General features: G+C 43.9%; 1 pseudogene; it reads right to left on the bottom strand.

Annotated features, from left to right (window-relative positions):
- Positions 1-17,578: 17,578 nt before the first annotated feature.
- Positions 17,579-61,079, bottom strand: LOC132654874 (placenta-specific gene 8 protein-like; annotated as a pseudogene).
- Positions 61,080-72,089: the final 11,010 nt, after the last annotated feature.

The raw sequence follows: 72,089 nt of genomic DNA, 5'->3' as shown, positions 1-72,089 counted from the left end.
CTGAGTGCTTGGGGGCCCTGGGGATACTCAAAGACATCCAGATATGTCATTGTTTATACTGAAGGGATGCTTCAAAATACACTGTGTAAACTGGGCGTGGTGACACACTACTGCAGGAGGGATTGGCAACCTGTGGAGGTCAGACTAAGCTACATGATAAGAGGCTGTCTTAGTAACAACAGAGAGAGACCCAAAGGCCACTGAAATGTCAAGTGACAGACAGCACTTTCTAGAGAAAGCCAAGGCTGCATCCCTTCCCCATTTGTTCCTGTGGTGTCACCTTCATCCTCTGCTCCATGGAGAAGTGTGTTATGACTCTTTTCCTTGAAGCTGGACTTGCATGACATTATCACTTACAGGTGATCAAAGGTCAATACAATTTGTTTAGGTTCTCATGGAACGCTTACTTGCCTTTGAGTCCTCAGTCCTACAGTTGAGGGTTGGAGCTCTGACACCACCAGGAGTGAGGAAGCCCAAATCAATCCACGGAGATGCGGAAGGTATCCTCTGGGAGGAGAGAGGAAGGCAACTTCCCTGCCTTCCTGTAAAAGTAACGTTTATTCACCTGTTTTAAATGTCATCTTGAATGCATGCTGCATCTGTCTGCTAACCCAGGCCTAGTCCTAGAAGCTTCTAGCCTCTGTACAATCTAACCTATGCCTAGAATGCTTTCAGCCTCTGAGACGTACTGCTTAATAAGCTCACCCTTTCTAGTTCTTTCTGAACTCTGGTTGGCTGGTTCAACTCAGCGGTCCTGGCTCAAACTCCTCTCCAGGCTGACTGATTCGATCTGGCTTCTCTTAGTTTCTCACTGAATTGCTCTGTTTGGCCTTAAACTAACTCTAGCAAGCTGCTCTAATCTTCTGGCCCCTTCTCATTTTCTGTCTCATTCTCTCTTCACCTGTGTCTAGCTTGTTCCCACTTCAACTTGTCTCTGTAACTTTCCTGGTAAAAACTGCCTTTGAATTTCACAGACTGAACTACCATGAACTCAACTCCACAGCACTGCCTCTCAACTCCCTGACACAACCAAACTGCATGAACAGAACTGACTAGAACTCAGAGGTCGGCAAGCCTCTGTCTCCTGGGTGCTGGGATGGTGAAGGCCTGGGTGAGCCCTGAAGGTGTGAAATCAGGAGAGCTGGCTGCAGCACTTGGGAGAATGGGCTCCATACCTCTACTGGGCAGCACGGTGGAGCTGGCTTTGGGGGCCCTGAGGGCATGAGATTGGCAGAATTGCCCCTGCCTTCTGCTGACGGCAGCATTGGGTGGCCTAACTAAAGCAGTGCTGGAGAGCTCACCAGTGGTCCAAAGCTGCAGAATCTCCAGGACACAGGGGAACAACAAGATGTTCAAGACAACTTGAACAAGACAACTTCAAGATGTCTGAGAGGAATCCTGGTGAGGATCCAGTACTGCTAGAATAGTAGAAGCCAGAGGCTTTGGACCAGACCAGTGACTCATTGAAATGAACACGAATAAAGAAGTGTAGACAAAAGGGTGTACTGTGGAGCATGCTGTGACACACTACAGCTTCCATGATGACATGTTCTCTATGCTTGCTTCATTCATTTTTTATTTGTTTGTCTGTTTTTTTATTGGGGGAAGGTTGCAAGGACAGAATGTGGATACAAGGGAGAGATAAGTGGTACTGAGGTCTATGATGTAAAACTCACACACTCACACACACACACACACACACACACACACACAAAATTCAATAAAAAGTTTTTAAAAAGTGCAAGAGCAATGGCAAAATATTTCTAAACCAGTAGGAATAGAGGCAAAGTGTGTGGGGCAAACTCAATGTAGAGGAAGTTTTAGTTGACAATCTCATGACAAGACCAGAGGCAAATGCCATAGGCGTATTTAAAGAAATGGAATCAGCTCTGTACAACTGGGAATAGGCAGAAAGGCGCTCAGGTGAGAGAGCTGGAGAGGTGACGTGATTACTCTGGACCGAGCTCGTGTACCAGGCTCGGAAGGTAAAGACCAGATGGTGCTCTCAAGAGCAGTGCCTCGTCAGCACTTTGAGGGGTTGCTAGGGTTTTTCTTCTTCTGTGGGACCTGTGCCCTATGAATGTAGCCTGAGCTTCCAAAGCAGGCTTACGAATGCCTCTTTCCCCTTTGTACCCACAGAGTCTGCTATGGAAAGCCCTGATCATGGCGAATGCTGGCTATACCTCTGCATCTCCACTCGCCCACGCACACCTCTTCTGCCTTCTCTCCCTGTCTCCTCCTCCTACAGAGCTCCTCATGAATCACACACCGCAAAGTCTCCTGGAGAGGAATCCCCTCTGCCACCAAGCCGATCCATCCTCATTCCATTAACACTGCTGAGTGGCAGCTTGCCCATTACACAACCGATTTCATTATGTCTGGGACAGCAACTCTGCTTCTGAACACTTCTAAAGACAGGACCTGGTGACCTAGCCCAGGGAATACTGTCACATCAAATGTCTCCTGGTCATTATTTTCTCACTTCCTTCCCTCTTAGCGCCTTCTCCCTGGAAAAGTTCATTCCTCGGAGTCCCTCTCATTGTTGGCTACATCTCTATGGCCTTCAGAATGCAAGAAAGAAAGCACCATGTTTCTAGATGCCAGGAAATGTTTTCCCAGCATGCTTGAAGATCAGTTCTTAGCATTTGAATGGCAGAGATTAAGATCTGAAAGAGCTGAAGCCCCTCAGACTAGGGTGGAACAAACCTTTTCTGGAAAGGACCAGACAGTAAATCCTTTAAGCCATGTAGGACATGGCGTTTCTGTATCAACTCTGCCTTCCTAGTTAACAAAACTAGCCATAGCCAGTGTCTGAACAGGCCTGCCCGATAGCAGGTCACTTATAAAATCACTTACAGGCAGTGGGTGACTCTTTGACCCACAAACCATAGTTAGCTGGCTGCTGATCTAGACCAGCTCTCTGGTTACAAATGAAGACACTGAAGCCTGGACAGCAGGTATTCTAGTTCTTTGTAGCAATCAATGGCAATGCCAAACCAAGGCCCTAGGGGCTGCTAGCCTCTGTGTGCCGGTCTTCCCAGGGCTTGAGTCCAACAGAAGTTCTGCCGGTTCCACCTGGGCTTGTGCTTTTAACCATTACTGGTTCCCAGCCAGTTTCTACCACTCTGCAGTCTGAAACTCCTAAAGCCTGGGAACTGAAGATAGATATCAACACTTTAAATGTTGTGGCCCCTTTCCCAGGCTCTTCTTGGCATGACTAGTAAGTTCTGTGTCTGCCTTTAGAATACAGAATGATCTACTTCCAGCACCTATGGGATCCCCTTTTCTTAATTTCTGTCTCTGTCTTTCTGTCTGTCTTTCTCTCTCTCTCTCTCTCTCTCTCTCTCTCTGTTTGTGTGTGTGTGTGTGTGTGTGTGTACATGATGTACAGAAACACATATAGAAACACATCTCAAAGCCTTTTAGGAAGAAGGTTTTTATATTACGCAAATATGAAAATGCTAAAGTTGAAAAGCAGAGTAAACAAAACAATGAAACCTAGCAGAGTCCCTGGAAGCACAGCCCACATCGATTAGCTTGCTGCTAATGACTTTAAAAGGCAAGAGGGACAGAAGAGCCGATTCCCACAAAGATCATCTGGTCTCTTGTCTCCTGTCTCAGCCAAAACAGGCCCCGTGACTTGAATGATCTGAAAAGTGTTCTCAGTTATGGAAAACTTATTTTTCCCTTTAAAAACAGATGTCTTGATGAGGGGTGGGGAGGAAGGGAGAAAGAGAAGAATGTAAACAGAGGAAAAGAGATAGAGAGAGGGAGAGAGGGAAGGATGGAGGAAGGGAGGGAGAAAGGGAGGGAGGGAGGAAGGGGACTTGAATAAAGGTACTGTTGGCTCTGCTCTGGCCAGGAACCACGATGGCCAACACTTGGTTTGATAAGACAGCAGTAAAAAGCAAATAAATTTCTTATAGCCACATGGTGTCATTCGAAGTGTTGACCATTCTCCAAGATAAGGAAGAGCAACTATACACATGCAGCAAAGGGCATCCATGTGGTTATCCTAAAACAGACTCTGATCTTTTTTCCTGGAGTCACCTTTAAAACAGATCAACAGCATTCAGGAGTATAAATTAGGGAAGCGATGTTGAACTATACCTAAGGATGGCATTTATCCTAAAGACATCTTAGGGATGATGAGGAGGAGCTAGTCCACAAATTAACTTGGACAGCCACTACAGTAAGAAGAAGAACTCCATTCTCACTGTGGTCCAACCATTTCTCAGGCTCCAGTACATAGAGTGTGCTGTGTCAGCATGTAGAAAGCCCAAGGGCACTGCCAACTGATCAATATAATTATTTTTGGAAGAGGCTGTGAACTCACGTGCCCTCTCTCAACCCAAACCGCCTCCCCAAATTTCTGCCTATTTCTTTAAGATATTTAAATTTTTTACTTACTTTTATAACTAATTAATAAAGAAAAGACAAAATTCCCTCAATGTATAACATCAAGAAACACAGAAACTCAACATACTTCCTAAACTCAATAGTGTATTTTTGGAAAGTGAATGAATAAAGATGAGCTTTAAAAAAATACAGGAGGAAAGGCTGAAGAAAAGTCACCCCATTTACTGTACATGAATCAGACATGCAGTAATATTCTTGAGAAGATTCATGAAGAGATCTCCATGAAAGAGAGAAATGGAAAATTTTGCTTCAATCATAAAAAGATAATTACAAATGATAAATTTGTGCAAAGAATAGAGCAGAGGGCAAATTCATTCTTCAGAAAACAAGTCCTATTTGAAAGCCTTAGATGGGAAGTTGAGTTCCCAATGTAATCCCCTAGCAACACCAGTCAATTCTCAAAACCTTTGCGTTCCCAGATGACAGTAGATCCCACTGGCTGAGACACTGGGAGAGATCTGCTATTAAGAACGGACTCTTCCAGGTAGAGAGGTGAGTGCAAACTTCAACAAAAGCTCTGTCTGTCCTAACACAAGACTCACACTGCAAACACATCACTACAATAGGACATCTGTAAATGTCTATGCAATACAAAATGTTTACTAGGACCCAGTGATCAACAATCAACAATTGCCTAGCTGTAATTGCTAGGCAATCATAAATAATATTTTTATTAGTAGTGTGAAATTTCTTTTCCTCATTATTTAAATGAGTGGAAGAATGACTTCAACCTTTTGGAATGCTAATTTACAGGTCTGTCTGTTCTACATTTATGAGAAGGGGAAAATGGCCTTTCTCTTACTATTTCTATGTAGCCTGTTGGGACTCACACATTGCACTTCCAGTATAACTGGCTACAGATTCCTCCTCTGGTTTAATGGTATACTGATCATGCTTGGAGTTAAACACAATGAACATTCGATATGACTTTGAATTAGCTGGCAAAGAATGTAGCACAAAAAAAGTTCTGACTTGAAAGTCTGCATTTTACTTGGAGTATGTGTAGAAGACTACCAATTTAGAAGTAATGAGAGTGGGAGATAACCACTGAGATACCCAGAAAAGACATATTAGCACAAATAAAAACTGTTTGATCAAGGTATTTGACATGTGGAGGACCCCAAATTGACTTGATTTGATTATGTTTTGAGCATTGTGAAGCTGTCTCGTCTGGAGGAAAGAAATAACAGTATGTAAGTCATCCAAGTCTTTGTGTGTTAGAGGCAATGCTTACATTCATAGGTTTACAGTGGGGGCTAAGTAACGTAAAAAATCAGACAAGTGTTGGGGGTTCTAATGAGGCTCACTGCCCTGGTTGTGACTACTGCCATCACTGCTGTCTCCACTGACACAACTGTTGCTTCAGTCTGCGTTTAGTCACTTGATGGACAACGTAGTCTGACACACTGTGAGTCAGGCACATTGGAAGACATCACAAAGCAAGACAGAGGTCCCTTCTGTGTCCCTAAGAGACCCGAGTTCAGGGAACTACTTAGAATGTCACTGACGCTGGCCCTCTGCTCTTCTTCCTTATCTTTTGGGCATTGAGGAAGTCAAAAGATCTCCAGCTCCGTCTGTGAGTCACCAGGCCCTGATAAGCCAACCATCACTATATTTCAAGAAACTTGCTGTGGGACACTGGTGTGCTCAGAAACACAAATTATTTGCCTGCAGCTAAACTGACTGAGAAACTGTACTTCAAATCTTTCACCACTGGATGTTGTGTGAGTCAGGCATGAGAGTAAGCTGCTTTCGTCAATGACATGGTCCTCCTTGGTCTGTTCCCAGTAGCTCAACACTCAATGCAGACAAACACCTAAGAAGTGGTCTTTAGGGACAATTGACTCAGTGGGACCTTCCTGAGGAGAGTGGAATGGTGATTAACTCTGATTCATATTCAGACTGGCTTAGAGTATATGTACGTCAGCTCTGTATCTTTCCATATATCATCAAAAACGTTTCTCTAGCCACTTGTCTTTAAAAAGACTTTTCAGAGATTTCTTCCTGCTGTGTTTATCTTTCCACCTTTAACCTCAAGCACAGTGTTAGACCAAGGGTAAACAGATCCAGGCAAAATCATTCAGATTTACCCTCCATGAGACTAGAGACTGGGACCCAGACAGTGGGTTGTCTGGATCAGATGAGAGAAAACAGAAAGTCATGAAGACTTGGGGAATGGGGTGGCTTTTTGCAGAGGTGAAAGGCGTTAGAAACTGCCTACAAGTCCATGGGACCCTCGGGGAAAGGTAAAGTGAAGTGAGATGGATGAGATCAAGATATGGATTCTTCCAGGGATTTTTCACTTCCCATGAGTCACCATGGCTTTCTGATGACTGTATCTATGGGATTCCTTACAATAAACTCCCTTGAGCATCCTTTAAAGAACTTCTTTTTTCTAGAAACCAAAGCTCCCTAGCTAAAACATCTCAGGCCACACTGGTATTTTGTTTTGAACTCACCCCCTCCCGTCCCAAGTCCTGTAGACACCACAGTCACCTTCTACCTTGGGGAGTGTCTAACTGATCGAGTATGTTGATGACTGGTAAGAAGTGAGAAAGAGACAGACACAGAAACTCCTGAAAGTAAACAGTGACTAACACTGCAGAGAAGATCAAAGTTCTCTCCTCCCTAAACAAGAGGGTAGGGCATGCTACTGCCTTTGAAGCGTATGCTTTTTTTTTTTTTTCTCATCACCTAGGTGGGTCATCAGTTATTTCATAAATATTTAGATCAAGCAATAAAAGAGTTCTATAGTCCAGACTCATTTCTTTACTGCAAAAGAAAGACTGATAAAAACTGACCCAAACACATGAATACACACACACACACACACACACACACACACACACACAATTTTAACTGCTTTAATAGATAACAAATTTCTATGTTGAACCATGCATCAATAAACAGTTCTAGAAAGGAACTAGATACCAAGAAACAGGAGTGAATTGAAGCTGGAAAAGGGAAGGAATTATCTGTGTGTCTGAGGTAGGATCTTTCTTTGTTTTGCTTTGTTTATTTTAATGACCCTACATGTGAAAAGCTGTCCTATAAAGACAGCACATTTTTTAGTTCTTTAAGCTTGAAATTAGGGATGGCGGTTGTTTTGTTTTAATTAGAAGGAAATGTGAGGCAGTAGAAGCATAAGTAGAAGCATCCAATAGGAAAGAGGGCAGAGAGGAGTGGAGCTTGGAGATGTACCACTTGTATATGGAGAAAAAGGAAGAGTTAGAGAATGAAAAATGCATAGGAACCGTTTGAAACAAACCAGAAAGATTATGGGATAGAAGCTCCCGGGCTGCACAGACTCAACAGGATTATTTCTTGTTCTGTGCCTCAAATGACTTCCATCAGAGGAAGCTGCGCTTTCTTCTCAGGGAACTCAGGGCTGAATATCTAAACTCCAGTACCAACTCTTTTCAAAAAGATGATTAGGAAGAGAGGAAAGCAGATGAGACAAGAGAATGGGGATCTGAGCTCTCCAGAGCTGCTCATGAGAGCAAGCAGAAAGGCAGACCCCAGCAGACCTCAAGGCCTTTCAGATCTCCTGCACATCTTGAAGCCAGAAGACTTCAGGACTGCATGGGATACTCTCTCCCACTGCTGATCTTAACGAGATTATTAGCAGGGACTTCAAGGAACTGATTGAATTAGCCAACGGGACATGATTTTGTTTGGCTCTTGCTTACTGTGCTACAAGGTTCCTATGCTGTACTCATACCAAGAATCTAGGCCTCCTGGCCCACGACAATGTGTGCCACTAATCTGCAATGACTTTTGCTCAATTCTGTTTCTACCATAATCTTAGTCAGGAAGTTGAAAACTGGCCCTACGGGTGGGAATGGATATTTTCTTCCCCAAGTCCAGAGCAAACTTTTTGGTTCTTTGCTTTGCTTTGTTTTTTGTTTTTTTTTTCCCTCAAGAACCTAGTTCTGGTTGCCTCTGAGTCACAAGGGCTGATGTTTTACATGCCACATTGGCTGCAAAGCGTTTCTTTCAAGCCACATGTCTGCTCTGTATGTCACCACAGTCTATGTAATCTCTACTGTCCCTTTCCACCATGGTTCCTTCTTTAACTATGGGTTTTTAAGGTTCCCTTTATGTCTTTTAGATTAATAGGGTCTTTAAACTTGTTTTTAAACGCAGTCTGCTAACTTACAGGGCTAAGGCTGAGCTTACGGTCTCCTACCTTTGAGGCAAGTTTCTGCTAAGCTACTTAGCCCTTTAAAGTACTTTGATACATAAAGATTAGAGTGGGGTCCCTCTGGAATCTCAGCCCTTTATCTTGGCTGAAAGTCCTCCTTAGCTAGTAAGGGACAGATCTGGATTTCAAATCTAGATATTTATTCTACATCTGGAATTATGCATTATGTTTTTGGGGTGTTTTGTTTGTTTGTTTACAGCATATTTCTTCCAGAACCTCTTAATAAAACAAACTTATCCAAAGTGAGTTTTAACAAAGGGAAGATAGAGGCAAGCTTGTAGAATTACTACCTCCCCCTGCCCCCAAGGCATTGCTTGATAAAGCTACACATTTGAGAAGGTTTTCAAAAATGGAGCAAAGCTCTGGGGTGTTGGGATATTCCAGACAGCACTCCTGACCTCTTGAACTTGGCATTGGAGTCAGCTCCCCCCTCACAATGCTCCCCTAGGTGGCTAGGGGTCTGGTCCCACACTATTTTCAATCACTGAAGGAAGAAAGAGTTTTTGGCAGACACTCTTTTCATTTCCATGTCTTCACATCTCATCACTCTCACAAGCACCTGCCTGCTCACACTCGTGCTCTTACACTCCCATGTGAGGCCAGCGAGCCGATGTTGAGAACATCAAGAAGTGAGCTGTGTAAACTAGCATGCCTTGGGAGATTGGCTGAGGAAATATGGGGACTCTAAGTGCTCCAAGAAAAAGAGAACCTTGGCTCCGCACCACTATAAACCTCAGATACGTTTCCATGTTTGGTTTTTGCACAGCCCTTCCATGCACTGGACAGGAAAACCTCATCACAGTCACAGCCATATTGATTATCCACAGTCTCCCTTTTGCCTAATGCTATCTCCTAGTAGGCAAGTGTTGAGTACTCATTGAATATTGACCACACTCTTAACAATTCAGATAACTGGCTTGCCTGGAAAATGCAGCGTTTGGTTGAGTACATTTCCTGTTTTTAAATAATGTAGGAGGTTAGAATGTGCCTTTGAAATTCTTCTTCATGCATGTGGTTGACTTAAATTAACAAACATCCGTCAAGGACAAACACGGAGTAGCGGGAGTGCCAACACGAGCTTTAGTTTTCAATGGGGTTCCACATCGCGCTGGTTACATGATCTTGGGGGAGTTATCTAACCCTTGAGCTTCAGTTCCACCATCTGTAGATGGGGGGTGTAAAAAACTCCAATGCCTGAGACTGCTGGGAGGGTTACGTGGGATCATGGATGAGACACGCTTGGCACAGGTCCCACTGGAGCGCTCACGCTCCATAGCAGCGCCTATTATTGCTATTACCATTGTGAAACTGAGACTGTCTTGGGCTCCCACGGCAATAACAGATCCCGGGGAGGCTCAGAGCAGCCCGCGGCCCAAGTCATTTAGAAAAGGTGTGTCTGGAAACAAAAAGCAACGATTGGCTTCTGGTTTTTGCACAAGAGAAAATAACACAAATAAAAACTGGATCTTGGGCACCCGGGCTGTGGGCTGAGCTCACTATATTTGAGTCAGTGTCCTGACACTGCTCTGTTTAGTCATTGACAGAGAATTCCTTGTCCCTATCAGATACAAATACTCAAGAGGTTCAATTTGAGAGCCACGTTTTGTTTTGTTTTTTTTTGTTTTTTTTTGGGGGGGTAGGGGGACTGGCTGTTATAATCCAACAACTGGAGCCAAGGTTGTCTTTCTGAGTGATAATATCCTGAGAGGGAAAACCATGGCCTGGAGTCCAGCTAAGGACATTTAGACCCTTGTCACCTAGAGAATTCCAGCTAATGAACCCTCATGCAGCCAGAAATGATTTTAGGCAGCTTAGAAGATATTCATTCTTCAGAAAAGCCACCCACTGATTGGACCTCTGAGGCCACCCTCTGGAGGCCCTCTCTTGTCTCCCACACACAGTGTTTCTTCCTCTGGGCACAGCTTCTCAGGAGACTGGGGGTGGGGAAGAGACTGGTCTCCCAAGGTTACTGAACTTATCTCTATTCCCTTGCGATGCAAACAACTGTGTGAAGGCCACCCAGATTCTGCAATTAAACAGGAACTTGCAGAGAAGGGTACAGGCCAAGGCTGTTTCATATCCTGCCAAACTGGGGCTCAAGTTGCCTCTGTGGGAGAACGTCCCAGCCATTGAGAACTAAGTCTGCGTGGCCAAGGAAGTAGACACTGCAACCCCCATCACTTTCTTGCCTCTAAGCAGTGCTCTGGACCCAGGCGGTGTCTGTTGAGGACCACAAGTTGAAAGGGCTTTGGCATTGGCAAGAGAAACCTACGCGGAAAAAGTCCAATAGCCACAGTTCTCAGGGTATGGCCTTGTCCAGTAGCTGAAGCATTTCCTGGGAAATGGTTAGAAGTAGGAATCCTTCAGCCTCACCCCATTCCTACCTACTGATTTAGAAACTCTGAGGCTGAAGGCAGCAAGAGCGTCTAAAATCCTTCTTGTTTTTTAAACCAGGCGCCTGCAAACATTTGAGAACTACTGATAGAAGAAATGAAGATCTTATGATCTTAAGAGAACCCAAAGTGTGCTAACCAGGTATGCCTTGTCCCCCTTTGTCACCAGCCACCTGCCTCATGACCTTGGGAAAAAAATGGTAAAACCAGGCATAGTGGCACATGCCTTTAATCCTAGCATTTGGGAGGCAGAGGGAGGTGGATCAATGTGAATTCGAGGCCAGTCTTGTCTACAAAGTGAGTTACAGGACAGTTGGGGCTCCAAAGAGAAATCTTGTCTTGAGGAAAAAGAAGAAGAAGAAGAAGAAGAAGAAGAAGAAGAAGAAGAAGAAGAAGAAGAAGAAGAAGAAGAAGAAGAAGAGAAGGAAGAGGAGAGGGAAGGGAAGGGAAAAGAAGGGAAAGGAAGGGAGGTAAGCTGAGAGCTAGATAGAGTAAATATTCAAGAGAAACATGCCTGGGCCTGTTTGAAGTGCAGAGAGTTCTCATCCACTTACTCATTTTACCAGTGTATTATGGCAGTTTCTGTTTATTTTATTATTTATCCCCCAAAAAAACTATCCTTATGAACAAGATTCTCAAACTGACAAGTGAGGATGATCTGAAAAACTCGGGAACAGAGGGAAGCAGAAAGATTTTCAGTGCTGAGGACTGGAAGCTGACCTCATCAGGTCCCCGTGCATGTTCAGACGACCAAATAATGTGAGCTGGAAAGGGGTAAGAAGAAGCAAGAGACAGAAGAGAGGAAAGAGTGCACTTGGTCACATTCACCCCATCATTTGGGGGACCCAAGGGAGACACTTAACCATGGAACTGTTTACAATCAAGTGAACGTCAAAGGGAAAGACCACTAAGTAAGTTGCATAGCATCATCCTCCCTTTACAATTAAATTTGTTTAGCAAGCTGGAAAGCCAAGGTTGGCAGACTCAGAATTCCCAGACTTAGAGTACAGAGAAGCAAGAGAAAAGGCCACTTGCTCCAGTCTGGCCCATGCTCTGCTCCCTTCTTCTAGCTAATTCCTCCATGCCGTGGTAGCCTCCACTCTTGCATGGATAAGGCATCCCAGAGTCTTAGTTTCATCCACAGCCCTTGTAAACAGGCTCCATCCTCCACTGCTCAGACCTGGTAAGGATACACAAGAAGCTAGAACTGTAGGCAGACTCTGGACAACCACTCAGGGTATTTGAGGCAGGGAGTTCTATAGTCTTGGTTTCTCTGTAGGAGAGCCAATCCTCCATCGTCACATTGTAGGCCTGTGGAATATTCAACCTGCGGAGAAAACAAGGACTTCAGGAGCAGATCCCCAGGATCTGTACCGTTATGCCCAGGTCTGAAAATAGTACCAGATAGGGAAAAAAAAGAGGAAAAGTTAAGAAAGTAAGAAATACAAGAGGAATAACGGTGAGCAAACTTCTGCTATTACCTTTCTCTGGACAGGCCTCAAACTAAAGATTCTTCCTCTGGGTTAGTGTCACCAGCCTGCTGTGCAGGAGTGCCCAGACCTCATGGTCAGTCTTTTTTCTCCACATACATTAATTACAGTGCAGAGACCAGGCGCCACCTCTGTCATAACTGTAGATTATGATTGGTACACTGAACTCTGCAAAAGGGAGGAAAGGAAGGAAGGAAGGAAAGAAGAAAGGAAGGAAGGAATGGCAAGGGGACTAAAAGAGAGTTCATGATCAAAAACCAACATTTTCTCTGGCTGAAACAAAAGGATATTTTATCAGATAAGCAACTGAGACGCAATTTGCCCAGAAAACTGGTAACTTACTGTACTCCTTGAGAATCCAAGGACGTGAGATAGTTGTCCTTGGCTCAGCTTCAGGTGACACAGAATTGCAATTGTGAAGGTCCCTATGGCTCATTGTTTTCATGTAATTTTTTTTAGTTTTGTTGTTTACTGTTCAGTCAACAGAGAATACACTGTATTTCTCTCTGGGAATGCAATGGGGTCAGGTAAATTGCTCACTGCTGAGCCTTTCGCTCATGGGACAAGGTCATTCAGAAAAACATTCTAGCCTTTCAAAAATGTTCCTTCAACTAGTGTTTTTTGGAGCATTAAAAAAAACGACTTTCTAGGATAAAATCAACAGAGGGAGTCACAGTGGGAAATTATTGAAAAAACACCGTGAGAAATATAAATAAAAGCCAGCTGGGAAAGAGGTATGTCACAAACATGACAGATGCAGCTATATGACACAGAAACGTCTATACACATTTTAAAGGTCTGGGGAGATGATTCAGACAGCAAAGAAAGCACACAAGCCTGAGGACTTGTGTTCAGATCTCCAACACTTACACAGAAGATGGGTGTGCCGGCATGGGTGATACCAAGGGCTAGGGCTGCAGAGGCAGTTGGGTCTCAGAGCTCACTGGGAGCCAGCTTAACTAAACTGGTTCAGGAAGAGAACCTGTCTCAAAAGATTCAATGAAAGTGACTGAGGAAGATACCCAACCTCTGGCTTCCACATGTTCATACACACACAGGTACAGCATGTGCACACGCTTACATGAGCCTGTGCACACATAAAACATATGTTCTAATATAGATATATGTATGTATATGATGAACAACAGCAGATAACTTACAAAAGGAAAATGGCAGTGACCAAAATATTTTTGAATATTCAAAAGAATATAAGACGAAGATGAGATTATGTTAAGTTGTATGACCTTTCTGGAATTAGCTATGCAAAAAAATGTAAAGAGAAATATAAATAAAAGCCAGCTGGGAAATAGGATGTCACAAATATGACAGATGCAACCATATTACATATGAATAAAAAAATGTCATGACCTGAACTTTGGCAAATTTTTCCTAAGAGCATCTTAGAAATGTCAAAATATGTTGATATAAAGAGATGAGCTTTCCCATTTTCTGGGACAGAGTTTTAAAAACAAACCTGGAGTGAAGATATAGCTCATGAGAGAGCATGTGAAGCCCCCGGGACAGTCATCAGCATCAAAACCACAAGAGCGAAGTTTCTCTGTCCCCCTGAGTCTTTCTGTGCTCTGACTCCATGCCTTAGAGCTTCGTAAGTCCATTCTTCTATTGCATGTATTGTCAATCTTTCTTTATTGACTATATACGAACGTTTCCGATTTCTAAAACACTTGGCATGATTCAAAACTTGTCTTATAATTTCATACCTGCATATAGTACCTTTGCTCCAATCCCTCCCCTGTCCCCACACAAGTTTTCCCCTATCCCCAACTTCATTTGCTTTTTTTCCCCCTACACTATTTAAGTCCTCCCCTCTGGACAAGGAGACTCGGGTTTCCTTCACCAGGCTTCCTTTGCCCTGCCCCTCTTGTTTGCTGATTAGCCCTCTCATATAAAGCCCAAGGCCATCTCCATACTGCCAAGTCCTTGACTACCCTTTCCCCTTGCTTTTGTGCCTGCATTAATGCTCCATTCTGTCCCTTGGCTGCCAGGATGCCTCACTCCTGTTTGTCCACCTACATCAATGTCCATTCTCTGCTGGACTGATGAATCTTTTTCCAATCACCTTTTAAAGAAGAGACCACCTGGGAGGGTATTCAATATAGTTGCTGCCTCCTAGGATCTCATCCAAGCCTATGGCTCCTGATGACTTTTACATCATATTATATTCATATCTTGAACCCTCCCTGAAGACCAGACTCAGGGAATATAGCCACCTGCCTGTTCCACATGACGTCTGTTGGCTTCTCGAATGCTCCTATCCAGAAGAAACTACTCTCATGATAGCCCATGTCTGGAATCTCAGCATTCAGGAAGCTGAGAGAGACAGACAGACAGACAAAGACAGAGACAGAGAGACAGAGACAGAGACAGAGCTTGACTCCATTTCCTCTCTAACACTGAATTCTCTTCTACCCTCCCCATGTCCTTCATTAGACCAGCCATCTGCTCAGTTATTCAAAGGACATCATTGCAGGGTCTCCTTGCTTCTTCATGCTTCTCAGCCTCTACATTCAATCAACAAACATCACTTGCCACCTTCAAACTATGTCTTATAGTTATATCTTTTATCTTTTTCTTTTCTCTGCAAATGCCCTTGCCACCATGACCTTGTTCTTAGCTACTAGCTCCTCCTGCCTTAATGGATGGCTTCCAAAATGACTTCCCTATTGCTATACTTGCTCTCAGCCCTGTGATTCCATCTTTGGTCCACACCAGGATTTTAAATAAGATGATGACTGACAACTTTTAATTAAAATACTGTGGAAATCCTCAAAATAGCTTCCAGGACATCCATGCTCCTTCCTGACTTTTGGTCTGTCTTTGACTGACATTGACACTTGCACATTCACCCTAATTCTGCATGTTTTTTTTTTTTTTTACTTTCTAGAACACAGATTCATACAAGCATACCATGTTGTATTCAGTGCAGTCAACCATAGGAGTCTGGATTGAAGCTTCAGAGCTTTCAAAGAAATCATTGATTTTTAAACACATTAAATGCTTTTATTAAATGCATCTTAATTTTGGACACTTCACTCACACACTCCATTAGTTAGGAACTATCTTTTGGCTAAATGACAATGGCATAAAAAATAGCATTTTTTCTCTGAGGTAACATGAAGAGCTGAAGTAAATCATCCAAGGAAGACAGGCATTTACATACCACCATCTATGTCCTGGGGTTTCTTCTGATTTTCTCCCCCTCACCTTCAGGGATTCCAACCACAGAGTCATTTTCTGGTCTGAGGGAAGCCGTGGCAGTTCTAGTGAGCATGCTTATATTGCAGAAGAAAGGGGGAAATATTGGAATTCTATTGAGACTCATGAAAGGAGAAACACAATAGATGATCTTCCCACAACTTCTGATGATTTATTGGAAAGGAAAATGGGGGGGTGAAGGGGAGATTAGATTGATGGGAATAGAGATGTGTTCCATTCTACCACCAAGGATAAAGAAATGTGGACTTCTAAGCAAGAAAGCGGACCCTGGGTAAGATGATCAATCCTCACTCAAAAAGACAAACGAGATGGACATTGGCAGAAGAAGAAAACAGGAAACAGGACAGGAGCCTACCACAGGGTGCCTCTGAAAGACTCTATGCAGCAGTGTATCAAAGCAGATGCTAAGACTCATAACCAAACTTTTGGCAGAGTGCAGGGAATCTTAGGAAAGAAGGGTGAGATAGTAAGACCTGGGGAGGAAAGGAGCTCCACAAGGAGAGCAACAGAACCAAAATATCTGGGCCCAGGGGTCTTTTCTGAGACTGATACCCCAACCAAGGACCACACATGGAAATAACCTAGAACCCCTGTACATAGCCCATGGCAGTTCAGTATCCAAGTAGGTTCCCTAGTAAGGGAAACAGGGTCTATCTTGGACATGAACTCAGTGGCTGGCTCTTTGATCACCTTCATCAGCTTGAGCAGCCTTGCCAGGCCACAGTGGAAGACATTGCAGCCACTCCTGATGAGACCTGATAGGCTAGGTTCAGATTGAAGGGGAGGAGGTCCTCCCCTATCAGTGGACTTGGAGAGGGGCATGGGAGGAGATAAGGGAGCAAGGGTGGGGTTGGGAGGGAATGAGGGAGGGGGGGTCCAGCTGGGATAAAAATGAATGAACTGTAATTAATACAAGAAATTAAAAGAAAAGTTAAAAAAAAAAAAAGCAATGCGTACTTGAGAGAAGGAAGAAAGAATGCCAGTGCTGTTACCCTATTGATTGTGTAGCGAGCATCAAGCCACAGAAACTATCACCCTAGGAAAAAAGGTGCGGGATGCTGTGGATTTGTGTTCCTGAAAAAATATTGTTGAAATCTGTTTCTGCCATGCCATACTTCAGGGTAAATCTTGTCCCCACTGGCTCATTTCTTCTCTCTCTCTCTCTCTCTCTCTCTCTCTCTCTCTCTCTGTGTGTGTGTGTGTGTGTGTGTGTGTGTGTGTGTGTGTCTCATTCTTCTTGGTTGCTGTGAGGTCAATAACTTTTCTCTATTACACACTTTCTTCATGACAATTTTTAACATTAAAGGTCTCAAAGAATTGAAATCAGCCAGCCCTGAATCAAAACCTCTAAAACATGAGCCATAATGTACCTTTTCTCCTTTCAGTTGATTTTCTCAGGTATTTTGTCATAGTAACAAAAATGAACTCATCTGTACTCTGGTTAGACTGTGTCTCCTTGATAGATTAATAATAGTTTTAGGTAGCTCGTTTTCCTACAGGTGGTCAGAGTTTTGGTTCATTTTAAATGGATCATTGTATTATATAAAGACAAAAGTTGCTGAAACAAAGAACCATTTTGTTGTTAGTAAAATATTTTATTTGGCTTATATTTTAAATGGAAATGTAAAATGTATAAACCACATATTTAATAATATGGGAACATAGAGAAATTAAAATTGAAATAAAACTAAAACTTTGATTTTTTTTTAAATGCCTGAATCTCATGATTCAACCCATCCATCATATTTCATTTGAAAAAGATGAAAACACGCTTAGGCCAGTGAGGTATCTGCTCAGCTTGGTTGCTTCAAGAAAAGCTCTCACCACACGGCTCCTCAGAAGGCATCCACGGCTCTCCTGTTGCTGTCACTCTTGATTTGGTACAGGAAGGAAATGGGATGGCAGTGGATGGCCACGTAGTCACCACAGACAGATCCAGGACTGCCGTATTGGGTTTGATAGACAGTCTTCATGGTCACAGTTGCTCCACACAACCCACACAATCAGCATTCACTCATGTCAGGTGCCACCTGACACCCAAGGCGCATAAAACAAAACGCGAGACAGATTCCAACTCCACGGTCACTGAAGCACTCACACAGGCTGCCTGCCAGTTGGAATTCCGTGACACTTGAGCAAACCCAGGTTGAATCATGATGACCTTGGTGCCTGAGACATCTTCTATGTGGGGTCTCAAAGGCTCTAGTAGTTACGAAAAAGGTTTGGAGCAGAAAGTGTCTTGCGGCCTGGAGGACAATCTTACTAGAAGTCCAAAGAACTGTTTTAATGATTCGGAGCAAATAAGATTCCACCTCCAAGAAAGAGAAAACACACACACAAAAAAACTTAATTGTGAGCTTTGGAAATCTGAGAAGACACAATCTGAGATTATTAAGGATTACTTTCAGATTTTGAAAATCGTAGTAAAATAAAGGTGTATTGTAGGTAATACAGGCAAAACGCATCAAGTCAGATTCTAAAGCTAATGAATGAAAATTATAAGACAAGATATTTGTCTTCTCTGTACTGAGAAAGAATAGAGATGGTTACACAGAAAGCCAGCCTACAAGACACCAGGCCCAAACCAGTGAGGCTCGCTTCCTTTTCTGGAAGAGAACAACACAGCCTTAAAGACTTGAAGCCTTTGTTCAAAAGTGTGCAAGGCTCAGCAAAACAGATCCATACACAGATGCACTTTGAATTCAAAGACCGTGGAAAACCACACACATTTTTGGAATATACAATTACATTCAAGACAGAAATAAATTGGATTATCACAGTTTCCTGTACCACTAAATCACACACTGTAAGAGAGTCAAATTTTGACAAATGATTAGAACAAATAAGGTTACGTGATATGTGGCTGGTTGTAAAGTAAGTAACCAAAAATAAAAGGTGTTTTTTTTTTCCTCTTCTGGACAATGTGGCAAGGTAAACTCAATTCTGTAAAATCTTGGGAAGTGAGAAGGAAATTAAAGACTGAGAGTCTGATATCAAAACACAAAGAAACCTTCAGTGTTACAAGGCTGTGAGATATTACTGAGGGCCAGTCGGAGGAAGCTTGGGCTCTGAAAGCCAGAGAGAAGAAACTTGGGTCCTGAGAGCCTAAAGGAGGAATTTTGGGCACTCAGGGCCTAATGGAGGAATCTTGAGCACTCAGAGCCTCATGGAGGAAGCTTGGGCTCTCAGAGCCTCATGGAGGAAGCTTGGGCACTCAGAGCCTAATGGAGAAAGCTTGAGCACTCAGAACCTGGTGGAGGAAGCTTGGGCTCTCAGAGTTTGGTAGAGGATGCTTGGGCTCTTAGAGCCTCATGGAGGAAGCGTGGGCTCTTAGAGCCTCATGGAGGAAGCTTGGGCACTCAGAGCCTGGTGGAGGAAGCTTGAGCACTCAGAGCCTGGTGGAGGAAGCTTGGGCTCTCAGAGCCTCATGGAGGAAGCTTGGGCACTCAGAGCCTAATGGAGAAAGCTTGAGCACTCAGAGCCTGGTGGAGGAAGCTTGGGCTCTCAGAGTTTGGTAGAGGATGCTTGGGCTCTTAGAGCCTCATGGAGGAAGCTTGGGCACTCAGAGCCTGGTGGAGGAAGCTTGGGCTCTCAGAGCCTGGTGGAGGAAGCTTACACACACATGCACACACACACACACACACACACACACACACACACACACACCACACACCACTGACTTATATAGATGAGGTCCAAGAACCCTTACCACACAGCATTTTCTCCCTGCAGTAGATAATGACCATCTGACTTCATGTGTGGTGGGGGACTGTATGCCAAGAGAAGTCTATAGGGATTGTTGGGTGATTTCAGCAGTGCACTATTTCATAGAATAAGATGCAAGCAAGAAAGTAATACCCACCACCGCACTGCGCAGGCGTGCAGACACACACACACACCTCGTCACATCACTGTCACCATCATCATCACCGTCCCTTCTGTACCATCCCCACTGCCATGCACTGTAGCACACCTGTGCCACAAACATAGCCCACTATTCACACCACACACACATCCTCACACCCAGCATGCACACTGCAGTCATTACCATTCTCTGCGGCATAAACATACCACAGCTTATTCTCAGCATGTCTCACCAAACATCACACACACACACACACACACACACACACACACACCTCATTTTAAGAGTCTATCTCTGTATTAATTTGCAGCCTACATCAGTGACTCTCCCAATGTTTTTAGGCTAATGCATAATCCAGAGACCAAGTACCACGCACTCACAGCACATTAAAGGACTCTTAAGTGAGTATGGGGTGTGGGAGGCTGTGCTGCCAGCAGGTAAGTGTTGTCTCGGCAGTGTTGCTTAGGAAACAAGAGGCTGCACTCTCCAACTATAGAAAGGCTCAGTGCCTCCGGCTACTACACACACACACACACACACACACACACACACACACTCCCCCTCACATCCTGCTGTAAATCTTTCTGAAGGCTGAGCCCTTACTCCCAGATAATGTGTCTGTCTGGGCAGCTTGCGTCAAGTCTTGCTTTGTTAGCAGTTTCTCCAGGATGTCACCCTCCCTCTCCTTCCAACCTGCAGTTGGAAGTAGCAGAGTAGACTTTCTTCTATTTGAACACCTGCCCGTAAGCTATTCTTACGTCCACAGAGTGGAAGAGGAGAGATGTGTTGGTGCCACAAGGCGGTTGTGTAGGTTGGAAGGGCCTAAGAAGCCAGTGGAAGGAAGTGCAGGCCCAGAAGTGGGATTGGGTAAATAAATAGGTGTATCTTACCCTGTGCTTCCTTGTGGCTTCCTTCCGGCAGGCTGGAGCCTGCAGGGGGCAGTCTCTACTGACCTGTGTCCCAGCATGCTCTTGTCTCAGCTGAAATCCATCTGCCGGCTCAGTTGCCTCTACATCCGTCTCAAGATGTGGAAGACAGGAAAGGAGAGCAATGTTCCATGGATCATGGCAGAATTTAGTTGAAGCCTCCTTTAGGCTTTATTTCTTGGAAACAGCATCTAAAGGGATATCGTGTAGAAATGCTGAGAACCCCAAATTGGACATTAGCTCCACCCAGTTGGTTGGGCTTCCCCAAGATTTCTGTTCAGAATAATGAAGATATTCCCATAGGGAAAGCAGCATGCATTAGAGCTCTGGGCACACTTGCAAGTGCCAATATGATTCTTGGTGTTTTTCAGGCTTGGGTCCTACTTCCTGGAGCAAAACATGCCAAGTAAATGCAGGACCACAGAGTGGAGAAGGCTTTGGCTGGCTTTGAATCCACACCCGCTTTACCAACAGTGGGTTCTTGCGGGCAGCAAGTGACCTCAAGACATCTCCTCAAGTGGGGACAGTGAGAGTACCCATCAATTAGCATATTTTTTCAGATTCAGTGAGGTAATATGAATCGAACAGACAGCATGGTTCCTCAGTCTTCACGTTTAAATGAACATTGGTGGAGCTGCCGCTGTTCTCCAGGGACTGACTGGGCATGGCCAGTGTCAGCCACTAAAACACAAGAAAGCCAAAACCCCTTCCCTTGTTCTGCCCTTCCCCCTCCCTCCACCTCCAGGCTTTGAGTTCCTGGTCACAGAGCCCGTGTGGACCCAGCTGAGCAGCGGGTCATTTTATGGGTGAGGGCTTCCCAGGACATTTGCAGGTGAGTCTGACCCTCTGCTTTCTGCTTAGGGCTTCAGGGCCAAGACATGTGTGTCTATCTTTCTTTTCTCTGCTGTGCCTTTGTCCTGGGTCCTGAGTGATGGCCAAAATGCAGTTTCATGCTTCCCTTCTAGCTCCTGCTTTTGTGTTTTGGGACACAAGGGACACACCCCTAGGTCCCTGCAAACCCTTTTCCCATCCCCTCTTACCCTGACAACAGCACAGGGAAGGACCAGTGCACATCAAGTGAGAGTGGCTGTGCCTTACTTGAAGGGAAGTCTCTGAGGAGGGTCATCTGCCCAACCAAGGACACTCTGGCACTCACCAGAACACCTTCTATTTAGTGAAATGAGCCCAGCCACAGGTATCTTTCCAAAGCTCCTTGGACAGTCTGAGGCTTACAGACCCAGAGAGTAAAATGAATATCTGCTCTCTAGAACTGCAGGCTTATCACAGGAGCAGGACTGGACACACAACTGAGCCTGAATCTCAGCCACATGGAGCTCTTTCCCATCCGTTCCCAGTCACTGCCACCAAGGTGAAGGCATTCAGGAAAGCTAGGACACCCTTGGGCAAGAGGGGGATAGAGCAGGTGTGGGGGAGGGTAACAGAGAAGGAGCGTAGACCACAGCTAATGGGGAGAGGAGAGAATTTCTTTGGTAACAAGGTTGGCCCAACCATTCTCAGGCTCCCAAATGACCTGGGCCTCTCAGGGATGCCCATAAATCAGTTTGCATATGCCAGGCCTTGCCTGTGTGTTATGCATTACCATAAAATATTTTTGAGTTAAAAAAAAAAAAGCCAGAGAGTTTTCTTTTTTTCTTCAAGTCGCAGGTCCCCAGCCCTTGGCAGATCGCAAGATAAACAAACGAGGGCTAGAGAGTAAGTACTGGGCCTGGCCTTCTCCCTCACTGAACCCACAGCTGGCTAGGATGTACCTATTGCCCTGGGGCAACCGGTCGCTGTCTCTCTGCAGGTGTACCAGGAGGACAGCGGGAGTCTGTAGGAAGCAAAGCTGGCGTGGACCTAGAAGCCGATCCAAGCTCCATTATTACAAAAAGTTATTAAGCGATATTCAGTTACAGGGTCCTGGGCTAAACAAAGAATGAGGCCTACTGCAGCCAAAAAACATATGGGCCTGGAGGCTGCACACACCTGCATGGGACCCCGCAGGCCTGGCTAGAAGCCGTCATCAATTCTAGGAAAGCCATGAAGCTTGGACTTGCTTCATGGCACTTTCTAATTAACTGTGCGGTGAGTTTTCTCCACCTCCCTATAAAGGCCTATGCCCCCTTCCTCCACCTGTCCCTCTACCCTGTCTCTCTCCCCCATGTCCCAAGACACCTGGGGAGAAGGATCTTAGGGAAGTCTGCCTCTCAGACCATGGAAAACACTCTAAGCAGGAAAACAGCGCTCACTTCTGTATCCAAAGCACAAAACAGAGCAGAGACCCTTGGAAGACTCTGTCATGGGACTAATCCAAAACAGGGAACAAGCCAGCACCCTTAAAGAAGACAGAGACACTACAGGTCACTTGCACTTGTGAAGGAAGGAAATTGGTTTAGCTGATTCTATTTACCCAGACCGGATAAACACAAAGAGTAGAAAGGTGAGCAGGAATTCCGTGTGGTGACATGTGAGAAGATGCACCATCTAATGTTTAGGCTCTGTTCAAAGCAGACGCTTAGGTCAACCTCTGCCATAATTTTCTTGCTGGTAAAGCTGAGCACCAACCCTGGCAAAACCTGAAGGCAGCTTAGCTTACTGAGCTGCGGCTGTGGGGGTTTCCTCCTTGTCTTGCTCGCAGAATTGTGTTAGTGCTTTTAGGGTGTTTGCATAATGCACACTTACAAATAAAAGTAAGGTAAAATACCAAGTAAAGATGGCTAATTTTATAATGAGGGAGGAGTGGAAGAGGGAGAAGAAGAGGGAGAAGGAGGAGGAGGAGGAGGAGGAGGAGGAGGACAACCCCCCCCCCAGGGTCTTCTTGCATCCTGCCTTGTGAAGCAGCATTGAGGAGGAAGAACTCATCTCTCACCACTGCTCATTCGCAAAAGGAAGAGGAAAAATGCAAACTGTTTTGGAGAGGGGCAGAGGTTTCTCTTGGCCTTTTACCAGGCTGGGGCTGAGGACTCCTCCGTCGGGTGCTGAGGTCAATGTTTGGCAGGTACTAAGATGGAGCCGGGATGGGAGGGCTGGGGAGGGCTCAGCTGGCTCATTTTGACACCTGATGCAAAGCTCTTGAACGGGTGAAAGAACAGCGTGTGAAACAAAGCCTCGTGCCTGGGTGGATGGTGTGCCCAGCTTCATGGAGCACCGCAGGGAAATGTGTGTGCAAAGCCTAAAGCGTTGCACTGAAGACCCACTGGGCTGCTCTGTGACAGCTCTCCAGGGCTTACCTAGACCTAGCCGTTTGTTTCCGGCTATTGAAACAGTAAAGCTGTCTGGGCCTGTTGCCCTAGGCCACATTATTGCTTGCAAAAGAAAAAAACCTTTTGAGAACTCAGAATTTTATTACTGGTCAGTTTGTAGATATATTTCTGCCCTCAGGTTTGGTATATGTTCAACTGTGGGTCCTGACCCCTTTGGAGGATCAAGGACCCTTTCACATAGGTTGCCTAAGACTATCTGTATGTCAGATATTTGCATAATGATTCATAACAGTAGCATAATTCCATTTATGGAGTAGCAAGGAAAATAATTTTATGGTTAGGGGTTACCAACAACATGTGGAATTGTGTTAAAGAGTCACAACACTAGGAAAGTTGAGAACCATTGGTCTATAGCAAAGGTCTAAGGACCAGTCATCTGTGTCTATATGAATATGTCTTTTAAAATTCAAAAGACAGCAAAGGAGGACCCCTCATCCTAGAGCTAAGGCCAGATTTTCTTTTCTCTTGTCTTTCCTCTTCTTCTGTTTTTAATGATATAGCTCGGGCTGGCCCTTGAACTCATGATGTTTCTGCTTCAGTCTCTGAGTGCTGGGTTTACAGAAAAAGCCAGCATGCCTGCTGGGTCTATGTTTCCTTTCTTTATCATCTTGAGTGTGAAAAGAGAATTCAGACTTGGGAAAAGGGATTGCACACTCAAAGGAGGACAGAGTGTGGGAATTGTCAGGAAAAGTCCCCACCCCCGAGTGCTTTGAAGGATGTGAAACAAGCTTACACAATATCTCATATTCCAGTCCCAGAAGGGAGGCGGCCACAGTGTGTAATATTTCCAGTTATGTTCAAGAGACAGCCTGGAATGATTAGGGTCGTAATTCTTGGCTGCAGCAAATGGAAGGGCGAGGCAAAGGGAACCACGCAAGAGTAATTAAGCAGTGGGTGACCGTGGCTCTGAACCTGCCGGCCCTGGTAAACACAACATAAAAATTTTAAGGGCTACACTGTACTGTGTGCAGCGCAACTTTGATATCTGAGACACAATTGGACTTTGCCCTCATGAGGAATCAACTAAAAGCTTGTAAAATACACCTGTGATCCCGGCATGTTGTTTTTCCAGGCCAGTGCGCACACTGCTTCCTTGTGGCCCTACAGTTTATGACAGTCATTGGGAGTCTCCTCTTGAGGCACTGGCAGCAAGGACTCTATGCAAATAGTGAAAACAGGTTTACCAATTGCTGCATCTCAGTCCCTCAAAGGTGATATTGGATCTGGGTGTTTAGCCCTCCCTAGAGAAACAAATCAAAGAGATAAAGTCTTTGCTCGGTCTTACAAGATTCTCTGCTTTCAAGCATCTTCGGTGCTTTAGAAGCCTCTCCTTTGCTGCTGTCTCGAGACATTTATCTTGCTGTTTGAGCAGACATGTAGAAGATATGATCTGCAGGGGGATTTCCGCTGGAATCAAGTCCAAAGTAGCGCATTCCCCAAATATACTGTTCTTTCTTGCCCTTTCCTCAGATCTCCCCAAACTGAAGCATCTCGCTGCTGAACACCCAAAAGGTGCAAGTGGGGTTAGCACCAGGAAGGAAAGGAGGAAAAGAGGTGGAAGTGGGAAGGCAGAGAGAGAGAGGGAGGCAGGCGGGTTAGAAAAGCCATATGTAAGACAGGATAATTTTTTATTCCTGGTATTTATTCTTGGTCAAATGGAGACCACATCCAACATGCAGCCACAGCAAGTCCTACAGGAGGAACAAGAAGCGCAGGTCTTAAGACCAGGGCACTTTGGGCATCTAGAAAATGCTTCTGCTCTCCAGCTGAAATGGCATGCTCCCTGTTTCCAAACACCCAGCTCCTAATTCTTCCAACAATAGTGACTTTCAAGGTTTCCAGATGAGTTCGCTGGTAAACAACACAGACTCTCAAGCTGGACTCCCTGTATTCACGTACCAACAGTGCCACTTGGCAGCCGGGCAGCCCTACATTGATTGCCCAAGTCTCTCTCTCTCTCTCTCTCTCTCTCTCAGATTTATTTTATATAGTGTTCTGCCTGCATGTGTGTGTGTATGCCAGAAGAGGGCACCAAAGCTCATTACAGATGATTGTGAGCCACCATGTGGTTTCAGGAATTGAACTCAGGACCTCTGGAAGAGCAGTCAGTGCTCTTGACCTCTGAGCCATCTCTCCAGCCCTTATTAGCTACTATGGCTTTTTATTTCTCATGGGATTATCTTATTCCCAACTGTTGGTAACTCATTTCCTCGAGGTTTATTTGGCCTTAGCTTCTTCTCACTTAAAACCATCTTATCATCTATCCTTTAAAGTAAGATTTAAAGCCCAATTCTTTTCTTTACTCACTTCCTTCCAAGCTGTATACTAACAAATAGAATATCAAAGATGTCAGAATAAGAGGTGAAGATGTAGTTCCATAGTAGATGAAGGTTTGGGCATGTGTCTTGGGTATGAGGCTCTTGGTTTTGTCTTGAGCACAAAGAAATTAAAAATAAGATATGTAGCCTTGCTGACTTCTAGAATCATGGTATAGAGAAGGAAGGTGTCTTAGTCACAGTTGCTGTGAAGAGACACCGTGACCACGGCAACTCTTATAAGAAAAAGCATTTAATTGTAGGCTGACTTACTGTTTCAGAGGTTTAGTCCATCATCATCATGGTGGGGAGCATGGCGGCATCCAGGTGCACATGGTGCTGGAGAAGAAGTTGATAGCTCTAACCTGATCCACAGGCAGAGGAAGGAAGACAGGCAGACAGACACACAGAGGGGGATAGAGTGGGATACTGAGCCTGGCATGGGTTTTGAGACCTCAAAGCCCATACCCAGTGACAAACTTCCTCCAACCCTCCAGCAAGGCCACGACCTCTCCAACAAAGGCCTCCTCAAATAGTGTCACCATTCTCCTAATCCTCCTCAAAGAGTGTAACTCCCTGGCAACTCAGCATTCAAATATAGGAGCCTGTGGGTGCCATTCTTATTCAAACCACTGCAGGAGGGCTAGAGTTTTGAACAGTTATGTAAAGAAAGAAGGAAAGGAAAGAACGTGAGGGTAGGGGGAATCCCAGGATTCCTTGGTCAAGGAACAGCACGTACCAGTGGGTCCACCAAGTCAAGCATGCACAGAATAAAGTATTAGGGCGATGATGCAAACACTGAGATTTAAACATCTAAGACGTTAACCTCAGGGAACACTGAGACCTGCACTTACAAAACAGCTTTCCTACAGCACCCAGTTAGCATGTTCTCTCTGCACTCTGGGTTCCCTCTTTGCCATGGCAGCGCCTTTCAGAGAAGCTGTGCTTTGTCAAAGACAGAAAACAAACGGGAGAGAGCCTGGATGCAGGGTGCTTCCCTGTAAGCCCTGAGTGATATCCTCTCCCACACAAGCATGCCAGCAGCAGAGGCGATCAGCACTCCAGGAAGACTCTTGCCTACTCTCTTACCCTGGCAGGAGACAGGGGCTTCTCTAAACTCTGAACCACTTGAGGGTCAGATCAAGAGACAGCCACCCATATGGGCATGCCCGCCTGCCACCCCCCAGGAGCAGTGGATGCCCAGCATGTCAGAGCAGGCAACGGCATCAAAGGTCAACAGGTTGAGACTTTGATTTCTAAAGTGGCATCCAGGCTCTTCCTATTGACGAGACTGTGAGACAGGCTGTCTCCAGGTTCAGGTTCATTGCTGCCTTTTCTTCTCTGGTCTCGCTTCCCCTGGGGAAATTATGATTGGTTGGAACAAGTGAAATGTAACAAGCATTTGGAACCGTGATCCCTCCAGACTCCTTTAAACACAAACTAAGGGAAGAAACAAACATTGCTGGTAATCCAGAATACGCTTATAAGCATAGACCCACGTGTTCATGCTGCCATCCTGAAACACATTTGAAAATGGGTGTGTCCACTAAGCTGAACTCATGACGGAGACTTGGGAAGTGTCTTTACACAGGAACCATATAAAAACACATGCTGAGAGAGACTGACTGTAAGCTGGTGAAATTAACCCACAGCTGAGCCTGGAAGACAAACTTGAAATAATGCAGAAAGTGAGAAGAGAAGAGGAAAACAAAACCTAACAAGCCACTTCTGCAGGCAAACCCGAGCTCAGTCAGACACACTGGAACCCCATACAAAGCCAAACATACTGCAGAGTCGCCCCCTCCCCCTGGGCTCGGGAACCCAGGCATGACCCTCTGGAGCCCTGTGCCTCAGTGGTGAGAATCCCCGCTGGGAATAGTTATCCCGGAAAACATCTCCCTTGCTCTGAGAGAGTTGAGTAGCTCCTGGGAGGCACAGGAAGCTCTCGTTCCTGCCGGGAGAAGCCATCTGCAGCCATGACTGTCTACCTCTTCCACTGGCAAGCAAACCCAGAGGCAGACGGGTGGAGGGTATTTGGAAAAGTTATCAATAGGCAATGCCTGCCACCTTGTCACATGCAGTTAATCCGCCTTCCCAGATTCTAAACCCAAAAGGCCCCAAAGAGGCAAAGTCAGGAAAAAACAGTCAGCATAACAAGAGATGCTGGGACATGGCAGTAACTCAGGAAAACACCAGTGTCCCCTTTTCATGGCTCACTTTATTGTGCAGTTTCTGGCTTTAAGTGGGTGAAGTTTAAGAGGGAGAGGTTCCTGCAAACTGTAATCCAATGGTGGAAGAAGTTTTTTTATTGCAGCTCTTATTTCTTCTGCTTTGAAGTCTCTACCCACCCTCCAGAAGTGGAGATAGGACAACTCGCCACCTCCCTATACTTGGGCCTGCAGAATGGCCCAGGAAGCCAAACGGAAGGCCTGAGAACATTTCCCATTGAAAAGGACTTTGAAGATTTTGAGGTTGAAAGACTCCGTGTAATTACAAATTGTCATCATAACACAAATATGTCTGGGTGGACAAGTCCAAGGGAAAAGTGAATTTTCACCAGTGACCAAGCCCTTGAGTGCACTGATCAAATGCACATTTCGAGTCTCCCATGCCTGGCATGTTCGCCCACCAGCATGTGCAGCCCATCTGGAGCACATGGCCAGTGCAGGCAGACAGGCACTGGGCTGCTGGCCCGAGAAACCTGGACACTTGCGCACTCCTGCCAATAGTCATGGGATTAAGGGGTTGCCTAAGTCCCCGGGGCTGGTTTCTCCAGATTGGGAAAGTGCTTGGAAGGGTGAGAGAGGACGACATCACAGTCCCGAGAAAGGATCAAACAGAACATTGCGTCTTGGTTGTGAAACTTGGAATGCCCCACTTCGGTCACTGCCCTGAAACTTCTGTCCCTCCTTCAGACACATTAACCGGAGAAATGAAACCAGACAACGGGAAAATGTCAGCGTTTATCCAAACAGCATTCCCTGTCCGGTTTCGTGTAATCATTTCACTTTCAGCTACATATCAAGGCCTAACACATGGGTCTGCTCTCTTTATCTTGATTTCTCCCATCTTGTCAGCATCTACTACCACAAAAGCACAGCTGTGGAATTCCTGCACTTAGAAGGCCTTGGCCGAGTGGGGAGGCAGGGGCTCTTAGCTATGGGTCTCAAGAGGATTTTATTGAAAGATGAAAATCATTCATATAAATGAAAACATATCAACAGGAGGCACCAGATAAAGACCAGAGAAGTGGCCTAAATAATTGATGCAATGCAAGTTAGTCATGCCGCCTTCATACATGAGACTATGCTCAGAACTTGTGTTCTTCCATGCTCTTAGGAATGACCGTCCATCAACCATCCCTGTTTTTCTAATATACACAATGAGTTCTGCTCCACTGGATACTTCCTTCTGGATTTTCAATTAGTTTCCATTCAAAACAGAATCCTCTGTAGGCCCTTTCTTGTCACTCTGACCACACTGTAAAAAGAACTTTTATTTGTCTATTTTGATCATCATCTCAGACGATAACTACCTCCCTCTGCTAACCTCAGCCTATTCCCAGAAGCATGTAGCCTCTGTACAGTCTAAGCTAGGCCTAGAATGTGTTTCAGCCTTGGGACTTACTCCTGAATAAGCTCACCCTTTCTTGTTCTTTCTGAGCTCAGGGCTGGTAGGTTCAACTCAGCTGTTCTGGCTCAAACTCCTCACCCAGCTGACTTATTCAGTCTGGCTTCTCTCTCAGACTCTAAATAGTTCTGCTTGGCCTCAAACTAACTCCAGCAATCTACTCTAATCTTGTGGCTCCTTCTCATTCTCTGGCTCATTCTACCTTCAACCTCTCTCTGTAAAACTGTCTCCTCTCTCTCTCTCCCTTAAGTAGCTTCCCTTTCCTCTCTTTTCATGAGCGTGAGAATTGGCCATACACTATTCTTTCAAATCTCTCTGATTCGTCAGTTTTCTGCCACTCAATTAGACACCACATTCAAACATGAGTGCTTCCTTTTACAAGCTAGCTTTACCTTCATTGTTTGGGGTTAAAGGCATGTAACACCACCCCTGCACCTAAGCTTTTCTTTATCTGAAACTTGCTCTGTACCAGGCTGGCCTTGAACTCAGATCTGTTTGCCTTTGCTTCCTGCATTAAAGGGGTGTCTGTATTCCAGTCAGATCACATAGACCTAGAAGGTCTCTTGCCAGAGCAACCATGTTCTGAATTAGCATTCCTCTACAGAACACTCTCAGGATAGGCTCTTGAAAGTCATCCACACTCACCTCCTTCATTTCTTCTACCCTCACTGATTCGGAACCTATTCCTTCCTGACAGTCACCCATGTGGGTAGCCAGCCATCAGGCTAGAGAGTAATCAGCTCTCTACAGAATCCAGGCAACATGTTACAGCCTCTACCTTTCCTGACATCACAGTAACTTATGACAGCCTGATCACTTCCTCTGCTGGTGATTCTTAAAAAAAAAGAGCAACAGTATTTCATATACTACAACAAAACTCATTAGCCGTGGCATTAATAAAAGTACTACCTACAGTACTTCTTAATTCTTTCTTTAAAAAGCTATTTGTTATTATTTGTATTTGTATGTATTTGCATGAGTTTATGTACAGTGTGTACACACAAGAGCCCTCAGAGGCCAGAGGAAGGGATCCCAGGGAATTTGTTTACAAGTGGTTCTAAGTTGCCATTTGAGTGCTGGGAATTGAACCAAAGTCCTCTGCAAGAGGAACAAGTGCTTTACCACTGAGCACTGTCTCTAGTTCTGCCTTTCTTCATTCTTACTAATAGCCAAACAGGGCCACTGAGCTGGGACCAGCCCTATGACTCTCCCTCACAGATTTATCTTTGTCATTGTTTTGTTGTTATTGTCATTGGTTTGGTTTTCGTTTGTTTGTTTTCCTCACTTTTTGTTCAGTTTGTTTTAGGGTAATAGAGTCTATTATTTTCATATGCACTATAAACATATTCATCCTCCCTTGTCTTCATTTGTTGCCCTCCTCCACAGCCCTCCCCCAAGTCTCCTGCCCTCTCTGGCTTATTTCATCCTTTCACCTAATAATTTTAAATAGGTAATTTTTTAAAAATCAGTGTACGTAGAAAATGGCGAAATCATGAGCATAAACGTGTCCAGATGAACATGCTACCTCTTGAGCAAGGAGGATATCGCCGCCAGCCTTGTGGCAGCCATCATCTTGGAGGTTTCTTCCAGTTACTGTTCTTGCTGAATAGAAGCCAGTTGCAAGAGTAGTTTGGGGTCCTTTCCACACTCCTCCAGGGGTGGAACCGTGAAGGTCAGCAGCCAAAAGCCCTCAGCCCAATCCTTCTTCAGTATCCACAGATGAAGGGAGCCTTCCCCAGATCCTGCATTCTTCCTTGGGAGATCCCATACGGAATAATCAGTTCGGCTATTGTAACTCAAGAACAGTCATGAGAGCAAGGAAAACTGAAAGTGGATATGTGCTGATAAATTTTAATTAGGGACAGTGACAGTTTATCTTTACATCATTTTTACGTTGTCGCAAAATGTTACTCTTTGGACTTTTTTTTTAACCAAGCCTTAGAATACATAAGAGCCAATCACGCCATGTGGGCTGAACAAGAACAAACTGTGGTCTGGGCGTGGCCAGGAGGGCATGGTTCACTGTGCTTAAATTAAAAAAATGAAAATGAAAACTAAAAAATCTGAGTGTGGTGGTACGCACCTTAAATCCCAGCCTTCAGGAAGCATAGGCAGGCAGATCTCTGTGAATCTAAGCCTTGTCTACATAATGAGTTCTAGGCCAGCCAGGGCTACACAGTGAGACTCTATCTCAAAATTTAAAAAGGGAAAAACCTGAAGTATTTGGGAAGTGAAAGACCATGCTTAGTGTAGATGAAGGAGGATGGAGATGAGGTAGAATATCCAGGTAGAAAGCAGCCTGTATCGATGTATAAGCGTTAGTGAGGATTTACTACCTGCTGGTGACAGCCATAGATGTTAAACGACATGGGTATGAGCAAGAGTGCACTGTGAGGGGATGTGTGAGGCTAGAGTGATGGTTCAAGGGTTAAGAGTCAGAGTTCAGTTTCTAATACCCATGTCAAGCGGCTCACAACTGCCTGTAACTCCAGAGTACCTGCTTCCTGTGTGTTAGGCTTTTGTTGTGGAAGAGTACCTTGGTGGGTCAGGGCCAAGGAATGCCACAGAGATCACACCACGCAACTAGAGTCCACAGAAGGCCAAGAAAGGGCACAGAGCCAACAACATCAGCCTGAGGGCACAAGGCAATGAGGAGTCCAGGCTTTGACTAAGTCTCTTTCCCGCCTCTCTCAACAGCTGCAAACCCTAAAGAGGAGGTTATTTAGCCTCTCTCTGCCTTAGATTTCCAGTGTACAATGGACATAACTACAGTACTTACGATATGGAGTTTGTTGTAGCTATAAACAGTAACCTGTTTTGAGTCATTTTCTGGTGCTATCACAGAATGCGTGAGACTGGAAGATATATACATACAAACATATATAAATGTGTGTGTGTGTGTGTGTGTGTGTGTGTGTGTGTGTGTGTTAATTTTGGCCCACAGGCCTGAGATATTACAGATTAAGCAGCCCTATCTGATAAGGGCCTCAGGCTCCCCCAACTCCTGGTAGAGAACAAAGGGGAAAAACAGAGACATGTACGAAAAAAGCAAAACACAGAGAGCCCCTCTCGACAGACAGCAGTGCATTCCCATGACAGTTAACCCGGTCCCTCGAGGGAGGCGTTAAGAGGGGCTCTCTCTGCAACGCTGCCGCTGTAGGCTCAGGCCTCAGCGCTGTGCATTGGCAGCAGGTGAACCACATTCCAGCCACAGGAGAGGGCCACGTAAACCCACCCACAGAGAGGAGGGTCGGGGAAGCGTTGGGCTTTGTTATTGTGACTGCATCTACAGAAACACAGGACACAGGAGCAGACACACACATGACACAGAGGAGTCACCCAGGGTGGCAAGGCTTCTCTGTACCTGCATTAGTGTCTTTTGTGTCACTGTGACCAAAATATCTGACAGAAACAATATAAGAAAGGGAAATTTTTTCTTCCATCTCAAGCTTTCAGTCTATAATATTGGGGAAGACACACTAGGATAACTCAGTCCATTGGGGCAAGAGGGTGTGTGCTAGGTGTTCACATGATGGTTAGCCAGAAAGAAAGGAGAGGGACAAGAACCAGGAGAAGGCTGTATCTTCAAAGGTCCCAGAGGTAGCAGCATGGTCCAGCAGGTAAAGGTATTTGTGTCAGGGCAATGCGTGCCTGGCCACCTGTACATGCACACACACACACACACACACACACACACACAAGTAATTTTAAAAAACAAAGAAGGTAGACCCCAAATGACCTAGCTCTGCCCACTCTGAACCTATCTCACAAATAGCCCTCACTCCCCCATTCGACAAAGGTTCCACAATCTTTCAAAACAGCAGCATAGTCTGAGGACACTTTCAAATCATGGGTTTGCAGGGGATATTTGTGATTCAAACTATAGCACTTCACGGTGGGTCAAAAGGACTTTTTGAGAACAGGATGGACTCCTTAAGAATTCACTGGCAAAATCCCCACGTTTGCATTTAAGTGGGGTTGGCTTGAATCTGCTGAATGACAATGTCTTTTAGGGCAGCCCCCAGTGCTCCTCAAGCAGAATTGATCAGTGGGGCCTCTCAGAAACCCCTCTAACTTCATGGAAATCTCCTCCTATTTAGGCTGCCAAAATAACTGTGAATTACTTCTTCCTGGCTCAGGGTAGGGGGTGAAGGGCTGCTCATCCTGGGCAGAGAGGCCAGCTCCGCCTCCTGCTTGCACTGAGCTCTTCTGGGTTCAGTCAGAACCTGACACTACAAAGTCGCTCATCTTCTAAGTGGTGGGGGAGGGCTTTTTGTTTTTCTTTGGGGCATTTTCCTAAGCCTCTTAATTTGATACTTAGAGAATTACTTTTGGTAGCTGCAAATTAGTCGCACACCTTTGAGAAGAAAATTGCTCCTAACACACTCACAGTCTCTGCACTGTCTTCCACCCTCTCCAAATATCTGATTCATCTGACACCTTAAAATTTTTGACACAGTGTCTTGATGCCTTGTTTAAATTATATAGAAACAATACTTGGAGCAAGAAAGAGCTTGAGTGATGAACATAGGCGACAGTTTCCCAGGACAGAGCTGGCTTCAAGAAGGTGTCTGTCCCCCTCGCCCCCAACTCCTACTTACTAATTTGGTAACACTGTCCTAGCTTGCTTTCTGCCTCTGTGATAAGTACCATGACCAAAAGCAGTATGTCAGCCTAGAGATTATAGGCCACTATCAAGGGGAAGAGGAAGCAGAGACCTGGAGGAAGGAAGCCGAGACCACGGCTTGCATCCAGGCTTAAGTTCTGCTACCTTTCTTTTTAATTCTTTTTTAAAGATTCATTTATTTTTGTATGAGTAAGAGAGTTTTGCCTGCACGTGTGTAAATGTAATACCCGTGTGTGGTGCCCAGAGAGACCAGAAGAGGGCATCAGATCCCCCTGCAACTGAACAGTTGTGAGTTGCCATGTGGGGGTTGGGAACTGAACGCCCCTCACCACTCTTCCTTCCTTTGTCATCTGCAAAAACATGTGCTTTTACCCTGCTGAGCCACCTCTCCATCTCAGAACTCTGCCACCTTTCCTATACAGCCCAGGTTCACTGATCTAAGGATGGTGCCTCCCACAGTGGGCTGAGCCCTCCCGCATTGATTAACAGTGTTGCAATGAGAAAAGAGCCCCACAGGCAGATGAAGTGGAGACAGTTCCTCATCTAGGCTTCTCTTTTTCCTACCCAGATTATCTGTCACACACTGTGTATAGGTTCTTGGTGTAAGGGATGGGAAAATTGGATGAGGAATGGCTATTAGCATAGAAACTGGAAAGTTTCTTAGTGATCACATTCATTTTTTGAAAAGTCATAGTGAACATCTCAGCCAATTGAAAATTGCTGATGAGAAAATGAAGTGGCGCAGGGTAATTCAGAAAGGACAGGTCTAAAAAGGGAGGCACAAAGAAAGGACTGAGGAACTCAGCAATGCACAACATCGAAGAGAGATCCTTTGAAGAATAACGTTTATGTCATTAATATGCTAATGGCATCCTTTCCATGAAGAAGCACTGAAGTGTGCATAGCTGTGTCATGGTAGGCTGGGAGAGGAAAAGAAGGCTGATTTGGAGACAGGGTTCATTATTCTTATGACTTGAGGCAGGAGCTGAGATGACTTCATTGTGGGAGTCTCTTTAGAACACTTTGTCTGATTCTATACGTGCATAAAGAACGTTAAAGATAAACTTGGTTTCAGAAACCCGTGCACACCAGTGGGAGGCGCAGACCATGCAGTGTGTGCAGGCGGGAGGAATAACGGTCGGGTCATCAGAAAGCGCTCCTCTCAGGCCAGCGGGCATGCATTGCCCTGTAGTTACTTTTTGATCTTCCCTATGTCTAAATCTGACAGGAGAGATTCCATCTTGGGACAATCAACATGCACAGATCTTTTGTGATGCTCAGGGGCATCACCCGCTCTCCTTGTGAAAACAGCGGCTCCAGCCAGAGGCCACCCGGGCTGCTGCTGCTCCGTCTGGCAGACTGCCACCTAAATACTGTTGATTGCCTGGGTCAGCTCCTGTGGTCTCGGGCCTTCTCTGACTTTCTCTGTATCTGGAATGCCTAGAGCTCACAGTCAACAAGACACGGCTCTTCACCTTATATGTTTCTCTGGGCCAGACACCTTGTCATTCTCCTGGCTTGTTCACCTTCACGCTGTGTTGGGTGTGGATTCTTCCTGATGAGATGCTTGGAAACATCCTGAGAAAAATGCCTGCAGGATCGTATCTGAGGTACCCAGTATCCAGAAAGCACAGTAGCAACAGATTTTGTGACAACTCCTCAAAGAGCCCTTGGATGTACTCTTCCCATGGCCCCTCCCTCAGCCCTATACTATCCTGTCCCTGAGTCTGTTTCTGAGTAGTGATTATTTCCAAAACCTGATTCCTCAGGTTGCATGCCTCTCACTGCCTCAGATGCTTTCCAGAATAGAAATAGCCTAGGCAAGAAGGCACCCCTGAGGTTTAGCCGGGTTTGTTCTCTTAAGAATACAACATTTGAAACTGGATGTGGTGGTACATGTCTTTAGTCCCAGCACTTGGGAGAAACGGGCAGGTAGAGCTCTGTGTGTTCCAGGCCAGCCTGGTCTACATAGAGAGTTCCAGAGCTAGATGATCTCAAAAAAAAAAAAAAAAAAAGAAAAGAAAGAAGAAGAAAGAGGAAGAAAAAAGAAAAAAGAAAGGGAGTGAGGAAGAAAGAAAGAAGAAAGAGAAGGAGACGAAGAAGAAGAGGGCAATACAGTATTTGACTGAACGTAGCAGTACAACCATGTGATTCTAGCAACCCAGAACGCTGAGTAGGAGAAGTACAAGCTGAAAACTTGCCTGGGCAACTTAGAGACATTACCTCAAAATTAAAAGCAGCTGGAGATACAGTTTAGTGTTAGAGCATTTGGCCTAGCATGTGCAAGGCCTCAAGAGAAGATCAATCTCCAGTGCATATATATCATATCCGTGTGCACACATTCACACACACACACACACACACACACACACACACACACATACACACACACACACAGTATTCACTAAAGGACAGTGAATAAAACATGAATAAAGTGCATGTGAATGATACTAAAGCACAATCAATAAGGAGTGCAGCTTTAGCAAGTACAATTGCCTCTCCCTATAGGTGGGTTATTCTGTTTTGGAAGCCAGTCTTACCGTTAGGCTAGCATGCTCTAATCCTCTGAGTGATTCAGTCATTGGAACTCTTGAGGCTTGCAGCTGAGCCTTCCTCACAAACCTCCCCACCTGTAAGCTTCATGCTCACTAACCATCACTGTCTGAAATATATCAGATTTGCTTGCCTTCTCATTTGAATTTCAAGTGAGAGGTCACACAGATAAGGTCTGCACTTTAAGAAATAAGTACAAGTTCCGACTACATTTCTTCACATGTTTTTGAGAGCTTTGGTTTGACAGGTTGCAAACCCCCTACCACACACACAGGGCTCCTTGGGACTAAACTACTAAAACACATACTTTCCTTAACTCTCCAATCGCCTCCCGGAAATTGTTTCCTCAAAGTCTCTCTAGTAGAAGTCTGTGACAGACTCTTGCTAAAATCTTGCCTTGAAGCCAAGATTTTAGTCATAAATGCTCCACAGAGGCCATAAGCCACGTCTCTTAGAACACGGACTCTGTTAGGAGCCACCATGCTGATGCAGCCATCGCGCTGCACTGAAATACCAGGCGAGACTGACTTTGGCTCTCCCGAAGTGCTTTCTCCTGGCGAAATGAGTGGATGGACAGGCCCTGAATCAGCAAGTCCTTTGAGCTTGTATGATGGTGACCTGCAGGTCACAGTATCCCAGTCCAGGAACCACTTCCTTGTTACATGACCACAGATAAACATCGCTTCCTGTCTCAGTTTTCATGACTGTAAAATGATAAGTGGGGAGATCCATTTAAACTCCTAAATCACCACTCAGTGTTCATTATTGTTAGGCTGTAGTTGCAGTTGTTAAGAAATACCCAATAATGTTAGTAACTATGACTGCCATTTCCAGGATCTGTTTCCTTTGGGATGATAGGCACAGAAGGAAACTTGTTTCTGGAGCTAAAAGAGGAAGAAGAAAGTAAGGGGTCGCTCCGTATATTTATTTGAGAGCCTAAGGAGACACGTGAGTGCTGTGGGACAGACTGTTAACAGTTCCCAACCCATCTCTTAAGCTGATCTTGAGTGCAGGCAAATTAGAGAAATTGGGTCTCTTACAGGGTTTATGAGACTCTGGACAAAACCACGATACTTCAAGGCCTGGAGAAGTTCATCAGAAAAGAAAGCCAGCTTCCTCATAACTTACCATTTGAAACCTGCTGTCCATACCCTAAATAGCTCAAAAATCAATAGGAACATTGAAGATAAAGCAATAACCCTGTATAGGTGAACATCGCGTTTTCACATAGTGGTGTTTGTTGGAAGGACAGTAAGCTGAAAGCAGAGATGGAGTGGGAATCGTGGGCTACACTGAGGAAGGGGCCAAGGCTCACATCTGCTCTCGAGAAGTGGCAGAAAATACCTGGGAGAAACACACCTAAAGGTAAATGAGGAAGATGAAACAACTGGAAACCTCGTTAAAGTGAGAACAAACTCACTGCTGACATCATTGTGACCTCAGGGTTAACCACAGAAAATTATGACTAAAAAAGGCTGTAAAGGGATGGGGCGATGTCTCAGGCAGTGAGGAGTGCCACACAAGCACCACACAGAAGTCAGGTGTGTTACCTGCACATGCACCCACATACACATGAACATGCACACTTGCAGTTCCCAAAAGAATCCTTTAAATATTAAAATAAAAAACAAAACAAAAAACAGAAACTCGTTAACTACAATTATACAGGTCTAGTTTTGCATTCATTCTCTCTCATGTCTAAACTCATATCAATATCTTACTGCTAAAATAAAGCTCTTTCCACTGTTTCTGTTTTGCAGAAGGAAAACACCGAACCTTCCCAGTGTCCCAGAGAGGGGATCCAAATTCTCAGTTGCAAAGCTGTTTGCTCCAACCACTGCCCTTGACCAAAGGAAGGCCATTGAAACTGGCAGCCAACTCTTAAAATCATGTAAAAATAAATCTCAAAAACTGTTGAGGATTGCTTGTACTGGTCTACACCTTTAATCCCAGCACTCAGGAGGCAGAAGCAAGCAGATCTCTGTGATTTCAAAACCAGACTGGTCTACATAGCAAGTTCTAAGCCAGCTATATCTATATAACAATACTCAAGGAAAAAAAAAGAGTTTGCTTTGTTTTGTTTTATTGTTTGTTTGATTTTGATAACGTCTCATTGTGTAGCCCAGATGCGTCTCAAACCTGAGGTCCTCCTGCCTCTACGCTCATTAGTCCTGGGATTATAGGCTTATGTTATATACCTGCCTGCTAATAAGAGACCAAAAGATAAATTAGCAGCTATTATTAAGACCTGAAGTAGGGGGGTGGAGAAGCCCAGTAATGCCCTGAGGGGAAGGATCTCCTTACTGCATTCTTTCCCCACCCACTAGAGATACAGTTGCTAGGAAACTGGCCCATCCCCCTAGGGAGGGACACCAGGTCATTATGATCTGGGGGCCTTCCTATAGCCAATCGATTCAAAATGTAGCATCTTGACCAACAGATGCTTGCCAGGCAGGAACTGCCCCTGCCTTGGGCATGCTGGGATGAACCAGAATCTATATATCACCCAACTAACCTGAGCACAGGGCTCTCACCGCTTTGGCGGTGGGGGGGGGGGGGGGGGGGGGCAAGCTGCAGCTTGTAATTTACAATAAAAAGAACCTCATGTATTTACAGTGGAGTCTGTTTATTCCTGGTCTTTTGGGGTTCATGAACTGGGCAGAACACTAAGTCTTTTCTTCTATACCTGTTTGGATATTCTAGGTCTGTTTCACATCTATATCCATTTCCAACTAGATAATTACCTTTATTTTTTTAAAAAATTACCAGCTGTAATTTGAACTGATCTGACTAAAGCAGCAAGAAATTTAATGAAGAACACAGTTTTTAAACAAACGTTGTTGAAAGAGCTGAGTATATATGTGAGGAGGGAGATCTCAATTTATACCACATATAAAAATTAACTTTAACAGCATTGCATAAAGAATATACTAGAGTCTCTATGATCTGGGGTTAGGAAGATTTTTTTTTCCTAAAGACAATATAAAAAGCTGGGACTATACAAAATATAAGATCATAAATCATAATTCATCAAAACTAAAACTTTTGTTCTAATTAATCTAATTAAGACTATCAAAAATGAAAATGCAAGTTATAGATTGACAAAAAATTTATAAAACATATTCATAAAGAGCTACTGTTAAAATTTAATAGTAAGAGAAGCAATACAATAAGTATAAATGAGCAATAAAGGAAATAATGAAAGGCTGTGGTGTAATCAGTTGGTAGAGTGCTTGCCCAGCACATGCAAATTCCTCAGTTCAGTCCCAGCACAGAATCAACTAGCCTGAGTAGAGCATGCCTGCAGTTCTAGCATTCAAGAGGCAGAGACAGCATAACAGAAGTTCAAAGCCATCCTGGCAGAGCCAGCATAAGCTTGAGGCTGTGCTGTGATGCATAAGGCCTTTTCCCAAAAGTACAAGAATAAATATAAATGGTTGACTACTTTACCAAAGAAGATCGAGAAAAAACAGATCTATGTGTGCAAAGGTGAGCAACGCTCTTAGTCATTGTGTTACGTGAATTCAAACCATGGTAAGCTACCACAAATTCGTTATTAGACTGGTTGACATAAAAGCCTGACAATATCAAATGTTGAAGATGCAGGGCATCCTTAGTTGTCATATATTGCTGCTGTGCTACTTTAGAAAATGATCTACAGTTCCTCAAAGTTACACAAAATTACCTCTACACAAACATACTACCTAGAACTCTCATTCCTGGGTATTGACCCTAACGGAATTGAGAATCTGTGTTGGCACAGACATATAGCAATCATTTTCCACTAATTCAGTGTCTAAAAGAAGGACATAGTCCTTGCACTTATTTTACTGTGTTTGAAAACCTTATAGTTTCTACAAATAACCTTCCTTTTTTAATATTTTGAACTGGCCTTTGAGCTTTTTAACCCTCTCTCTTTTTACGATTTTCTCAAATCTTAGAAAACATGAAGCGGAACCCCTCCATCAGTGTGGCCAGTTACGCTGCCTGGCAGGTTGGGAAAGAGATTTCAAACCCAAATTGATAGATTACTCTGTGTCCTGCTCTGGGGGGCCTTGGGAAGGTTCTGGGATTTAAGAGTTTGTGTGCAGTTGTCACTACCAGAATTCCTCAGCACTTTAATGAGGCAGTTAGGAGCCTCCCAGGCTCTGATTCTTGCCTTTCAGTTTGCTTTCACATAGCCACAGCCTTCTGATGTCTAAATATTTAGCCACATGAACAAAACCTTCTATCTTTTTTTTTTTCTTCATGAAAGCCGGATTCTCCATAGCTGTGGATCTTGACCCCTGACATATTTATGCCCAGAGGACAATGGTCAAATCAGCAGTCATAACTCTCTAGTTTAAGAGAGGTCATTCAGCACAATAAGCTGAAAGTCAAGGTAACAAAAGAAATAAGGGCTGTCCTCGGTCCTCTTCACAAGTGAGTGAACTTGAGTCTTGCCTATTGGGACGTGAGGAATCTGGGCTGCTTCAGGAATGTCAACCATTTCATCCTAAGGCAACTTGGTATTCTTGCTCCTCCCATGTTTGGTCATTAACTAGAAACACAGAGACCAGCTCTGAAGTTGGCTTTTGTCAGAAGACCGCTTGCTGATAAAATAAAGCTCTTTCCATTGTTCTTGTTTCCTAGAAGGAAAACACTGAACCTTCCCAGTGCCCCAGAGAGGGGTTCCAAATTCTCAGTTTCAGAGATGTTTGCTCCAACCACTGCCCTCTCCCAAAGGAAGGCCTTTGAAACTGGCAGACAAAGGCCAGAGAAAGAACAGGAGGGTTGGCCAGGCACTGATTCCTCCAGCCATCATCGGCTTCAGCCTTACAGCCCACCCTCAAAGCCCATGGATGGTGTTTCCAGTGGCCTTAGGAAATCTGCTAAAGGGGACAAGAGGGAGAGATCTAGTCTAATTTCTATTGTAACCAGTATAATAAGCTAATTTTGTTGCCAGTCATTCTTTCCTTTGAAGTTTTGAACTGTTAATTGTGGCAATTAATATGAACCAGCCAGTGGCATCATACACTTCATTCTCATTCTGTTGGAAATGGCTAGTTTGTTCGAGGATGGGCCGCCTCACCTCCCAGAGTAGTCTGCAGGATTGCTCGTGGGCAGAAGAAACCCTCCAGAATCCTCCTCCCCACATTAACGAGGATCAAAGAATCCCTTTGTCTCCTTTTGAGTTCTCCTCAACTCTAGTCTGAGGAAAGCCATCTTTCATTCAAATCCTCCTCACATGTTTCTGAAGGGCAGGGTCTGCTGTCAATAAAGTTTAGAGATCTGTGTAAATTGTATGGTGTCTTCAAAAATTAAGAGGTGACCTTCGCTCAGAGCAATTACTAAAAATTTTAGAAGAAAAGTTCACCTCAGGAAAAGAACTCACACATTTGTTCAAACAAGGCCTCTGCCAAGTCCCCATTTTGTTATTGCGCAACAATGTTTTCTTTGCACGAGGAGATTCTGAACATGTTTAGAGGAATTTTCCAAAGGTGTTGAAATCAAGGCTGACGGTGTAGCCATCAGCTGATAAGCTGGGGCTCCATTGAAGGACAGCGTGAGCACCACTCTGGTTCTCTCCTATCTTCCCACCCGCTGGGATCTCATCTCTCTCAGACTCCCCATGACCTTGGTTAATTTTGGTTCTCTTAGATTTGCACAGTTCTCACGGGGCACTGTTCTAAAGTGAGAGACCAAAAGATTAAAAATCAGCTATTAAGGCCTGAACTAGGTGGGTGGAGAAGTCCAGTAATGCCCTGAGGGGAAGGACCCCCTTACTGCATTCTTTCCCCACCCACTAGAGATACAGTTGCTAGGAAACTGGCCCATCCCCCTAGGGAGGGACACCAGGTCATTATGGTCTGGGGACCTTCCTATAGCCAATCAATTCTAAATGTAGCATTTTGACCAATAGATGCTTGCCAGGCAGGAATTGCCCCTACCTTGGGCATGCTGGGAGGGACCAGAATCTTTAAATGACCCAACTAACCTGGGCATGGTGCACTCGGCTCCCACTGCTTTGGTGGTGGGGTAATATGGGCCCAAGCTGCAGCTTGTAATTTACAATAAAAAGAACCTCATGTATATACAGTGGAGTCTGTTTATTCCTGGTCTTTTGGGGTTCGTGAACTGGGCAGAACAAAAGCAGGATGTTGTCTTAACCACGAGTCCAGTGACTTCGAAAATTGTTCCCAAGGCTCCATCTCTTTGATTCATTATTATTACACAAGAAGCAAAGAGCTTGAGTGATCTGAGATATTCTACTAAGTTCAATTTTCTAGTTAGTAGACATTTTATCTCACATACCATCCAACTAATAAACAAAACCACATTGACTATGTTCTCACCGTTCAAAGTTATAACTCAGAAGAGCACACTTGAGTAAGCACCATCTATCTCCTGATTCAGAAAGTCCATTTGGTATTTTGTTATTCAGCATTTCTGGTGCACCTTATTGGTTCTCCATTCTCCCTGTTCTTGGCATTGGACTCAATGCTAAGTTATCTTAGAAGTTCACCCCCCCAACACACACACACAGCATGGAGCCAGGGAGGAAAGAGATGTGATACAACCTGTCATTCATGCTTGCAGCAGCCTCTAGGTAATAAAAAGATGTGCTTATCAAACAAATTTAATGGCAGGAATTATTCAATTTACAAAGCATTCATCATTAGAATTTCCTTGTATGGCATCTAAAGATGATGATGATTTATATAATTTTAACTACATCTGCAGTTTTATGAACATATTTGTGGTGCATGCAGAGTCTTCCTTTGCCTCCCTTCAATATAATCACACACACACTAACACTATACACACTCCTATATACTGATGTTCCAACTTATATAACAACCTTCCTTCCCAATTCTCAGACTCATAAATATTCTGCCTTCCTTCCAAGGTCAAACATACTACATGGGTCTTTCCTTCCAAGGTCAAACACACCACAGGGGTCTTTTACCAGGCTAGTCCATCCTCACTTTATGGACAACAAACTGTTGTCCTGTAGGTGTGTTAGCCCAAGTTAGAGAATTTGTTAGTGGTAGAGCTGGCCCCAGAACTCAGGCTGTGGTCTTCACATCTCAGCCCGTGTTCTCCCATTCCATTCTGCCCCCATGGCCTCCATTAAGACAAGTGCTTTTCATCTCCAGAGACCTCCAGAGAAGGCAACCTTACAGTTTGTCTGAAACAAACACACAAACAAAACCTCTTTTCTAGATTTACTGATGTGCAGCCTGTCACAGCCATCTTCTGACTTAAACTAATCAGAATCACTCACCAAACAGAAGGCAGGTCACGCCCACTGAAGGCAGGTCACGCCCACTGAAGGCAGGTCACGCCCACTGAAGGCAGGTCACGCCCACTGAAGGCAGGTCACAGTAATCCCCACATCATACAGTGCATTGGTGTTGGTGCCCGAAATGCTTTTAATAAGCTAATATTCTAGGTTTGTTGTTGTGTCTTTCATTATTATTTTGTTAGAGTAAACTCCTTCAGCTTTATGTGCAAAGCTCTTTCTTTGTTTTTCAATTATATTGATGGACTCCTCAAAAGCTAGACTATGTTCTTAGCATCCCTCTTAAAAGTGGCGTAAGATAAGATGAGGAAGGCATGCACGCAGATCCAAGGCAGCACTGACCTTTGCTAAAAAGCATCCTGGACCTTCTAACAATTTTAATTGCTCTTCTGTGATGGGAGGTGAATTCCCACAAGGTTAAACTGCTGTTCTTCTAAGCCTGAGATCCAAAGCAGTCATCTATTTGGGTCCAAGAGCAGAAGCACATTGTGTCTATTGTTACAAGAGATTTTACTTTTAAGTTACTTAATATATGATTTCTTAGAGGCCTGGTCTGCCTTTTCTTTGGGGTGGAAATATTTGTCACAATCTTGTTCTGCTGCCCAATAAATCAAAATGTTGAGCCTCTTGTAATAAAAATAGTTGCTTTGAAGTATGACCTTAAATGTCTAATTTCCTACCAGCAATAATGAGTCTTCACCCAGCCATTTGGGGGAACTGGGTTTTCTTTTTTCCTGTCCTTTTGTTTTTCTAACATGTGGACTGTCTAATGACAGGATTTTGTATTCCAGATGTTTTGGCGAGAGAAAGCAATAAGCAACCATATACATCTCAAGCCTTCATACCACCCAAGTGGCTGTTACATCACTGGGCAGCCTGAGCCTATCCAGACAATCCCTGCCCTCCCCATGCATTTAATGTTGTAACCCTTTAGTCAGCCACACAAAATAACAGGCATTCCTCTGTACCCTTGGTGTACCCAGTGTCTATAGAATTATAGACACTCAAAGAGAGGGGGAAAGAAAACCCACACAGAAGTTAAAAACCCACGTGGTTTTAATAAGAAGAACAGAAAGAGATGGTTTAATTAAGTAATGAGACTGGAGTCCCCCGTGGTTAATAAGGTAATTTGCCACATGATTAAAGGTATGTGCAGAAGAATTTCTGGCATAATGTTGGCAGCCAACTGGAACTCTGTAGAAACAGAGTCACTGAAATACCAGGACTCTCAGGAAACAAGAGAAGGGAACAACAGAGGTGCTGTGGGGATTCCTTCATCCTATTGTCCATATTTCCTAGAGGCCAGGGACTGCAGAGCCAGGAAGGAAGGCCTGGAGTAGCCTGGCAGCTGGTTTTCACAGTGAGCTCTGCCCTCTGATCTAAGACTGCAAAGGCAACGTGAAGCTCAGTGGGGAGCAAGAGTCAGGCCATGCTCCCACAGCCCTGGGGTGGGCAAGAGGAGCCGAGCTCTGATAAACGAAGACATAGGCTCAATACCTCCATGCTTATATTTCCCAGCAACATTCTTGCCTCTGTCCCTCTACCCCGAGCCACATACCAGTGTGTTGTTACCCTGTTGCCTCTCAAAGTCCCCTCCCACTCCCCCCAATCCCCCCACTCTGCCACCATGAGAAATTGTCACTCTTAACTTTGCCATATATTCTGGTGACAGGACCTAACGTAGGCCACCAGAGGCTTCTGCTGCTGGGTAACAGAAAGGTTACATAGTGGTGTTGAAATGGAGTTCTGCCGCCCGTCTGTGGACTGAGAAGCTGAACTGGCCTGCTTGGATGTCAGCATCCTAAATGCTTCTTAAGGATCCTCCACTTTTCTTGGGTGTCGAATGGAAATGTTTTATCCAGTTCACATTGCACAGTTGTGGTGTTCAAATTGTTCTCTAAACTGGAAGACACTAGGTATACATCAGATTATTGTTTTATCACCTCTCCTCAAGACTCTCCAGATGTCTCTAAGGAATACCTTTTTTTGATGCACAAAATGTCCCTGCCAGCTCTAATAATCTATAGTTCATCACTCATTCAGACAATGAATAGATATTAAGTCTTCTGCAGACAACAAGAAACAAAATGCTTGCTCTTGTGGAGTTTACAGCAGAAGAGGCTGATAAATGATAATACACAAAACAGAATAATGAAAAAGTATACAAGTCATGGAGATAACCCGATGGAATGGGTTAGCACTGCTTTTGGTAGGGTGTCAACAAAGAAAGCTCCTCAGGGGTGGAATAAAGAATAAAACCCACCTGTGCTCAGGGCATCAGGAGGTACATCTGAGGAGAGATGAAGCTCAAGGCAGTGGTTCTCAGCCTGTGGATCACGACGCCCATAGGGGCTGCAGGCATATCAAATATCCTGCACATCAGATATTTATATCATGATTCATGACATTAGCAAAATTACAGCTATGAAATAGCAATGGAATAACTTTGTGGTTGGGGGTCACCATAACACGAGAAACTGTATTAGGAAACTGTATTAGGTTGAGAAACTACTTCTTTAAGGCATGAAATAACTTGGATGAGAAAGGAACCAAATGCAGCCAGCCTACCTAAGACGCAGTGAACTATCAAAATGAGATCAGAGAAAAAGCCAGAAGGTCGATCAGGCAAGTTTGATTTCAAGTGTGAGGGAATCCATTAAATAGGCTGTGTAGGCATGTGACAGAATCCAACGTGTTGTCAGACTATCATGTGAGCTGCTGTGTGGAGAATGAATTTAAGGAGGCTAGACAGAAGCAAGAAGAGAGAAAGTCCTGAAGTAACCCACAAGGCAATGAAAGTATGACAGGCAAAGAAGGTGGTGAGGGATCCAAAAAGATGCAGGAAAACTAGACACCAGTTGCAAGTGAAGCCAAGCACACATGTAGAGAGTGCAAGTTTATACCACAAGCACATTACCAGGAAAAACTGAGGGCTCCGGTCAGACCAAAGGAAGAGAAGAATTCCAAAGGAGAGGCAACTTGGTGACTTGGTCCTCTCTGGGAAAGCTGTCTTTGTAGACCTCTTAATTAACCTTATTATCTTTTGATGAATAGAGAGAGGCAACACTTCTTCATGAACCATGTTCTGTCCACATATGGCTAGGTAAGTGAAAAATCAATATATTAATTCCTTTGAGAGGGCACAGGAAGGCAAGCTATGTTCCAGACACAAGATCATCTTGTTTCAGGCTGAACCGCAGACACCTCAATTCAATCAGTGTACTTTCTATCTAGCCAGAGCTTAACTCAGACATCTTAAAAACCACTGGGGGTTACCTAGATGCCCTAAAACCAGCTGGCTACACAAGGAAAGATGAGAGGTATAGCATTTACGCGTGTGCACTTCCTCTCCATCCAACCCCTCAACCCCTCAGTCCCTTGATCCTTCTCTCCCTTTCTCCCTTTCTCTATTCTCCTTTCTTCTTTCATTTGGAAATAGTTTTAGATTTACAAAAAAGTGTAGTGTCCTCATGTGGCTGTCACTGTGTTCAGAAGTTATGTCTTGTGTAAGATAGTATCAAACCCAGGAACTTGACACTGGTGTGATGTTTAGCTCTGTTCCATTTTATTATAGATTTCGGTAGCCATGAAATCAAATTATGGGCCACACTGAGATCTATTGGTGTCCGTATTCTGTTGCTCAGAGAGACATGTGTGTGCTTATCTCCGTTAAAATCCCTCTGCATTTTCAGTCACACAAACACCTTTTGTGATCAGTCTTACATGCTCCCCTCCTTACTGAACTCAACTTTAGACATGCTATGCTTTTTGCTATGACTGTCAAACATTATTTAGAAACCTCGAGTAGAAGAAAAGTCGAGTGTGTTTATTCCTATTTTTACTCTCTCCATTCTTTTTTCTTCCTCCCACACACGCTAAGAGTCTTTGTCATTTCCTTTCTGTTCCAAGAGACCCCTCCCTGCATTTGCCATCCTTTTGCACTGTAGCAACAAAGGCTCTTGGTTTGCCTCCATCTGAGAAGTCTTGGTTGTCCCTCCCTGAGGATGATTTCAGAGGACACAGAACTTAGAACTGACATTTGTTTTCTTTCAGCTTCTAAAACATACAGTACCACTTGGCTCCAGCTTTCCTGGTTTCTGATGAAGAGTCCACTGCTGTGGAGGCTGCGCTTACATCTTAGGGAGAGCTGCGTCCTTCTCTTTCTACTTTCAAGATGTTTGTTTGTTTGTTCTTGTTTTTATTTTTTCTTTAGTTTTCTGAAGTTCGTCGCATTGTGTCTGGGTATGGCTTCTTCAGGTTACCCTCTCATCTTCTTGAGAACATAGCTTCACAGGTTTCAGCAAACTGGGACACTTTGAGCACTGCTGTCCTCCTTTGAGGCATAAAGGATAGGTCTACTCTCATCGCGCACTGGTCCCTTGGTGGTTCTGTTTACTTTTTCTTTTTTTTAATTTCTGTTGCTCTAATTGGTGATGTCTACTTTTCTCCCTTCAAATTCACAGACTCTTTTCTTTGACCATTCTGTTCTATTAATCTCATCTACTATTTCTTTATTTTGTTGCTGTATTTTTTCTGTCTAATATTTTTTTAACTTGGTTCTCCTTTTACATTTCCAATTTCTTCCTATACTTTCTATTTTTTTTCTTCAAACATGTGCATAGTTTCCTGTCAAAGAATTTTCATGATGGCTGCTTTAAACTTCTTCTCAGATAATATAGTCTTGTGTGACATCTTAGGCTTCAAGTCTATTATTGACTCTTTCTCACTATGGTTGGAAGATGGGCACTGTCCACCAAGGGTCTGTGTGTCATTGTCTTACTCCCCAGAGTGGCACCACTGAGAGTACTGTGGACCTTTGCGGCCATGGTTCCTTTTGGGAAGTTTTGAGGTCATTAGGACAAAAAGGAGAGTGCGCCTTGGCTTGCCCCTTTCTCTTTTGCTTTCTGGCCAAGTGTAGCCAGGTTGACTTTGCATGCACTCTGCACTTAATGTTGTCTAAATGGCCATGAGAGGCTCAAAGCGCCATGTCTTGACTGGAGCCTCCAAAACCATGAGCAAAAATAAACCTTTTTTTCTTTATATATTACTTGCCTCAAGGATTTCATTATTGAAACATGAGGCTGATAAACACACCTCTATTTTCTTTCATTTTACTTTTCACTCTGTTGTCAGTGTATTTGTCTATCCCTTGTTCTAAGGACGCGCATGCTTTAAACTGCCTGTGAAACCTCCAGTGGGTGGCGCAAGTCTTTAATGCCATCACTTGCACTTGGGAGACAGAGGCAGGTGGATCTCTGCATTCTAGGCCTGCCTGGTCTATAGAGTATGTCGTCTTGCTTGTAACTACAATCCCTCCATGTCTGTCTAGGGGAAAACAGAAGGACTATGTGTCACCACTGCAATCCCTCCATGTCTGTCTAGAGGAAAACAGACAGACTATGTGTCACCACTCTTTCCTTGGCCTGACTTTCTGGGCAGCTCTCATCTTTCCTTCCTCACAACCCCTCTTTCTTAGCCCTTAGAAAGAAAAGAGATATGCCTATCTGTCCTTGGGTTTTACAAAGGAGAGATAGGGGTGTTTAAGGAGTGCTGGATGATTTATGAATCACATCCCGCCACTGTGGAGGACTTAGCTTATCTTTTTGAGGAGAAAGAAGACTCACACCATACCAAAACAGCACTGGCTCCTCTCCCCTGGGAAGAAAGAGCTTGCTTCTTCTAAGCTGCAGAAATGAATAATGCAGTTATATTTGCATATTCTATTACATTAGATTCTCTAAAATTTACATATAAAGTACCTATGTCAGTATCTGGAAAATAATCAGAGTCATTCCAAGTATCGCTGATGCTATTCTTCACTGATCTGTTCTTGTGCATCTGATTCTCTTCCCAGGTTACAGGAACCTACCTTCTTTCATCCAACTGCAAACTGGTAAAAATTGACATCATGTATGGCCTACAAGGGAAAATCAAGCAGGAATAGGGCAGCATGGGGTGTGAAAGACAAGGATATGGGGAAGGCAGGAAAAGCAGCCTTGCCTTCCTCACCTGGCAAGTTCCCTGGCTATTCCTATGCCAATGGCCTCTGCTCTCCTTCCCACCACCTGGCAAGCTCCTCCTCCCCAGCTGCCTGTCTGACTCACTGCACAGCTGAGGTCCACAAAGCAGCCACAGAGACACAGAATGAGGAAAAGCCTGCCTGGCAGACCCCAGGGAGAGCTGGCCCAGCAGATATTTGTTGGTCACCATGTTGGCCACCATCTGTCAAACCTAATGACACAGATAGGAGCAAAGAAGTCAACAAATAGCCTAGTTTGTGTTTAGCCAGGGTCAAGGCCATTACAAAGTAAGCCAGAGAGCTGAGCTGTAGGCCTGTCAACAAAAAGCCTGATGGTCCACATCTGTAAAGAGGGAGGTCTGTCTAAAACTGGCAGAAAGAGCTGAGACCTGGTTCTTATTTTCTTGGCAAAATGCAAAAATGGAGTTAGTCCCAGCACTCCTGAGGCTGAGGCAGTAGGACCACTTAAGTCCATGAGTTCAGCAACAGGCTGGGCAAAATGGCAAGAATCCTTCTAAAACCTAAACAAGTCTTTGTTAAAAAGTGTGCATTTGAAAAGATAGTGGTGTTGGTGTAGCCATTTTCTACCCTGAGTTTTGAGGCAGGGTCTCTCAGTGGTCTAGAGTTCACCAAGGAGGTTAATCTGTGTGGACATGGAGCTCCAGGGACTGTCCTGTCTCTACCTCCATGGTGCTGGGAATCACAGATTCATAACACCACACTCAACTTTTTAAAATGGGTTTGAAGAAACAGCCTTCCTCCATTTTGGGCTTGAAAGTCATGTTATAGTAAAAACAAACCAGATCCATTCCTGTTTATGATTAAACCACTATTTCTCAAGGACTGGGCTATGCTCCACCTGTAACCTTAAGTACAAATGATTTTAAACTGCGTTTCCAGGAAACAGCAATCATGCCTTTGTTTCAGGAAGTTGTTATGACCACTTTGTTATGCTTAATTTCTGCTTCTGTGATCCTGCTTACTTGCCTGCCAAAACCCCCTTTGGAAACTCCCACTCCTGAGCTATAAAAACCTCATCTTTCCTACATCTGGGAGGCCGTTCTCTGAAACCCACACTAGAAAAGATGGCAGTGGACAGGCTGTGTTCTGCTGTGCACAATTAAAAAAAAAAAAAAAAAGCTTGCTCCAATTTGGCCATTTGGGTTGGTGATCTTTTTTCACTTTTCTCTGGTGGCTGTAACTTCTGAGGATCTGAATCAAATCTTCAGAATTTCAAGATAAGCACTTTACCAACTGAGCTGTTTTCTAGCCCTTAGAATTAAAAAAAGGTTATTAAAGTGATATCATCAGGAATATTGATCTCACAAGGCTCTTGCTTTATCATCAGACAATGGGTTGCTCATGGAGGGGCTCATCTGTAAGGCTCCATCTCAGCAAGCATCCACCAGGTTTCCATTGCACTCAAAAAAAAAAAAGACCAAAAAAAAAATCAAGGGTGATATGGACTGTCTTATTAACCCTTTAAATGCCCTGAATTACAGCCTTCCAAATATTCCTAAACTCAGCAACTCTCTAGCGTCATTCACTGTGCTTGCAGGACCAACATGGCTTTCTATGTGACTATTTCAATGTGGGAAGGAAGATTTTTTTCCATATGTATTAAGCTCATGTTATAGATTTTTCTGTTTGCCAATTATATATAACATATTCTTTTACAAACCTGTTCAGCATTTCAGAAACACATCCTTGTTTGTTTTGTAATTATAATTACTCCTGTTAAAGAATGGGCCTGAATAATGCCATTGTTGTGCCAGGTGGTGAGGATACCTGTAAAAGGAACTTTATTTGCCTGCTTCAATTGTTGTCTCAGAGGCTTACTGCCTCTGTCTGCTAACTTAGTCCTAGTCTTGGAAACTTCTAAGTTCCATACAATCTAATGTAGACCTAGAATGTTTTCAGCCTCTGAGACTTACTACTTAATTAAGCTCACTCTTTCTTGTTCTTTTTGAGCTCTGAGCTGGCTGGTTCAACTCAGCTGCTCTGCTTCAAACTCCTCTCCCAACTGATTTATTCAATCAGGGTTTTCTCTCAGCCTCTGAATTGCTCTGCTTGAGCAATCTCTTCTATTCTTCTGGCTCATTCTGCCTTCGCCTGAGTTCTTCTTTGCAACCTGTCTCTATTACTGTCCCAGTAAAATTGCCTCCTTTCTCTCTCTCTCTCTTTTGCCCCTTAAGTAGCTTTTCTTTTCTCTCTCTTCCCATGAGAGTTGGGCACATCCCATTCTGTCAAGTCTTTCTCTGATTCATCACTGTTTCTGCCACTCAATTAGACATCACTTTCAAACATGGCTGCTTCCTTCTACAAACTACGTTTACCTTCATTGTTTGGGATTAAAGGCATGCACCACCACACCTGGACCTAAGCTTTTCTTTACCTAAAACTTGCTCTATACAGGCTGGCCTTGAGCTCAGATCTGCTTGCCTCTGTCTCCTGGATTAAAGGCATGCTTATATTCCTGCCAGATCACACAGACCTAGAAAGTCTTTGGATGTGATCTCTTGCCAGAGCAGCCAGTTTTGAGTCAAAATTCCTCTAAAAGATATCCTAGAAAAACATTGTGGCCTAATCCTGCAAGCATTAATGGGAAGTATTCCTCCTGCCTGACATCCAAGAGGTGGCATTTTGACGGGGGGGGGGGGGGAGGGGCTTTGGGTTCACATAGTCCTTTCATTTACAGAATGGAAAATCTATTGTCTGACATGCTGCAGGATTCAGGCTGAAGCAGGCACTGACTCCTGTACTGTCCCCCTCCTCCCACCAGGGTGGGCCACAGAGTTCTGTAAAGAAATTCTCTAAGACCCGCCCTGCCGGTCTTGGAACTATAGTTTTGTAGTACTTCCTGTTCACCAGGGCTCCTGTTCTGCCCAGTTCACAAACCCCAAAAGACCAGGAATAAACAGACTCCGCTGTAAATACATGAGGTTCTTTTTATTGTAAATTACAAGCTGAAGCTTGGGCCCACATACCCCCACCACCGAAGCGGTGGGAGCTGAGCGCCCTGTGCTCAGGTTAGTTGGGTGATTTAAAGATTCTGTTCCAGCCCAGCATGCCCAAGGCAGGGGCAGTTCCTGCCTAGCAAGCATCTATTGGTCAAAATGCTACATTTTGAACTGATTGGCTATAGGAAGGTCCCCAGACCATAATGACCTGGTGTCCCTCCCTAGGGGGATGGGCCAGTTTCCTAGCAACTGTATCTCTAGTGGGTGGGAAAAGAATGCAGTAAGGGGGTCCTTCCCCTCAGGGCATTACTGGACTTCTCCACCCACCTAGTTCAGGCCTTAATTAAAAATAACTGCTACTTTTTAATCTTTTGGTCTCTCACTCCCAACCTGCTGTTTTCTGGACCAAGAGAGTCACAGTGTCGTGTTTCCATAGAAGAGGTTGACAGAGGGTTCACGGCTAGCAGTACAGGGAATGTCTGAGCACAGGTTTTCTTTCACATCTCTTGCTCTCTTTGTTTCTCTTCTAATTACAAAAGAATGGCCCATTTCTAAAATACTGAACAGACATGAAGAGAAAGGATGAGAGCCACTATCACAGGGGAGAGAGGCACTCTGAAAGTTGCTCATCTGCACTCCTTATATTTACTAGTGTTTCTAAAAGAAGTATTTCAATGTACAAAATGTGGAAGGATAAAATTTGAGTTTATATTTACTAGTGTTTCTAAAAGAAGTATTTTAATGTACAAAAATGTGGAAGGATAAAATTTGAGTTTATAAAGAAATGAGCCAAGATACTTTTCTTTCAATCTAAGTAATTTTTAAAAAACAGTCAAGTGTAATAAGTCAAACCTTTCATCCCAGCACTTGGGAGGCAGAAGCAGGCAGATCTCTGTGAATTTAAAGTCAGCCTGTTCTACATACCTACTGAGCCCCAGGACAACCAGAGCTGCATAGTGAGATCCTATTTCAGAAGAAAAAAAAATTAAAAAGCAGTGTTTTTATACAACATCACGCTCTGTTTATACCACCCTTATAATGACGGTCATACCAACAGCATACAAAACTGAGGCCACCAACTCCTTCCCAGGCAAGGAATACGACAAAGCCCTAGCTTCAGGGTTCATGCAGCAGGAATACCTAGCTGTATGGATCAAAGATGCCCTGTCTTTCTCCAAACCTCATTATCAGTTTTTTCTTAATTTTCGTCCACCCTTCTCCCTTGACCCTTTGTACCTTCTTTATCCATCTAAAACATCATTTAAGGGGTTAGTTGTAGATATAATTCTTCCTTCCCCAGATCCCCAAACACTCAAGGCTGAGGTTGACCCCTTCCATGCATTGTCCCAATGTGAGGGTGCGTTCAAGGGAGACGTGAGTCAGACGGCTGTTCTCACCCTCTGACATGTATTTGCCCATGCTTATCTCCACATTTAGCACTTGCCAAACATTAGTGTCTATTCACGTCACCTGGGACCATTTTAGATGGTGTAGATCCATTGATGAAGTCTTGAGTGAATCTACATGTCTCCCGATCAGGCCACTTTGCTGCTCCCAGCACTCTACCTACACAGTAGGACTCTGAGAACCTTCTATGGAAATAAGGCCTTGCTCCTGAGTTTTACACAGGGACTAGATGGGTTCTACTTCCTCTTCCTCATCCAGCCTCCCTCCTGAGTTCTTTCTCTTTTTCTCATTCAAGTAAAGTAAACTCGTATGTTAGATGCCAAAGGCTCCCCACCCTTTAGTTGGCCCATCAGGCCCAGAAGTTTCTATATAGTTCCTGCATCACCCTACAGATGATCACCCTACAGGCTCTGTTCCCACAGCCCCTCCTCCCCTGACAGTACTCATCATGTCTTCCCACTTTGGCTGGGCAGTCTTGACAGCCCTTCATCCAGTTCCTATCCACTGCTAGAGCTCCTCATCTTCATAATCACCACCGTTCCAAAGTTGACACTCTTAATATAAGGCTGTTGTCTTTCTACTGAGATTCTGTGACCAGTTCATAGGATCAATATTCTCCCAGCTAGGAAAATACTCTCACAAGCAACATCACCCACTCAAATCTTGTCTGTGCCTCTGAGTCTCTCTTCTGAGGGACACATTCCTGGAATTCCAACTAACCAGATGAAAAGCTCTGAAAGCATTGGCTCATAATAAGAATCACCTTCCATTCTTTTTTCATGGGGCCATATTGCCTAACCCCAGGCTTTTGTGGCATATTTTGTTGGACTCAGAATGGAAAGATGTTTCCTCTTTGCCCACAGGTCCCAAGCAAGCTTTCCGTGAAGACTGAAATCCACCCCACTCTGCCTTGTTTCTTTGTGTAATCACAGATGAGAAAAGACAAAAGCTTCCGTTGCCTGCTTTAGGAAATAGACCCTGATTAGGAGAGAGAAAGTCTCCAACTCCGGGACTCTCCTCCACTTAGAAACCTCACTGAATCAACCTAAGTGATAGGAAGTGTAGGCTCTGGTGTGGAGAGAGAAAGCTCAGGGGCTGTGGAAAGCACAAGGCTCTGAGGCAGGAGTCTCAAGACTCAGCTCCCTCTACGCTATTGTGGAATGAGGTGCCAAAGGCATCATCCCATGATGGAACAAAGACAAAAGTCACTGACAGGGCCCAACTCCCACTTAACCCAACATATAATTAATTCTGCATTTGAAAACCAGATAATAGTTAAAGAAACTACAAGTTTCTTACTCACAGACTCGAATTTGACTTTCCCCAACTGTTCCAAATCCTGGGGTAACCCTGGGGGTTATCGTGCCAACTAGCCAGTCTGGGAATTTCCCAGAGTCTTGGAGAACTGTCCGACGAAGAACAACCGCTGCCTCTGTCACTTGTCCTAAAACCTGGCGCGTGGGTGAACCAGCCCCGTCCAGTCAGAGTAAAGACTTGAGCCTCATCAAAAGTAAACTGTGCAAAGGAGCATGTACAAAAGAACAATTAATAACGTGTACGGAATCAAAGTGGCACTGGGGGCCTCCCATTTTACAGTCTGTTCATTAAAAGATCCGCAAGGAGGCCTACAAGGGAGCCACTCCCTCAGAGCTGGCCTGGGGGTCCTTCCATCCATTATCTCGGCACCTCATGTCCACTTCCAGGGGCTGCCACATGTCCTGTTTTGGCCTGCAGTAGATAGTGTTTTCTGGTTTAAAAGACAGGAAGGAAGAAGACTAAAGTTGAGCTCTCTGCTTACCTAGGCTAACATCTGCTCCCATCTGCTGGCTCAAGGACATATGCCAGAGTTGGCTTGCTTGGTTGGTTGGTTGCTTGGTTGGTTGGTTAGTTGGTTTGGTTTTTGTTTGTGTGGAAAGGGGAAAGCGGTGACTTTTTTTATTTTTTATTTTTATTTTTGTTTTTTCTTTTTTAGTTTTTCCAAAATGTTCTTAGTAGACCTGGTACCGATCTGGACACATGCAATACTAACTCCTTCCAGGCAAGCTATATCCACACATAAACACTCACCACACTGTAAGGTAATTGTCATACTGCCATCCCACCTGTGTGAGGTAGCCTTTCATTAAAGACTCCAGGTTAGACCCATCTGATTTCAATTGGTACCTTCCAGAATCCTGACTGATGCAATCACTCAACCTCAGCCCCCACTGTAAAGCAGAGAAGACTAATAAAACAACATGGTGAAATGTTTGTGGTGATGACGGTAGTTCAGACAAACACTTAGTATACTGCTTGGATGTGCAAAGTAAACTGTATTACTAATGAAGCTGCTTACAATAATATTAACAATGAGGAACAGCAACAAAGGGGTTAAAAATCCAGGTCTGTTTGTTTATTAAAAATTCATGTGTTTCCCACCAGCCTGAACTTTCTTCTTTAGGGGGAAAAAAAAAAAAAAAGAAAGAAAGATCAGACATCGCCCAGCCCATCTTGAAAATATCATATTTAGACTGTCACACGAATTAAATCATTCCTCAAACAAGCTCTGGCTCAAAATATTTGTCAGTGGAGTGGGAGCTCGCCAGGAGAACAAAGTGTACCGTTGCCTTTCAGCATCACCACGCCAGATACGATTCTGTGTCTTTCTCCCACCAGGGACTTTCTGGAACATCATTTGGTGAGGCAGCCAACAAGGATCAACCACAAATCATTGTAATTACTATTGGAATGACAGGTGTCTGTCACAAGTCCATTATCAGAAACCAAATGTTCATTAGGCAACCAGTGTGACCTTCCCAGCTTTCTGGAGCCCCATGACCTTTGCTTGCCTGGCCCAGTGTCTGCCAGAGCTCACAAAGGCAATGTATGTAGACAAGGAATCCTCCAAATGGCCGGAAAATGTGTTTCCCAGACAGAAAGTCTCTCCAGTCATGGAGACACAAATAATGCATTGTGCATGCCTGAGAGGATGAGCTGGGGCAGGAGGTGGGGAAAGCTGTGGGAAATGAAGAGGATTTGGGTGACTCCAGAAATGACTGCAGTTTAAGAGTGCATCCGGCCCCAAAATCCTCTCCACCCACCTTCCTAGACATATTTCCTACAATTATCTCTTCCCCTCCCTGTGCTTTAGAAAGCAGTGAATTAAAGAGGGTGTGTAGATTCTTATTAACTTGGGAGGAAGGGTTCCATCACCGAAATAATTAAATGGGATCCAGGAAATGGTTTTATGCTAGGTGAGTCAAGGACAAAAACCTGGCATCAGGTTCATGGGTGGCAAGATTTAAGGAGGAACACAATGGGTTTTAACGTAGATAAACCTGGTTCAAATCCTGGCTCCGCCTCTCACTAACTGTCAGCCTTCCTTGGATCTCTTCCTACTTAAAAATGAGGGTAAATCTATGTCTTATAAAGGTCACATTGAAAATCAAGTCAAACGGGAAAAATCACCTAGCACAGACATAATATGCCTTTAATCACAGACATAATATGCCTCTGACAATAGCTGTTGTTTTTACCACCACCTATGAGCATAATTCAAGCAGAGCTTGCGCTCAGATAGACTCACCAGGGAAATTGATCTCATTGTACCAACTGAATCACAAGACCAGGGGACCGGTCCAGTATTGTTAATGATTTGCCATGCGGTCCTGGGCAAGTCCCAGCATTTTCAAAACTAATGGGGACCCTTGAGCTATTTTTGACCTCTTGGAAGTCCAGCAAGGAGAATCTAATTATTGAAACTGGGGCTGTATAGTCTCTGCCTCTGTTGGAAGAAATTATCTCATCATCTCATGATGCGCTAAGTATTTCAGTTCCGATCCAATGTTCTAATTGGCAGTTATAAATGAGCTTAATGAACAAAACAGAAAATGAATGAATTATTGTGAAAACGTTTAAGTTTTTGAGAGAACGAGATGACAAAACGCAAAAAGGAATCTTGAAAAGGAGATCTACAATTGTGAAAAGTCTAGAAACTGTTCCCCAGAGCAGCTTTTGGTACTACCATATTATAGGTCTAGAATTCAGCACAAACACCGCATCCTCTATTATTTTCTTCCATGAGAAGAGATTGAAAAATATTTCAATTCATCTTCCCTCGCTTCTACCCACTGTAAGTATGTAAACTGTTCCTGGTTACATGACACCAGCCACTAGCCACCTGTGGCCTCTTTCAACTCAGTGATAGTCTACACATGAACAGGATATTAAACAGTAATCCATTCTCTCTCTCAAGAACAAAATGCACATGCTCTGAGTCAGATATTGTTTTAGAATGCTGAAAGACAGGAGTGAATGGAACAGACATATTTCCCCATGGAGTTTGCATTCTGGTTGGGGAAGGTAGACACTAAATCCAATCATCAAATGTCAAATGGTTATACAATGGAAGTTATCAGTGTTGCTAAAGAAAGAGCCTGGTCTAGATGGCAGGGGTAACATGTCAGAGAAGAGTTGAAAGCAATACACACTTGAGGACCAGAGGTTGGGATAGTTGGTATCTGGGATAGTGTGATAAAAGTCAAGCCAGAGGTGGGTATGAACTTGGCCACCCACAAACACATTAGCCACTGACCTGGAGAGGAATAGATTACACTGCTGGGTACGGTACCCAATTTCCCCCTGAACTGAAACGTGCCCTTCTAGGGGGAAGAAAGGAGCCTTATAAGATTTGGTAAAGTGAAACTTAGAAGGCTGGAGAAGCACCTCAAATACACAGAATTCCTGAGCACTCTCCACAAGATCAGGGAAGAGGTACAACTGCCGAGGGCAAAGACTTTAATTAGGCCAGCCAGGTTGCATGCAAGCTGTGCAGGGAATTCCCAGCATGCACTTTTCTGGATTAGGCTTTTGGGTGGTACAGCTGCCTTTGAGTCACCCATGTGCCTCTAAATCCTCACCCTTGTTCTGTAAGCTCCAATAAACTCATTGCTTCAGCCAGCTAGACCAAATGGGCCCATTTCTTTAGTCTGTCACCTGTGCCCTACCTGAAGCAAACAGGCATTGGTTCACATCTTCCCAGGAAGGCCCGATGAGAAGGGATGAAGACCCCATAGGACCCTGTGTGTGCTGTAGTGCAAACCCCTGGACATGAGAAAGGAAAGAAAATTATGTAAAGATGTCACCCCCAGCAAGCAGGGGGTAGAGACCTAAGCAGCATTCACAACCCAACTTATCCTGAAGACTTTGGACTGTGGGTGTTTGACTCGCAAGGCCTACTCTGTCTCTGGATTCAACTGAACTTTATTCTCTAAACAGCAGAAGTCTTTACCCTGCCTGTACGCTCTCTAATGCTGGTGACAGCCCAAGGTAATTAATGTGGACGTTAAAACGACGCCAATGAGAATCACAAGCAAATTGTAAAGCCTTTAGTTGAATTACACAGATTCTTAAGCTAAGCTCGCTTCTGTGTCTCAGACTATCTGCATCCCAGTTTGGATGCATCCTGTGAATCAGCAGTGCGTGCTCGCTGAAACAATGGTGGTTTCTGGTTTTGTTTTACCTTTCTCTCCCTGTAGCAGCAGTAAAGGGGTGTCCATCCTTTCTTTTTTTTTTTTTTAAGTGAAATCTCATTTTTAAATGCCTACCTGCTAAGAAAAAAAGAGATGAGAATTACTCTTAGTCTACAATGACTGTCCCTCAAGTACTTAAGAGGGACCCCGATTTTGAATTACCAGTCATCTAATTTCTGTTTTTTGTTTTGTTTTGTTTTGTTTTAAAGAGGTAAAAAACCCAGGTAAAATAAAATAAAATACATATGCATTTATATCAAGGTCTAGGATGCAGTCTGAAGTGGCCTGCTGAGAGAAGAAATTCCCTCAGAGATTCCATTAAAAACAAAAACAAAAACAAAAACAAACAAACAAACAAAAAAAACAAAACACAAAAAAACCCAAACCACCAAAGCCCTTCTGCTTTGGAGTGATGTACAGTACATCTTAACATACTTAGGTTCCTTTAAACGTGTAGCACGCTCTGTATCAGTTAAGCTACTTAAGTTTGCCTCCTTCCACTCGCACATTTGAGTAAAATTAGCATCTTTCATGGCACTATTTACCTTATGACTGTGGGTCCTGCCTATCACATCAAGCGAGGGACTCGAAGGAAGTGACAAACCAATCAAATCCTTCAAGTCAAACCACAGGGCTTCCACAGGCAGACGCCATTAAGTCGTCTTTAGAATTCTTCTACACCAAGGCAACTCAGATCACGTTCAGTGTTTTAAGAGTAAAGATAAGGAACTGCAATCATTAGACCTAGCTGTTACTATGCCCCTGTTATTGTTTCAAAGTCTGAATGGCCCTCTATAGGCTCATGGCTTTGAGTACTGGTCCCCCGGTTGGTGGTGCGAAGCTGGGGAAGCTGCTGGGAGGTGGGACCTAGGTAGCTGAGTGCATCACCAGGAGCAGCCACCGAGGTTCTGCTCTCACAGATGCTTCCGGTCAGGCTCTGCAACCAGGTCTTTTTGGTGTGAACAGCCTCCGCCATGCAATCCCATCATAAGCTGAGTGGTGGCACCAGGCCTTCCCGGCCACGATGGGATGAAACTATGCTGCACCGGAATAAAGCTTTCCTCCCTGGAGCTGCTTGTGTAAGATGTTGTGGTCACAGCAATGCAAAAATAACCCATGCAGCATCGTATCACAATGCAGACGGCAAATCTCTCTTGGTACTTAACACTTTCCTCCTTGAAAAATGGAATTTTCGAAAGGAATAGTCATTCATTCAGCATTTCTTGTGTAGCTTTTGTTGCTTGTTTTGCTTCTTCTTTTTTTTTTTTTTCCCTCTTCTTTCTCTTTAGCTTTGGCTGAAAAGCTAAAAAGCAGGGCTTTGCATGAAAACAGTGGTGCCCCTCAGTCTAAGTGTTCTGATATGATTATCCCTCTGATACACCCCTAGCCCTCATCCTTTGTAGATCTTCCCTGGGGTCTTAATTTACATTTAAGTGTCTAGCAGATATATTGAGTCTTTATTTTGAAAATGTTCACTAAGTAGTAAAATATAAGGAAGTCTTTGAGCTCTTGGACAAAAGGGAGACCAGAGGCACGTTCACTCATTCATTTGGCAGCCCCTGAGAGTACTGCTCTGTGCTGGCCCCAGGCTGGCAGGAAGGACAATCGGACCATGTCAAAAGTTCCTGCTTTCTCTTTCCTGCACACAGACTAAACGGCCTCTGCTCATCCGGTATTCTCATTGTCTCTCGCTTTTAAATCGTGCATCCGTGCAACAGCATTAAAGGCTCTTATTTTGGAGCATTGTTGCCAGGCACTTACATTCTCTACTCTGCCTCAGAAGCCATGCTGAATTTTTATTAGCTGTATTTAAAAAATTGGTGAAATTTATGGCATTGCACTTGTCATCTTAAAATAAGATGCCAGAGACTTGTTGTGTCTGAAGATTCTGGAAGCAGGTTTGACCGCAGCCTGTGTAAACTCTGGTATTGGTTGCAAAGTCTCCTGGATAAACCATAGTCCTGGCTACAATACTAGACCCAAGGAAATCCTGTAACAGTTTCCCCAGCACGAATTGATTTTCAATACATGAGAAGCTAACCAGCATATACCTTAAAGGAGAAACACAGCTGAGAGCTACTGCCAGGCCCTGGGAGACATCCTTGCTTCAGGATTCTCACTCCCATTCAGTGTTCTCCTGGTGCACACAGCTTTGCACCATCTATGCAACCCTTTTTCTGCTTTCTTACTTCAGCATCCACTTCACACTAAGTTCAAACTCTTAAGCCAAGCTCTCCTTTTACTGAACCGGACTCTCTTGGAAGAATCTGTCCAAACAGAGTTTCACCTGGTCCTTGAGCAATGCTCCCAGGGGCAGGGTGAGGTTCAGAGAACAGCTGCCCACACACAGGGCAGGACACTCATACCTGGGCATTTCCTGGACAATTACTGTGACTTCCAAAAGCCCAGCCTCCTCAGCCATATCATGTGGGTGAGTTAGAAGCAATGTTATTAAATTACCTTCTAATTAATTGGTTCTCAGTGTTACCAAGCCAGATTGCTAGAGGCTGAGTCGCTTGATTGTGTGATTTAGTTATTACCCAGTCTAACTGTAAGGAATCATAGTCATTGGCAAAGTCAATGTGGGAAGGCTGGCAACCAGCATTTAACCATTTTTAGGCTAGGTTCTGCACATGCTTGTGCTTATGTCATAGGTCAAAGGTGAGATTGCATGAAGGCAAACTGGAAAACCTTTACAACATCCGTCTTCTACGCATTGACAGTAGAAGCCATTCCCTAAACACTGTCTGATTGAGAATGGTTTTCATTGTGTATATTCAAGTATCTACAGAGGTCACAAAAAGCCCGATATCCCTCCCATTAAAACCCACCTGAGTCCATTGTCAGGCCTGGGTTTGGCCCAGACCTTATTCAGCCCAAGCTGTCCCTGAGGAACAAACCACCTCTGAATTGAAGCAGCCTGTGCGTCACACTCCTCAGGTTCATGCAAACTTTCTCATAAGTTTCCATTTACTGTGAGGCAATTCTTGGTTCAAATCAGCTCACTCCCTGCCTCATTTGCTGTCACCTTTCCATACTTAATTCCCTTTCATTTCAGAGGAAGAGCTCCCTTTGAAAGACACCTCAACTTCAGCTCCTGACTCCTCACTTCCACCAAGGCATCATTCAACTCTGTCCTCTCTCTGACCTTCAGAATTTAGGATTTCTTCCTCCCTACCAACCGATATTGTTGATTCTTTCTGTCATGTTCTGAAAATAAATTTCCCTTGATTCTGCTCCCCCTTCCAACCACAGCCCCCTCTGTCCTCCTCATGACGAAGCTCACCACCTCCTCCTTTCACTTCCCTTTCTCTCCTCCACACATTGCCATCTGTCATCTGCCTCCAGCTCTCCAGAACACCAGCTTTCATAAAGGTTACCAACAGCCTCCCTGCTACCCAGCCCACGGGTGTATTTTTAATTCTTAGCCTTCTGTTGTGCTTGGCCTTGGTGCCCGTGCCCCACAGCCACCTCTCACTCCAGCCCTCTTTGGCTTCCTGGCATTTCTTTCTAACTTTGTGCCACCTTTACTGTGAGCTCTGCCTCCTCCCCTAATGGACCTTCCACCCCTGCTCCTGTTATTTTCTTTCTGCTTGCTTTCCTTGGACTTGATGTGTCGAACGGCTTAGGCGTTGGCTTTGACATCTGACATACTTCACTTTCATATTCTGCTCCTTCTACTACTCTGAAATAGTAAATCTTTAAAGACTCATTTTACCTTTCCAAACTTCTGCTCTCCTTTCTCTAAGGTCAAAAGTAAATGAGAGCATAGATAAAGATCATCCTTTTCATAGCTGTTGATCAAAGCCTGCACAGGGCTTGGCCCAGTAATGATAAATAGTATGATCAGCCATGGCAGCTATTACCAGCTTCTTGTCCTTCCCTGTGACCTGAGATTGGTCTCATCTTCTCTCCTGACTTCACCACATGTGCTTGCTTCATGATAAGCACCCCCAACCCCAAGTCCTGACCTCTCCTCTGTGCTCCATCCCATGCTTCAAGCCACTTTCTAGACACCTTCTCTGATGTGTTCACAGGACATCAAACTCCACGTCGTATTATAGGCTGGCCTGTGTCATTCCCCATTCCATCCATATGTCAAAGTCTCACCTCTAAAGGAAACTGTATTTGGAGATAGGGCCCTAATCAATCTGGTAGATGATCTAAAGAGGAAACGAGACACAGGGCAACATTAGCAGTGTATGCACACTGTGAGAAGACCATATGAGAAGAAGGCAAGAGGGCTGCCATTTGCTTCACTAGTTTCACCAGTTTCCCTCTGCACCTCGACCTTGAACTTAGGACCTCTAGAACAGTGATCAAGTAAACTTCTATTGCTTGAGCTGTTATGGTATTCCTAGCAAACCATTACACATTCCAAGCTGACATCACTGCATCTCCTCTTAAACACGAGCCCTTTGTTTTGATAGATCCATGCCTCTTTGTTCTCTCTTGAAATCCATAGCTAGTCAGCTTCCAAGACCTACTGGGTTTGATTCTGGAATAGCACACAGCCTGTGTGTAAGCATGTTAGCTCAGAACTATACAATCTTTCATCTGGTCAATGACAATGGCCGCTTACTTGATGAGTCTCTCTCTCCACAGCGTTTCTGCACTTGAATCCACCCACTGCAGCAGCTGGATTAGTCACTCTAAAGCACAGGCATGTTTTCAGGTGCCTTCAGCTGGTCCTTCATTAGCTTTCCACTGCCGGTCACTTTGCCAGACACGGAAATGCTCCACAATCTGGCTCCAGCTTACCCATCTGTGTAGGATCTGCTATTACCTTCCTTAGACAAAAAAGCTTGCTGCTCCTGGGAAAGGGTTCTCCCTTTCGGATGACTCTCTCACTTTCCTTATTGCTGTTCAAAATCACAAAGCATCTTCTTCCTGTAATTCCTGTAAAAGAAGGTCGTTGAGGCTTGTGACAATTTCAGGACAGACTGATATGCCATCTATGTGTCATCCCTATCTCTCTTTGGCTGTAAACCCACAGAAGGCCAGTGCCCAGAATATTTGTGTGCACATATAGAGCTTCCCAACCTTGACTGAATGGTAGCAAGTTGATGAAGACAAGTGGCCTTGATATCCTTAATCCTTTATCACAAAAGAGTTATGAAGCAAAATGAATCATAAGTCTCTGTTTATTCTGCAATTTAAGTTCTAGAAATGATATAGGTAATTTTTTAAAGATAGAAAATGACAATTAAGATTCAGAGTACAAGGGGTGCTGTCACTAATACTCAGCATCATTGATCTTCTTCCTCTGAACAGTTTCCCCTCCACTGATGACTCCTGAAGAATGACTCACTTATAGGAAGTGCCTGTGCTCTCTTAGCTAGCCTCCATGTCCTCCTGGGTGATTCTCAGCCCAGACTTGCTTCTCCTCTTCCTTGTGAATATCTATCACATGTTACTAAAGCTGTGGAGCCAGCTCAGGGATGTGCACTGTAGGATCTGTTCTTATTGCTCGCTTGTGATAGCCTCTTCTTAATCACATAACATCGCAGCACTCTACTTTCTACTGGGCTGGTGTGTCTGGATTCTCTTTCTGTTGTTCAGTATGCACTCATTATCAAGGATTAGAATAGACAAAATTCTTTGTGCTACTTTTATAGTTTTCACACAAGTTGACAAAGAGTACTGTCCCAGCCAGGAACTGAATCCCCAGGTACAGCAGGGCTTCTCAGAGGTAATCACACCTCAGCTGTTTTGCCACGGCCTTTAAATACTCCATGTTATAACTTGCTACATCCATCCTAGGAAAAAAAGATTCTGCCAAGATAGTTATTAATTCACTCATCTATTTTGGCAGAGACATGATTTCACCTCTATGAAAACAAGAAAATGAACTTGTCCAAATAAAGCCTTAAAACAAATAGCAGAAACACCTAAGACTCAAAGAGACAAGATCACATACTTGCTGGTTAGATATAGCCATAAGCATCACTTTCCTTGTGTGCAAAGTGGCATAGCAATTACTCTTCTCACCTGCTGTATCTTTTAGCTTAATTAATGGATAGCAATTTGAACATTTGCAAGTGCTAAGTATAACTTAATTTACATGTGTTTTCATATATGCTGTCTCCATGTTTATATATACTATCTCCATGCTTTCTGGCCTGCATGTAACAGCTCTTTGTCATTAAGTGTCACTTGCTTAGTCCCTACTGCCACCACCAAATCTCTGCATATTAGCAATGAATATTTATGTGATAAATTTGATTATCTGCCTAACTCATGGCAAGATGCAATATACACTCATTGGATTGGCTAATATTTTACTAATGTAACTTGCACTACGCAGTAGTCAGAGTTCTGTAGTCTTTCTACACAATTTTCTGAATTACAAGGCACCAACCAGAAGAAGGTCTAACATAAGGGAAAGAAGAATGCTATTTGTATACTCTGTGGCTGTCTTAGTCAGTGTTCTATTGTTGTGAAGAAAGACCATGACCCAAATAACTCATAAAAGAAAGAATCTGAGGTTTGCTTACAATTTCAGAGGTTTAGCCATTATTATCGCGGCAGGGAGCAATGGTGGCATACAAGTAGACATTTTACTGGAAGCGCAGCTGAGAGTTCTGTACCTGGATCCACAGGCAGCAGCAAGGGAGGAGGCCCTGGACCTGGTTTGAGCTTCTGAAACCCCAGCGTGCACTCCAGTGACACACTTCCTCCAACAAGACCACACCTCCTTATTCTGCTCAAGTACTGGCACTCTCTGTAAGCCTGTGGGGTCTGTTCTTATCTGGCCCGCCACAGGGGCTCAGCTACAGCTTTTCTTCTGTGCTCTAACAGCTTTCTTGGTTATTTTTATGAGTAAATCTTAAGTTAGGAGATGGAAATACTTGGTGGAACAAGATTTTTATCAGAAGGCCCTGGGATCAGATATATACTCTTCATACTTTGGATCCAAGCTTCAATTCCTTCTCATTGAAACAAGACGTAACAAATGTTTGTTATATAAAGATTCTTCTAATGATTTTAATTATTTTCACACTATGAAAGTGATCAGGGCAGAAAATTAAGACATTACTTTGGTCACAGAGAGTAAGCATGATTCCCTTATTGGTTGTTTTTTTGTTGTTGTTGTTGTTGTTGCTTGCTTACTTTTTCTTCATGCTTCAAAAAATCAATATTTTTAATATATCATTCAAGCACTCTGATTCTCATATAAGCAGCCATGCTCTTTGCTGTGCCCTTTTCTATGCTGCTGGGCTGTGTTGTCTTTATGGAGACTTCCAGCCCAACTCTGCTCTGGATTCCTAATATTTATTGATTCCTATGTGTTTTGAGGTTTTTTTGAACTTCTTTAAAATTTGTCAGTGCCTGAGAGCTAGCCTCTGAAAAGCTAGGTGGCTGGACACGTGCATCTGAAGATAAAATGTGTTCTGGGGAAATGAAAATGTCTAGGTTAGTGTCTCATTGGATGCCTGTATCCATGGATAGAAAAATAGAGCTTTTCATGTATACTTATCATCATGAGGAATGACATCATTAAAGAATTCAGAAACAGAAACTATATCTTATTTGGGTTGGAAAGAGACCGGGGGAAGCTAGACGCACTGCCATCTGGGTAACCTTAAGTCTCATTTGCATCTTAATGGAAATGAAGCTTCGAATGTCTGTTCTCTCCAGTCCTTGAGACAGTAAGCCTTTTGTGGCTCTCTTTAACTTGGGAAAGCCAGATTTAAGCTATAAGTGGATTTTCTCAAAGTTCACACCATCTAAAAGTATTTGAGATAAAGATATTACACACTGATATGTTAAGCCGCAATTATGGGAATCCTAAACCCTGCCCCAGACTACATGGTTTTGTTTTTTTGTTTTTGTTTTTTGTTTCATAAAGAAATGCTTCCCTGACTTTAAAGGTCATTGATACTCCTTAAAAGAAAAATGTATAAAAAATAAAAATAAAAATAAAATAAAAGGTTTTCTCGAATCCCAGCATCGAAAGAAATCCACTGCCTATCTTTTCTCTGCAAACATGATTATAACTATCATTATTTTGGTTTTGCAGCACTGACATACCAGGTGTCTTTTTTTGTGACTGACAAATGTTCCTTTGCAGCACATTAGGAGGATATTTTTTGTGCATATATGTAGATCGTCAATATTTTATTGGTTATAATACCATATTGTGTGTTGCATGGATATCCTTTAATTTAATCTACCTCCAATGGGTGGGTATTTAAATTGTGCTGAGCCTTAGGATTTACCAGTCCAAACTACGGCACCGTGGCAACCAGAAAATCAACAGACACAGGAGGATTGCTTAGACCGTCTCCTCTCTCTGACCTGATACAGGTCACAATACCTACAAATAATTGCCTGACTCCCCTCTGAAGGGCATCTGAAAGCCCTCCTGAGCGAGCTCCCACACCACACCCTGAGGAGAGAGCTGCCCTCATCTCCGAAGACAAGGACACAGAAGGATCAGAAAGAGTTGGCCTTGCTCAGCTCCCTCATTTATTACCATTGGATCATGCCCTCTGTGTCTGACTATTTCTCCACAACTATTCACCTCTTTACCAAAAGTGGACTAAAAATATGGAGGTTTCTTTGTCTTTACTCCTGAGAGCCCCTACGTCACATGAAACACATATCCTTAGTTTTAAATGCATTGCTGTCTCCTGTGAGCCTGCCTTTGTCACGTGCCTCGGCCACAGCCCCACAGGGAACAGGCGCAGCACACTTCCCACGTTCGCCAAGCGTTCCCATCTTGCCCAGTCTGCGCAATGCTGCAACTGTCACCAGCTTCCAGGGCCGTTTCGTTCGGTTTCTAACTTCGAAAACTGGTCTTTTTAAAGAAGACATTGTGTCATCTGGTGGAAGGAAACCAGAAGATTTCAGAGCCTGGAAAATTACGTAGGATTTTGATCTGATTTAAGGTACTTTTTTAGTAAAGTGGGCAGGAGAAAATGCTATCTATGTACAGATATATAAATTTGAATCTTCATATTATAATTACAAAATAATTAATCCCAAGTAAAAACAATATCAAATTCTACAAGGTAACATTAAAAAAAAAAATCTTTACAACCTTAAAGCAAGCGTATTTCTTCAGTAGGGCATGGGACATGAAAATCCTTAAAAATCTGTTTATCTGAACTTCATTGTACTTTAAAATACCTGCTCTTCCAAATATGCACCTGAAGAAAGAAGAAAGAGTCCTCTAAGGGCGAGGGTGTGGGTAGGTGGAACAAGAGAGCTGTGTAGGCACAGAAAGAACGAAGTGGGGGAGGAAAATGGAAAGAAGAAAGAAAGGGAAAAAGGAAGGAAAGAAAGGAGGGAGTGGGGAGAGGAGGGAGGGAGGGAGAACTGTCAGATAAAGAATGTGCTTAAGCAAATTAATAAAACAATCTGATAAATTTAATGGGCGCTACCTTGAAAAAACATTTCACTGTAGGTGTCCAAAAGGCCCATAATCCCACTAAAAGAGGCTCGATTAAACTTGGTTGCAAAGATGCAAACCCTTGTGTGCCTGAGGAACACTAGCGTATTCTTCAATAAATCTGTGCAAGCGTGCACGCACTGCTAGGTGTCCACCCAAATGAAATACAAGCAAGTGTAGAGGAGCTCATGCTGGGGTGTTCATAGCACCATCACTTATAATAGCCCCAGAATGTAAATAACACAAACGCCCCGCAACGGGCAGCTATACAGACATACTGTAATGTGATAAATTACTGTTCATCACTAAAAAGAACGAGCTGCTCTTGCAGTAAGAAAATGCTGAAGGGCCGGCCAGATGGCTTGGTGGGTGATAGCATCTGCCACCAGCCTGCCAACCTGACTTCAGTCCCCAGGACCCACACAGTGGAAGGAGAGAAACAATTCCTGCACGCTGGCTTCCGGTTTCCATGTGCCCACCCCGGAACATGTGCCCCAACCGCCACACGCACACACTCACGTGCACAAAATAAACAAATAAAACATAATTTGAAAAAGTGTTTAAAGAACATGACTGTCAGAAGAATTGTGTAAATTTTTTAAAGAGCCACACCCCAGACCATATATGTGATTTCTCACATATAAAGGTTCTAGAAAAGTGGAATTACAGAGAAAGTAGCAGGCCAGCAGCTGAAAGAAACTGCGATGGAGTTGAGGATCAAGGTTGATTGCCAAGGAACACAGGGATGGAAATACCTTACATTCATTAGCAACTTCTCTTCTTCCTCCCCCACCCCACCCCTCAAAAACTGTATCTACTCAGGCTTTGGCCCTGTTCATTTTAAAATCCGTCTTTTTAAAATTGCTCCTAACATCTTCTTTCTGCAAATAACTGCTAACCTCACTAGCCCCCAGAACAATGTTCAACATGCTGCCTGGTTATTGGGCCTTCACCAAAATGTCAGCATCTGTCCTAAATTCCTCCTCTGAGCCCCACACTATCTTCCTTCCTCTTCTCGATATTTCTCCATAATGTCGCTCTTTTAGGGCTGCATTTCAATTTTGTCTCTCTTACCTCTTTTCTAGAAAAATCTAGTTATGACCAAATCTTGTTGAGTTTTATTTCATGATATTGATTCTGCTCCTACTGACAACAAACTAAATTGCCTTCTTTTATTCTTCTAGTACTTAAAAAATCCCTAATGTCTTCCTCGTCTCTAATATCTATTCCTGTCTATCACCATAGCACCTGGAACACACCCACTCTTATCTAATCTATTACTGTCATTCTCTTCCCAATAACTGTATTATAGATTTCCATACACACACACACACACACACACACATGCACACAAAACATGGAATGACCACCCCACTTTATCACTCAGAAGCCTTCCATGATCCCCCATTACTCAGTGAATTACATCTAAGACCTTCAGGCCAGCATTTGAGAGACTTACAGCCCCTCCTCTCCACAGAGCATCAACTCCAGGCTAAGTGTTTGCTCGTTCTCTTCAACTATAATGGGACCCTTCTTCTCTTTGCCTTCTTTTTCTTTAAGCTACTTACCCTACTCAGTCCTAGCATCCCAAAACCGAGGTCTGGCCACCTCTTTAGGAAGAGACTCCTCAGTCCCTACCTTGAGCCAATCACTCTCTTCTGAAAGGTTACAAGGGCCCTTCAGATGACTCCTTTGCTCATTGCACACCTGCTGCCTACCAACATTTCTTCCATTAATGCTGACTTCTGTTGACTACTTTATTAGGTTTTCATATTTATAAATCTTTTATCTACAGCTTAAGTTTGTTTGTTTGTTTGTTTTTCTCTTTAACAGGGGCAAGCTTATCCTCTTTGATCTCACAAAGTGTTTAAGGACCTCAGAAGCTGTATGTTGATGCAGTTTGTAAACTCCTTGTCTTATGGGTACAAAAGCACTCACAGATGACAGGCAAAACCTATTGAAGGTCACCACCCTTATATTCTTCCAGTTCCTACATCTTCATGATGGTTATTAGAACTTCAAGAGTGCGCACATCTTCAAAATATTTGTGTGTCCTGTAGCTTTTACTACCTCTACTTTCCATCTTTAGTTCCATGCACCGATATGTGGCAGATTCAGCCCTTCCGTAGGATACTGTTGAACCAACTGATTATGTTTTCTGAACCTGGAGAGTAGTAGATTCTATTACAGGAAGTGAAACAAGGAAAGAATTTTCTTACGCACAAAGATCTCAGTCAACAAAACTACAAATGGGAAAAAGAAGTGTGTTTACTATCTGCTTATTTATTTAGCTACTATTATTTATATTTAAGTATGTTGGGAAAGATATGTGATATCTTTGGCCCCGTCTCCAACTCATACCTAGCCCACTTTACCTGATCACCCCAACTCACTGACATCATCCTAACAGGAGTTGAAAGCAAGAATCTTGTCACATGCTAGCATCTGATTCAAGCACAGTGAAGCCAAGACTTCCAAAGACCGTGTTTATCAGCTCCCACTATGCTTGGGCCTGCAGTATCTGACCAAAACAAGACTTCAGGGGCTGTGCTCTGGGAGGTCCTGCCTCGTTCCTCTATGCCAAACTCG

This window comes from Meriones unguiculatus, chromosome 6 (genome assembly GCF_030254825.1).
Source record: "Meriones unguiculatus strain TT.TT164.6M chromosome 6, Bangor_MerUng_6.1, whole genome shotgun sequence".
NCBI lineage: Eukaryota > Metazoa > Chordata > Mammalia > Rodentia > Muridae > Meriones > Meriones unguiculatus.
Note: the sequence above shows the minus strand (reverse complement) of the source record. Positions and strands in the feature narration are given on the sequence as shown.